General features: G+C 31.6%; 8 protein-coding genes and 1 non-coding gene across 16 annotated transcripts in view; 5 read left to right on the top strand and 4 right to left on the bottom strand.

Annotated features, from left to right (window-relative positions):
- Window positions 1–2,207, top strand: part of LOC109357405 (pentatricopeptide repeat-containing protein At5g12100, mitochondrial) — a 4,456-nt gene extending 2,249 nt beyond the window's left edge. Inside the window, exons 1-2 of one of the 2 annotated variants that reach the window (XM_019601352.1) lie at window positions 1–828; window positions 1,619–2,207. The exon at window positions 1–828 is cut by the window's left edge and continues 2,249 nt beyond it. In XM_019601352.1, the coding sequence (XP_019456897.1) occupies window positions 1–604 (604 nt within the window). In that variant the 3' untranslated portion in view covers window positions 605–828; window positions 1,619–2,207. Of the gene's footprint in view, window positions 829–1,057; window positions 1,332–1,618 lie in introns of those variants that run through there. The other variant, XM_019601353.1, reaches the window with a different exon arrangement.
- LOC109357374 (peroxiredoxin-2E, chloroplastic-like) lies at window positions 4,376–5,313 on the bottom strand. Its single transcript, XM_019601302.1, has one exon. The coding sequence runs from the start codon at window positions 5,267–5,269 to the stop codon at window positions 4,583–4,585; it is 687 nt and encodes a 228-aa protein (XP_019456847.1). The 5' UTR covers window positions 5,270–5,313; the 3' UTR covers window positions 4,376–4,582.
- LOC109355866 (enolase-like) lies at window positions 8,267–13,024 on the top strand. The gene is made up of 17 exons (XM_019599121.1): window positions 8,267–8,396; window positions 8,515–8,578; window positions 8,690–8,754; window positions 9,395–9,442; window positions 9,642–9,728; window positions 9,823–9,903; window positions 10,515–10,616; window positions 10,710–10,790; window positions 11,210–11,284; window positions 11,378–11,440; window positions 11,529–11,606; window positions 11,851–12,045; window positions 12,158–12,208; window positions 12,323–12,411; window positions 12,490–12,541; window positions 12,635–12,691; window positions 12,932–13,024. The coding sequence occupies exons 1-17, from the start codon at window positions 8,331–8,333 to the stop codon at window positions 13,010–13,012; spliced, it is 1,335 nt and encodes a 444-aa protein (XP_019454666.1). The 5' UTR covers window positions 8,267–8,330; the 3' UTR covers window positions 13,013–13,024.
- TRNAL-UAA lies at window positions 15,167–15,250 on the bottom strand. Its single transcript has one exon. It is a non-coding gene; the product is annotated as a tRNA-Leu (tRNA).
- Window positions 28,562–38,732, top strand: LOC109356620 (protein ROS1). Of its 2 annotated transcripts, none has more exons than XM_019600033.1 (19): window positions 28,562–29,101; window positions 29,891–31,255; window positions 31,408–31,809; window positions 32,277–32,367; window positions 32,449–33,598; window positions 33,696–33,775; window positions 33,998–34,082; window positions 34,154–34,245; window positions 34,331–34,399; window positions 34,722–34,758; window positions 34,851–34,933; window positions 35,306–35,779; window positions 36,121–36,157; window positions 36,246–36,303; window positions 36,466–36,605; window positions 36,765–36,830; window positions 36,917–37,031; window positions 37,122–37,160; window positions 38,193–38,732. In XM_019600033.1, exons 1-19 carry the CDS (start codon window positions 28,648–28,650, stop codon window positions 38,408–38,410), a joined length of 5,055 nt encoding a protein of 1,684 aa, XP_019455578.1. In that variant the 5' UTR covers window positions 28,562–28,647; the 3' UTR covers window positions 38,411–38,732. The 2 variants fall into 2 exon arrangements, with proteins under 2 accessions (XP_019455578.1, XP_019455577.1); XM_019600032.1 differs by having other exon boundaries at window positions 29,891–31,303.
- LOC109357035 (polyadenylation and cleavage factor homolog 4-like) lies at window positions 39,867–46,557 on the top strand. Of its 6 annotated transcripts, XM_019600733.1 has the most exons (9): window positions 39,867–40,507; window positions 41,380–41,481; window positions 41,807–42,064; window positions 42,699–42,809; window positions 42,892–43,353; window positions 44,092–44,282; window positions 44,316–45,165; window positions 45,238–45,951; window positions 46,218–46,557. In XM_019600733.1, exons 1-8 carry the CDS (start codon window positions 40,115–40,117, stop codon window positions 45,946–45,948), a joined length of 3,078 nt encoding a protein of 1,025 aa, XP_019456278.1. In that variant the 5' UTR covers window positions 39,867–40,114; the 3' UTR covers window positions 45,949–45,951; window positions 46,218–46,557. The 6 variants fall into 6 exon arrangements, with proteins under 6 accessions (XP_019456278.1, XP_019456277.1, XP_019456275.1 ...); XM_019600732.1 differs by having other exon boundaries at window positions 44,092–45,165; window positions 45,238–45,948; window positions 46,224–46,557; XM_019600730.1 differs by having other exon boundaries at window positions 44,092–45,165; window positions 45,238–45,948.
- On the top strand, window positions 49,219–50,448 carry LOC109356414. The gene has a single exon (XM_019599740.1). It carries the CDS (start codon window positions 49,435–49,437, stop codon window positions 50,353–50,355), a length of 921 nt encoding a protein of 306 aa, XP_019455285.1. The 5' UTR covers window positions 49,219–49,434; the 3' UTR covers window positions 50,356–50,448.
- Window positions 53,305–55,738, bottom strand: LOC109356020 (UPF0481 protein At3g47200). The gene is made up of 2 exons (XM_019599339.1): window positions 54,891–55,738; window positions 53,305–53,974 (listed from the first exon to the last, which is right to left on the bottom strand). Exons 1-2 carry the CDS (start codon window positions 55,602–55,604, stop codon window positions 53,336–53,338), a joined length of 1,353 nt encoding a protein of 450 aa, XP_019454884.1. The 5' UTR covers window positions 55,605–55,738; the 3' UTR covers window positions 53,305–53,335.
- On the bottom strand, window positions 60,875–65,921 carry LOC109355734. The gene is made up of 4 exons (XM_019598931.1): window positions 65,677–65,921; window positions 64,806–65,632; window positions 63,155–63,311; window positions 60,875–61,614 (listed from the first exon to the last, which is right to left on the bottom strand). Exons 2-4 carry the CDS (start codon window positions 65,625–65,627, stop codon window positions 61,106–61,108), a joined length of 1,488 nt encoding a protein of 495 aa, XP_019454476.1. The 5' UTR covers window positions 65,628–65,632; window positions 65,677–65,921; the 3' UTR covers window positions 60,875–61,105.

The following is a 72,089-nucleotide window of genomic DNA, read 5'->3' as shown; positions in this document are numbered from 1 at the left end:
ATTAGGATATGCCCAGTCAGGAAACACCGAGAAAAGCCTTGAATTGTATGATGATATGAAGAGGGTAGGCATTGAACCTACAATCGGAACTTTCCATCCTTTGTTGTATGCATGCAGGAAGGACGGTGTGGTGACAGCTGAGAAATTTTTTCAAGAAATGTTACAAATGGATTTGATTCCTGATCGAGTTGCATATAATGAAATGATTTACTGTTATGCTGAAGAAGGAAATGTTTCGAAGGCAATGTCTTTGCACCAACAGATGGTTGATCAGGGAGTTGATGCCGACAAAGTTACTTACAACTGCTTGATTCTAGCATACCTTAGAGATAGAAGGGCTTCAGAAGTAAAGCATATTGTTGATGATATGAAGGCTAAAGGACTGGTTCCAAAAGCTGATACATATAACATTCTGATTAAGGGACACTGCGACTTAAAGGACTTCAATGGTGCCTATTTTTGGTACAGGGAAATGTTTGACAGGGGTTTGCTTTTAAATGCCAACATGTGCTATCAGCTGATATCTGGACTTGGAGAGGAGAGAATGCTGCAAGAGGCTCAATTTGTATCGTCGGAATTGAGTAGTAGAGAGCTGAATAACTAGAATATTGACAAAACAAGTCATCACCTGAATGTTCAACCATATGATAGTTGAATAAATACAAGAGCACAATATCAAAGGGCCTCCCCTTGTATATGTATGTTGTACATTATCAACCATTTTTTTTATTGACGCCACATCTTGAACTAGAGCTTGTTAACCTCAAAGGGAGACAGAGTCAGATACCTTGTTGCATAGAGAAGTTAAATAAACAGAAGTTCATAATGGTAAGAGTACCTGCAATCTTAATAGCTTATTCACAATGCTCCTTAATTTTAAGTTGTCTGTTTATACTTTTATTCTGGTCAATATTTTTTATTCTCTCTTATTGTTTATGCTCAGTCCTTATTTATTTTAATAAATTATCACTGCCGGTTATTTGGGAGCCTCGTGCATATGACTGCCTTTCAAAGCTAATATTTTCTAAAATATATTTGTTCCGGCTATCCTCTCAAGGACCTGATACACTTGACGGGGGTAGGAAGAAGTGCTTCTTCCCTATTGTTAATGCTCGACTCAGACGGACAGTGGAGGATATCCCGGGGATACTCCAGTTCCCTGGTCCTTGTATTATAGTGTGTAGTGAAAGAGAACCTGGTTATGTGAGGTCTCCATTGCCTTATATAGGAGTGAATGCTGCAAGAGGCTCAAACTGTATCCTCAGAATTGAGTAGTGGCCAATTTGGGAGCATATGCACTACACTGTCTTTCAAAAGAATTATTTTCAAAATATATTATTCTCAAGTGTTATGATACACAATTTGATAAAAGGGCGGCTCAGTGCACGAAGCTCTCACTTAATGGATTCTCGGGAGAATAGATGTACGCGACTTTATTCCTGTAAGCAGAGATGTTTTCCGATGATACACAATTTGGTATTACTTGCTTTTGTAATAAACTTTTATTAATTATATGAACTAAAACTATATTGAAGTGTTCATTAAAGCATTTCATTGATGATATGGAAGATTTAAGGGCTGGATCCAAAAGCTTATACGTATTTACATGTTTGTTAAGGTACATTGCAACTTGAAGATTTAAATGAAGCTTGTGCTGAAAAGAGGTTTCTGCCATATGCTGAGAAGGTTAAGGCTGCAAGATTGAAGATTCTCAAATTGTCTCCTCAAAATGGGTGGTGAAAAAAGAAAGTCCTAAACAATGGACATTTTTAATCATAATTTATAGCTGATATTTTATGTGAGGAAGGAGTTAATAAATTTTGAAGGTAAGTTAAATATGAAAAACTTATCTCAACATCTATTTTAATGTATGGGAATTGTGGAGAAGTTGTATAAACTAGTTTCCAAAGTTAAATAATCAATTTTTGAAATATCATTATACTCTTCATTGTTATGTTGTCTTTTTCACTACATTAAAGTTGCCATTTCGTAGGTCAATGTCGTTGTTGATGGGCTGAAAGTTGCAGAAGGAACAAATTTAACTAATTTTTGGCCACATAGACAAAAACATGGTGTCACAATCTTGCTCCAATGTGACAAGGATATAAAGGAAATGACAGAAATGTTCCTTCTTAAAGTAGAGAATAATTCCAAACTTTAATATTTTTGGGAGTAAAATGATGTACAACTTTGAAGTGGTTATAACATTATAGTCATATGTATTATCCACACAAAAAAAGAGTATAGTATAACTTTACAATTATAGGTTATATTCAAAGTGCTCAACAAATTTAAGCAAAACTTTGGTAGGAATGTGACAAATCTTGAGTTGGATTTGGATTTTTAGATTAGTTATTTTTTTAACTGAGCCAAAAATATTCTGTTATTCTGAGTTAGAAATATTTTTTGCTTGAGAAGAATATTACAGCCCATAATAGTCATACTTAACTTGGATAGGATTATCTCTCGTCAAATATACGGTTCAAATAAAATAATAAAAATAAATACCTTATGATTGATCACATAGTGCCATCAATTTATATAATGTCAATACAAAGTTTCTTTGCATCGTTTATCAATAATATAATCATATGTATTATTTTTATTTAAGAATAAATTATGATTAACTCATTAATAGTATATGATATATTAATAATATAAAAAATTCAGGCATGGTATATCTTTTTTAATCATTATTTTAATTATAGTGCAACTTCTTTTTATACTGTTAATTATTTAGAACTTAAAATAAAATTTAAAACATAGTGGGTTATTGAAACTTCTGCACACCAACACAACACACATCTTTTGATAGGTGTGGTGCTAATGAGAACTATGCCTTGCACAAAGTGCCTCCTCCCAATTCCCAAAGACCAAAACCAAGAGTGAGTAATGGCCATGTGGTAGTATTTCATATCATATTTACAAAACATATAATGGAATCCAGAAACTATTTCCTCTTGGATCAAGAAAATTAAAAGCACCTGATAAATGATGAAGGCCACAAGTATAAAATTGAATTATGAAAATGCCAATATTTTGGCAATATATAACTTCCTAGTTCCTACTACTTAGCTAGCAAAGATTACCAATGACTGAAGTTTCATGTGAATTTAGAGAAGAATAACCATGAAACCAAAGCATAAGTATAATTATGCTTTTCCATCAAGCACCATTACTCGGCAATGTAGGTTGATGAATAGGGTCAAAATATTGTAGCTCCCAATAATTCAAAACGACTCAAAATTTCCCCAAAACACCTTTTCTGCCCCTTGTTTTGTCTTCTTAACTCACTGTGGAAACGAAGAATTCTATACTATAGGATTTTACACTCATAAAACATTCAACTCACTTGCATACAGTGTATTCATTTCAGATTGATTCCTCAAAAGCATATTTTCCCATAAAAATCAATTTATGGAGAATCTTAAACATCCAGACCCCTATAAAGGTGTCTCGACCTAAGGATGGGAACAAGTAAGACCAAGCTTCGCCTTGACAGGTCAGGTCAGGTTAAGCTCCACCTTGAAGGTCAGGTCAGACTTTGCCTTGAACAGGTCACGTCAGGTCAGGTTTTGCCTCAAACAAGTCAGGTCACGTCAGGCCAGGCTTTGCCTCAAACAAGCCAGGCCAAGTCAGGCCAGACTTTGCCTCAAACATGTCAGCTCAGACCAGGCCAGACTTTGCCTCAAACCGGCCAGGTCAGGCCAGGCCAGGCTTTGCCTCAAACCAGCCAGGACAGGCTTTGCCTCAAATCGGCCAGGTCAGGCCAGGCTTTGCCTCAAACCGGCCAGGTCAGGCCAGGCTTTGCCTCAAACCGGCCAGGTCAGACTTTGCTTCAAACAGGTCAGGCCAGGCCAGGCTTTGCCTCAAACAGGTCAGGCTAGACTTCGCCTCAAACAGGTCAGGCTAGACTTCGCCTCAAACAGGCTAGGCCAGGCTTCGCCTCAAACAGGTCAGGCCAGGTCAGGCTTCGCCTCAAACAGGTCAGGCTTCGCCTCAAACAAGTCAGGCTTCGCCTCAAACAGGTCAGGCCAGGCTTCTCTCAAACAGGTCAAGCCAGGCCAGGCTTCGCCTCAAACAGGTCAGGCCAGGCTTCGCCTCAAACAGGTCAGGCCAGGCCAGGCTTCGCCTCAAACAGGCCCGGCCAGGCTTCGCCTCAAACAGGCCCGGCCAGGCTTTCCCTCAAACAGGTCCGGCCATGCTTTCCCTCAAACAGGTCCAGTCATGCTTTCCCTCAAACAGGTGCAGTCAGGCTTGCAGTCAGTCAGGCTTGCAGTCAGTCAGGTCTACGTGTAATTTCAAAGCCTACCTCTGATGTTTTTAAGTAATAAAGTCCTGCCAAACAAGTTTGACAAAAAAACACTTTTTCAAGGAAAAGAAACCTATAGAAAACTTCAAACGATGATTGTCACAAACAACCACACCATTTGGGTCCATTCACATTATTATGATAACAACAAAAGCCACCAAAAAGTTAATCCAAAACAGATTAAAAGGCTGAGTAACTCATCAAAAAGCCAAATCAATGCCACAAAAAAGCTAAAATCTCACTCACCAAACCACATAGAAGAATCGAAATTCAAAGAACTTTAAGCAAATCCTCAGCACTACTATTAGTAAAAGCACCACCTTCTTCCAAATTCAACACCTTCACAATTCCATCCTCAGCCAAAAGCGCATACCTTCTTGACCTAATTCCCAATCCTACTGGCTTATCACTCAAATCAAGTTCAACTCCAATCGCTTTCGTAAAATCACCGTTTCCATCAGATAGCAACAAAACCTCATCGTTGATTTTCAAATCCTTCTTCCACGCGCTCATCACGAACGCGTCGTTGACGGAAATGCACGCGATTGTGTCAACGCCCTTCGCTTTCAGCTCCGCCGATTTCTCAACGAAGCCAGGTACGTGTTTCTGCGAGCACGTGGGCGTGAACGCGCCGGGGACGGCGAAGAGGATTGCCTTTTTGCCCTTGGTGAGGTCGGAGACGGTGGTGGTTTTGACATCGCCGGCGTTGTCGAGGTAGGAGAAGGTGGAGTCAGGGAGCTTGTCGCCGACGGAGATGGTGGCGGAGATTGCGGTGGAAAATGAGGATGATGAGAATTTGAGGTGGTTGCGGCGGTGGTGGTTGAGTTTGAGGGAGAGAGGGGAGAGGGTAAAATTGGAAGAGAAAGATTTGGGAGAGAAGAGAGATAGTGATGACGTGGCAGTGGTGGTTGATGAAGAGAGGAACCTAGAGAAGGTAGTGAGAGAATAAGCTGCCATAGTTGAATGGGTTAAGTGATTAAGTGATTGAGTGAGTGAATGAAATGAATTGTAGCTTTTTCGAACTTTTGGAGATTGGGTTTTTAGGCTTTTTTTTATAATCTAGGGTGGGCAAAGGCCTTTAATCAAATAAGCCCTAACTTGGTGGAATTATTAAATTATTTAACAAGCCCTAACTTGGTGGAATTATTAAATTATTTAACAAGCCCTAACTTGATAGTTAATGATCAATTTTAGAAAAATTCAATAGGTTAGATATGCTCATTTATTTAAATTATTAGATTTTTTTTAAATGGATGGTTAAGATGTAAAGTAACTTTTGGAGTAAGTGAATTCCCTCCGATTTAGCTTTTTTTAAAAGAAAAAAAAGGTCAAACTTGGGAGTTACTAATAACATAAGGGTATGCAAAATTGCATTGGTATAAATTTTGTACTACTTCTGGATCATTAAGTTAAATTTCATTATTGGGCTGCTATTGAAGTTTGGTGTGTTGGATGAAATACTCTAACATTAGGTCACTTGAACTTTTAAGAATCAAACGAGGATTAGTTTAAGTTGTACATAATTAATCAAGATCTCATATTTGAGTCTTGTGAGTGGAAAAAAATATTTGATGGTGAGTTAGCACCACATATTTGTGGATATTCTCGGCTTGGACAGAATTGTCTTCGGTACAAGGATATATGTGGGAAACCAGAAAACTTAACTTTTATAGATAATTCAATTGAGATTGTTAGTATGATAAATGGGAATAATTAATATGAATTATTAGATCTTATTTAAGTAATTAAAATTTAAAGATTAATATACATATTTTTCAATAATCATGTGAAATTAACTAATCGTTTATATAAAGTTGTGAGAGTTAGATTTATTATTCTCACGCAATTATTTTCATAAAATATTTTCTTCCAGTTTATTTCAAGTCATATTTTATGGAATCCATATTTTTGTTTTTTATACTTTATCAATTTCATGTCCATTTTGACATACATCTCACGTGGTACAAGATTAAAGAATCACATACATCACACGTGGTACAAGATTAAATAAAGTCTTTATACTTACATAATAGAATCCAATATCTAATTAATCAAAAAAATTATATACTAATTATATAATAAATTTTTATATTATCACTATATCATCCATTATTCATATTTTATTATTACAAATAAAAGTACTATAAATAAATAGTGAGTAATATAGTGGTTGTATATAAATATTTGTATTGTCACAAGAAAGGACTCTAGCACATGTAACCCAAAGCTCCTGGTGTGACAGGATTCATTTTGAAAATGAATCCAAGCATACTTTTTCTTTGCTAACAACTTCCTATATTTGAAGCAATAATCATCCATCACAATAATTTATTTCTGTATTTGTTTTTGGTAAATGAATAATAACAAAGCAAAAAGTTTACTTTCTTTCCATGTGGTTTTCTAATATATGTTTAAGGGAACGTCTTTACTAACCCAATGTGTAACTTTGCACCTAAAACATATGGCATGTTTGGTATGAATTAAAATTGAGTGTAACTTTGCACCTAAAACATATGACATGTTTGGTATGAATTAAAATTGAGTTTTTGTTTATTTTTTTAAAAATAAATTTCTAATGTAAATTATGTGTGTTTGACTTGACAATGAAATGAGACTATAAACTTACTTTTTTTTAAATTAGTCAAAAGTATAAGCTCTAAAATTATGGGTCGGTTTATATTGGATTAACTTTTTTCTTCTTCAATTTTTCCACTTCTCATTTTACCTCATCGTAATTTTATTTCTCTCGTCATTTTTATTCATCCATCCAACATTATAACTCTTCATATCATCACCACCAAACTCTATAACTCTCCATAACTCCTCGATTAGGGTGAGATTGTGAAAACTTTTATATAAAACTTGATATTTGTGTATTATTTATTTTGTGAATTGTGTAATTCGAGTTTAACAACTTCTATTTATTTAGGTGTCATGTTGCTTTTAGTATTGATATTAGTTTTTATATTGTATTTTATTTTAATATATTTTTTAGCCTTTATTATGCAATTAAACTAAAATTAAAAAAGTTATAGTAAAAATATATATGATGGTAAATATTAAAAAAATGTATATTTAAAAAATATTTTAAAAAGTAATCAAAATAATCATAATATAAACAAATAACATCATACATTTTCTATAATTTGTTATGTAAAAACAATCTTTATACCTTACCCCAAAAAAATAGATTAATTTATATTCAGTTTTTAGCTAATATACTCAAAACAGATTACAATTTCATAATTTATAATCTCATAATTTATAAACTGAAACTAAAATCTTAATTTATATCATACTTGTTTGTTGCTGCTGTATTGATAAACATTTGTTATACTCAAAACATTTGATAAACTTGAATAAAGTCATACTTAATTTATATCATACATGTTTGTTGCTACAAAAATAAAACATATCAATTAAAAATAAACATTTGTTATTATTTTTCCCAGTTTTTGCTTGATTATGATTTAGTAGGGACAAACTTAGAAAACTTGTTGCACGAGAATAAGAATTATATATCCTAAAAAATTATGACATTTTTTGTTGTGTTTATTTAAGTGTGAAGTCTCATGTTGGATATGTAGAAAGGAGTGAAAGAGTTTATAAGAATAAAGGCTCATGGAACTAATGCATTAAAATTTTGGTTCAAGTGTTTCACTTGTGACTCTTCACTCCGATGGTTCGGCTGTGACATGATGGACTCAAGGGGAGCGAACCGGAAAATGTGTGGTACCCACACTTGATGAAAGATTATTGAGTTTATTCAAGTTGAAGTCTCACATTGAATATGCGAAGAGGAGTGAAAGAGTTCATAAGAAGAAAATGTCCATAAAACTAATGCCCCAACAGTCTGGTCCAACATTTCTTTATTGGATTAGGACACAATAGAATAGGAAGACAAGAACTCCATGGTAATGAATAAGACTCGTTCACTTGAGTCTCTATATAAAGCCTCTTATATGAATCTAGTTTCTTCATCTTAACTAACTCTAGATCTCATCACATTTCTCAAATAATGGCGAAAATCGTTTCCATCAAAGCTAGACAAATCTTTGATAGTCGTGGCAATCCAACCGTTGAGGTTCTCTTCCACCATTTCTCATTCTCCAACATCATATCAATATTTTCATGATTTCATAATATTTGATGAATATAATATTTCATAATATTGAAAATGAATGTGAATATTATTATTACAGGTTGATTTGACATGTTCTGATGGTACTTTTGCTAGAGCTGCTGTTCCAAGTGGTGCATCCACTGGTAATAAATTATTATCTTCATTATTACTTTCAAACTTTCATGTAATACTTTGTTTATTGTTTATTGTTTATTGTTTATTGTTTATTATTATTATTATTTAAATTATTTTAGGTATTTATGAGGCCCTTGAATTAAGAGATGGAGGATCTGACTACCTTGGCAAGGGTGTATCAAAGGTAATTTAATTCTCATCCAATGTTATACTCCCTCTAGTATTTATTATAATCCTTATTATAAGATACTTGCATTCAATAATTATATTTTTCTTTAATAATTATATTTTTCTTAAAAATTATAATTTTATAAGAAAAAAAGTATGCTTTCATAGTCTATATGTTTTATACACATGCATTGTTTTTAATCATTATTGATTCTTAATAAAAGTAATACAAATGAATGATAAATAACTGTGTATAAATATTTATACTATAATTTACACTCATTTTATAATCTTACCTTGATTTAACATTACAATTATTAACAACAAAAACTAATCATTTTCTTGAACAATACTATAATGTTATACTATAAATCATTTTGGTCGACTATATAAATCGAACGATACCATAATGATGTATCATAAATATGTCCATTTATAAAACATTGATTAAATGAGAAAATAAATTAACAACAAAAAAAAGAAAAAGAGATAATCAAAGCTTCTAATATGGACAAATGAATAAAAAATGATAAATGACTATAAAAAATTTCTAGAATATGTCTTGTAAGTGATTACTGTATGATGGAATTGGTTATCATGTTTATTAATCTATCAGTCTATTATTCTCACTTGATTTCTTTTCTTTGCATATGCAGGCTGTTCAGAATGTTAACACAATTATTGCCCCTGCATTGATTGGCCAGGTTTGGTTAAATTCATTTTTACATTATTATCTCATTTCTGGTGACAAAATTTTATTCAAGTTAGGACTTGTTAATTATGCATTTAATATTCTAGCTTTGTGTATCAGAATCTGTGAAGTGAGGTTTAATTCTCATGCTATATTACATAAAGCTATTTTTTTACCTTATTTGGTTTGATATGAATTTTTTTGGCAAACAGGATCCAACTCAACAGACAACTATTGACAACATTATGGTTCAACAGCTTGATGGAACTGTTAATGAATGGGGTTGGTGCAAGCAAAAAGTGTACTTAGCTTACTATGTTTGTAAACTTAAATTTTAAAAGTGATTAATTACTGATTATTAGTCTTTGTCTAATGCATTTGTTATCTTTTTAGCTTGGGGCAAATGCCATATTGGCAGTTTCTCTTGCAGTTTGTAAAGCTGGTGCTAGTGTCCTGAAAATCCCTCTTTACAAGGTATTTATGCATGGAATGTAATTCTTAATTATCTCAAATTGAAGGTGTTGAGTGGTGTTCCTTGTTGTGTAATAGATTTTGTTAGGTATATTCAAGTGTGAAGTCCCACATTGAAAATGAGCGGAAGAGTGAAAGAATTTATAAGTGAAAAATCTCAATGGAATCACAGTCTTAATGTTTTGGCTCAAGATGTGGTGTTTTACTTATGAATTTTTTGGTGTTACAACTACACAAGCTATTTTTTAATTTAAGTTTTCCTTAGATGCATACATATAGTTATAATAATATGTTGAAACTGGTGTAAATCGAGTTTATTCTTAGTTTCTTACAACAATGAAGAACTTTAAGATATGCTTATAATTATGATGTGCATGTCAATCCTGGAATGTTGATCACATGATATCAATTTTTGTATAAAATGTGACTTTAAAGACAAGTAAAATACTTACTGCTTTTCTGTTCAAGGTTAGCATGAAATCTAGGTATAGTTTTATGGTTGAATTGGTTGAATTCATGTTTTTAAGATTCATTGTTTGATTAAATGGCGCAAGTGTGCTAATTCTTTGTTTTTATATAAATCCGACTTCATTGCGGCCGCTCTTTCGATGCAGCATATCGCAAATCTTGCTGGTAACAAGAGGTTGGTTTTGCCTGTTCCTGCTTTCAATGTCATTAATGGTGGATCACATGCAGGAAACAAACTTGCTATGCAGGTATGCCTTCAAAGACTTTGCTTCTTCCGTTTGTGTTTTTCGAGAGAGTGAGAGATGATGCACAACGAGTTTATGATACATGTGTATATGCAGGAATTTATGATTCTCCCTGTAGGAGCTTCCACTTTTAAGGAAGCCATGAAGATGGGTGTGGAAGTATATCACAATTTGAAGGTAAGCTCATATGTTAAAGTCATTTAACTCCTCTGTTTTCTAAATTTTTAATTTTGTCATTCGTGGCTGTCCCTCCGAACAAGTGTCGCTCCCAGGAATTGAACCCTTGACCTTTTGGTCATCATAGGGATCTAACGAGGCCTTACGCCGCTAGTCCAACGCCGTGTTGGTTTGTCAAACTAGTATGGTGTTGTATACATTTTTGTTATTCAGTCAAGTTGTGGTTTTTAGTAGTAAGTGGTTGCTTTTACTGGAAACTATGACAAGCCATTTCTTGTATTGTGTGTGTAGTAGGAGATTTACGTTTTTCAGGTAGCAAGTTTATTGTGTAATTTTTGTGTTCTTGTTCAATTTAAGCTTGGTGTTCTATCAATGTTTTAATCAACTACTAATTCCGGGTTCTGCGGATTTCATTTCAGTCTGTTATTAAGAAGAAATACGGCCAGGATGCAGTAAATGTCGGCGATGAAGGTGGTTTTGCTCCTAACATTCAGGTCCATAATGGCTTCTGAATCCTCAATTTTGTGCATAGAAATTGTGGATGCTTTTCTTTTTAGCAAGTTACTGATCATCTCTTGATTGTTCAGGAAAACAAGGAAGGTTTGGAATTGCTGAAATCTGCCATTGCCAAAGCTGGTTACACAGGCAAAGTTAGTTTTTCCCCCTAATCAAAATCATGCTTTGGCATTTCAAATGTGTTCCTTTGAAAGGCTTTGACTATATTTATCATGTTCTTAGGTTGTCACTGGAATGGATGTTGCCGCATCAGAATTCTACACATCGGACAAAAAATATGATCTAAACTTCAAGGAAGATGTAAGCCCTCTATTTTTTTAGATCTCTTGGTGAATGGTGTAAGTACAATTATGCTGGCAATATATGTTATAAGCTGGTTTCTGAGAGGGCTTCAAAGTTTGATTATATCTTACTTTCTTGCTCAGCAGTATTCATTTACAGTCCGTACATCATCGACCATTCATATTATCATCGACTTTTTTCATATCTAGTAATATGATCGGTAAATATTTAGATAATTGAATTCTTGTTTCTTTTATCGCAGAACAACGACGGCTCGCAGAAGATCTCGGGGGAGGCTTTGAAAGATCTCTACAAATCATTTGTGACAGAGTACCCAATTGTTTCAATTGAAGATCCTTTTGACCAAGATGATTGGGAGCACTATGCTATGTTAACTGGTGAGGTTGGAACCAATGTGCAAATTGTTGGTGATGATCTTTTGGTTACTAACCCCAAGGTTAGCATATTTCATAAACAAAACATTGCCCTTTCTCTTTAGTCTTTACCGTGTTCGAACCGACTTGAAGAAACTCTCTTTAACTGCTTGTGTTTTTGCATTCTTTCCACAGAGGGTTCAGAAGGCAATTGATTCAAAATCATGCAATGCTCTTTTGCTCAAGGTACTTTCATTCTGCTCATGAAATTCTGTGGAGAAAACTCATTAGACCCTTTTAATTTTCGGTACTATAGCTGATACTTGTATACATTGTTTGACACAAACTTAAACCAACCAGGTCAATCAAATCGGATCAGTAACCGAAAGTATTGAAGCCGTCAAGATGTCGAAAAGAGCTGGATGGGGTGTAATGGCTAGTCACAGAAGGTTTAACATCTATGAATTATTATCCTTAACAAGTCAATTATGCTATATATTGATATGGTTCTTATATTTTGGTTGCAGTGGAGAAACTGAGGATACCTTCATTGCTGATCTTTCTGTTGGTTTATCAACGGTATTTACCTTGTTTCATTAGAACTCATGTGTTACTGGTTCAATTTTGTTGCTATTAAAATGCTGATATTTATGGTAATTTTGTTGTGAACAGGGTCAAATTAAAACTGGAGCGCCATGCAGGTCAGAGCGTCTTGCTAAATATAACCAGGTCAGTGTTTTCAAGTAATCTAATTTCGGCTCTTGGCAGTCCAGTGCACGAGGCTCCTACCGAGTGGGTCTGAAAAGGATATAAATGTATGCAGTCTTAAAATTGCTTCTAGGACTTGAACTCATGACCTCATGGTTATTACGTAGCAACCTTACCTTTGCGTCAAGTTTCACCCCGACTTTTTCATAATTAAGATTTTTTTCTTTCTATTTTGTAAATGTTTGGGATACACTTTTGCAGCTGTTGAGAATTGAAGAGGAGCTAGGTGCTGAAGCAGTGTATGCTGGAGCAAACTTCCGTACCCCAGTTGAGCCATACTAAAGTTTTGAAGTGGAAAGATCAATGAGATTTGGCTGAGGGGTTTAGTTGTGTGGTGAATAAGTTAGCAGAGAGAAATTTATTCTTTTTTTAAAAAGAATAATGTATAAGAAGATAAGTTATCTCCTCCCGCCAATAAAATCATGACATATGTCATATTTAATTATTTTCTACAAAAATATTTCTAAAACTAAACAAAATAGTACACATGTCATACTTCATGAGAGGATAATGTTGAAAAGACTTTTACAATAATTCTTGTTTTGATTTTTTAGGGCCCAAGAGAGTTGTGCCCTATATTTGAAAGGATGTTTAATGATATTTGGTTTTAATATTCGAACCTTGATTTTTAATGTTTAATGAAAGGATGTTTCATCCAAAAACTAGGAAGCATTTTTACGGGCCGTAATTTTTGGCGCATGGTTAAGAACGTACATATTACATGTGATTCATATGATTAAGAACATACATGTTATCTCTGTGCATTCATATTGTTAAGAACAAACATGTGACTCATACATTTTAATTGTTCAAACACATATGTTACTTGTACATTCACATTGCTAAGAATACATATATTAATCACACATTTGTATAGTTAAAACACACGTGTTACCCGTACATTCGCATTATTAAGATCACATGTTTCACCCATATTACTGATGCAAGTCCAATTTTATAAAATGATTACATTTTATCAATAAAAGTACCGAACTTCAATGAACGATATTAATTATATTTCTCACACAAAATAAAAGTTAACATTTTGAAACAGACCAAAATGAGAAAATAAAAATATATAAGTTTAAAGAACAATATCAACCTCTATTATGTTATATTTTAGTGAACTTTTCAACATGCTTTTAAAGAAATTAAACAAAATTCATTATCAAAAAATATATACATGATGAGTATCCATAATGAGTATGACGTGAAATTAAGTAATCGAAAAATAAATATAAAACAAATTCATTCAATATAATAATCAAATCAAATCAAATATATTATTTTTAAGCCATAAATAAATTTTAGACAAATGTAACTCTTTTATTATCACAATAAAATTAGTTCTAAAAAATATTACTCATTTAGGCAATTCTCTCTTTTCTTTGTTATATGAACAAATTCATAAATAAAAATATAAAAAAGTATTAATATACATAGTTGCAATAATAATAAAAAATAATCATATAATGGATATAATATTATTATTTTTAGCTTTATTCAATAATTTTATTTTTAAGTCAGACAAAATATTAACATATTTCTTTATAAATTGTAACATCATAACTCATTTATTAGTAATAGGATTGAATTCCTACTATTTAAGTTTTAAAAATAATTAAATAATATTAATCGAGAATATTTTAAGATCTATTTAAATAATTATCAGTATTACAAATGATTCTTTTAAAATAAATTTATTTTTTATCATTTTTCAAGCAACAATGTAGAATATCAATAGAATTCATTATTAATTGTGAAGTCTAAATCATGTGAGCAAACAAAGTATATTAAAGCTTATACCTCGAAAAAGCCAAGTATGTCAGTTTTTGAAATTTTGAGCTTGAAGCTTGTAAGTGGGTTGTTTACTAGAATGATCCAAGTATATAAAAATGAATTTGTGATTAAAGTAGACTAAGTTTCAAAGTAGGGATGGCAATAGGTATGGGTGGACGCGGGTAATGCTTTCCCGTTCCCAAACCCGCAATATTTGCGGGTACCCGTGCGGGTAGTGAATATTTACGGGTACTCAACGAGTTTTGTATTTTAATTATATATTTATATAATTTGTAATAATTAATATGTAAAAATAGTTAACATATGAATAATATGTTGTATACTTGATAAATTTGTGATCATAGTTAAATATGTGTAATTTATTATGAAATAATAACAAAATATATGATATATAATCTTAAAATAATAATAAATATATATAAAAATTTAATTAAAAACTAAATATTAAATTCACATGTACCCACAAGACAAGTATCATAAAACTTGTTCTCACTCATAAGCTAATTTTGTGGTTATCCGTTACAAGTATTTCCACGGTTACCCACGGGTCAGATTTTGTTGTCATCCCTATTCGAAAGGGTAAGCATAATTTAATGAAGACATTATAGAAAAGTATATTTACAAAAAATTGGAAAATGCAGGCTGTGGGGTTCGAACCCACGCGCATTTCAAATGCAGAAGATCTTAAGTCTTCCCCCTTAACCACTCGGGCAAACCTGCAACACGTTAAATCTTGATTTTTAAATTTAATTACCATATACTACTTTCAGGATTTTGATACAAAAATCTTAAAACTTTTGGCACTCACAAAAAAATAATTAAGCGTATTATTAATTGATTAAAATAAATTATCAAAAAGTAATATTAATATGTTTGGAACATAATACAAAGATCCTAGTTTTCAAAAATAAAAATAGAAATAAGATTTGGGCTTTGACAAGAGTTTTGGACCCAATTACTTTCACCTCCAAATTGCTTGCTTTATTTTTTGAAAAGTTTTTTAAACCCAAATAAATTCTTTCAACCTCATGTTTTCTCAAAAATCCCAAAAACCTCATTCTATACTCTTTTTCATTATTACAACATCTTTATTCCATGGATTCAATATTAAATCTTTATTATCCCATGCTATCCTTAAACGTTAATATAAACATCATCCCCTTTTCTTCATGATCATAGCATTAATATAATGAATGTGAAAGATTCTTTCTTTTTTGTGTTTCAAATTTGGGCTTCTCTATGCTATGCTAGAATTTGGAAATTGATATTTCAATAAGCCATCAACAAATAAGTTTGTATTTGTTAAACTAATTGAAGTAACTTGACTTGTATGGTAGAGGTTCATGTCATTTTTTATACACAAGCTAACTTATTAGCTAATTTTAGTAAACAATACTAACTCATACAACTAACTTATTGAATTTCATTTTTTTAGCTCATAGCTTATAAACTTCTAGGTGTGTACATGCCATTTATATTTTATGTTGCGTTAATGAATGATATTTTTTTTATCATATGGGTAAGAAGCTGATATATTTTAAAATGCATAAGTGTCATTATCCGAAATCGAATATTAACTTTTGACCTTATGTAGTATATGAAGATTCAGCATAGCATTACAACATTAGATTAACAGATTAACTCATTGATAATCCTTAATTTTTCATTTGACATTAAATTAAATTTCAATCAATACTAAAATTGTGTTTTATGTGACACTAGGTGAATAAATGATAATTATAATTTGGGTTAGATTTTGACTCCATTTTTTCAATAATGTAAATTCTTTTACACTCACCAAGCCTGATTATATTCTAACTGACAATCGAATTAACATTGGATTAAACATAAAAGATATTCGAAAGAGTTAATCACCTATTGAAATTTTTGATGTTAACCTTTGTTATTTATCTAGTTTTAAGGTTAGGCAACATAAATAAGGAGACAAAAGACAGAAACAGCAAAAGCGGTAAACGGTGGTGTGTTTGTGTTGCGTGGCAATTTGCTATCTTTTACACATCCCAACATGATTCCCTTTCTGGGTTTGTTCTTATCATTTAGAAAAACCAAAAACCAAAATTGCTATTTTTTATAACCAATAATAATAACATTCCCTTCTCTTATTATTTTCGAGTTATGTGACTATCACTCTTAATAAATTTGTTTCAAAAAATCGAATATCTAACATTTCAGTCTTCCAATAGTCAATATCTGCATTATCTAGTGGAAAACAACAAAATGCTAGAATTTGTGGTCTATCTGCAATATGCAGTGGAAAACAGAAAACAGTAAACTTATTAATAATGATGTGGTGCTTTCCATCACATAGGGTAGGCATTGTCATTGATAGCTTTTACTCAAAGGAATAAGGTGCTCAACCCCATTTACTTTAATTAATGAGAGAACAATGAATAATGTTCTTTACTTTTCGAATATATATCCTACTTTAATTTTCATTTTCTAGTTCTTTAGTTCTATGATTTAGTTAGGTAGCGTTGGTTCAAGTGATACATGCTTGATTCTTCTTAAGTAAGAATCCGGATTCGAGTTTTGTGGATGGAAAAAATGTCCGTTGGGAGAGTTAGCCTCACATACCTGTGATTATTCCCGGCTCGGACAGGATTGCCTCCAGTGCAAGAATACATGTGGGAAACTAAAAAAATATATTCAAATTTGCTTATTATATTAATATATGGTTAACCCATTTTTTAAGAGTATTTTTGAGTTGTGGTCTTTTTTTGATCGGGAAAGAGAATTTTATTAATGGAAGATAATTACAAAAGAAACAAAAAGAAGCGAAACAAAGAAGGATAAGAACCGGTTACACTATGGTAATAAGACAAAATATTGGATTAGAAAAGTCAGTCCGAGTAAGAAAAAGAATTATTGTTTATCTAACCATTAACCCATAACCAGGAGTGAATTCTTGCAGCTTCAAAAATCATATGAGGAGAAGGACTGACAAAGTTAAAAATAAAGTTATTCCTAGCAAGCCAAATAGCCAAACTTGAAGTTAAGCAAATGATACTCCAAAATTTTGGAACGGCTTTTGATTGATATCATACACATGTGAGCAATAAAATGGTTTATGGGTTGTGAAGGAAGCGCCATGCTGATATTCAACTAGTTGTAGAGGAGCTGCCAAATCGAAGACGTGAGGTTGCAAGTGAAAAATAGATGATTTGGAGTTTTTGCATACTCATTGCAGAAATGGCATAAAGGATCTCCTCCATGTGATAAAGGGATCCCCTCTTGTGAAGTGCGACCATGGTAGGTATCATATCCTGAAAAAGTCTCCACGCAAAGATAATGACTTTTAAAGGAGCTTTGGATTTCCAAAGAAGGCGAAGATGGTTGATGTTGATAGCTGATTGTTGGTGATGTTGAGTGAGAAGATCGTAAGCAGATTTGATCGAGTACTGATTAGAGTTGTCATGGCGCCACTCCCAGGAATCAGTAGCATTTCCCATAACACCCTTTTTTGAAGTTCCTGCAAAAAAAGAATCAATTAATTTAAGTTCCCAAGTAAAAAGATGACGCCTCCGACTGAAGTTCCAAATCCAAGTACTTTCAGACCAACTACCTAACTCATTAATGAGAGCATTTTGATGCAAACTCAGAGAAAAAAGTCTTCTAAACCTAGTTAACAAATTATTAGAACCAAGCCAATTATCATGTCAAAACCTAGTCTTAGACCCATCCCCGACGCGACGAGAAATCTCATTCCAAAAATAAAGATTATTAGAATTATCCCTAGGAGAGATGTTGCAAAAATCCCTAGCCCAAGCACATTTCTTAAGATGGAGAGATCTAGACCCAGCCCCCGAAGTAGTAGCAAAATCATGACCATACTTAGAACACAAAACTTTGCACCAGATCTTATCAAATATATGTCAGTGTTATGAAATCCGAACTGGACGTCAAACTGGAAGAAGTCATGTATTATATATAAATGTAAAATTTTATATAATTAATAATCATGTATAATTACATTAAAGTAACATCTCTTTATCTTTTTTGGACTGAGGTAAAACAAAATATAAGAGTAGTATTTCATTTTTTTTAATTTGTAAGTAAATCGTTTAGTTTACTTCCCGATTTAATCCAGTTTAACCGAGTTTAACACGGTTAGACCGGAATTTCCTCGATTCAAAGCGGTCTAACCCTCATTTGGTTAAAACTATAAACCAAAGTCATTTCCAAGTCCGATCAGTAATCAGACCAGTTAAACTATCTAGTACGATCCGATTCTCACAACATTGATCTCACTATTAAATTATTGGCCTAGTTGAGTTAAGGTTAACTTGTCCCACACACCATTAGTCAATGCATAGTGATGTTTTGCCTTATTTTTAGTTCACCCTAATGTAAAGGGACATTAACGAGTACCTTACAAGTTTTGCATGTTGATGTATATTTATTTGTACTCGAGTGCACCCTATTCTCTCATTCACTCATTCTAACACTTCTTCATCAAGATTAGTTCTAAATAAAAGGTTAATTGAACCAATAAGGTTTCAATTTATATGTTATGACTTACGAAAATACGACAGTCATATAGAGTCACTACCCCAGTATTGGAGAGAGATATGAAAAAATAAAGGGAAAAATTATATAATGTGATATTTTTATACTTTAAATATAATGTAGTGATAGTTTTACCTTAAATGTAAAAGTAAAATCAATAACTTGCATTTTTGAATCTTTTCCACATATATGAGGACCTTGGTTTTAGGTAACGTGTAACGGCTAATCTTATATAATTTTAATTTAACATGCATATTTATACTTTACCTTTTTATGAGATATTTCATATTTGTACTTTTTCTTTTAACTTGGTAATACGAAAGAAGTGAGAAAAAATGCAGAAATAGTAATTTATATTTTCTATTTTAGTGAAAGAAGGTAGAAAAGCAAGTGGTCCAAATTCAAGTCACATGCAATTTCTTGAATGCTTCGAACACATGTGCACCTCGTCAGAGACATAAACGTGATGTGTGATTTCTTCCACCGACGCAATGTGCATTGGTCTATTCAAAAATGTTTGCCAATATTTTCAAAAATTTGTATTTCTTTCTAAATATATAATGTGTATAATATTTATACAATATAGACTAAAAATTTATATATAATTACTATATTATTCGACATTCATTTAAAATATTTTTTTAAAAACTCAATTATGATTAAATATAGATGATTAATATATATATTTTTTCTAAATATATAATGCCTTATGCGAATTTGCCTAAACCATGCATGACACATAATAATCACTTAAACTTTTCTAGCTAGTCCGCATAACCCACAATGGGTTAATCATAATAAAATAAAGATCGCATATCTTAAATGATGTTTACTTCACATTCTAATCTAATCAGAGTGCTTCATATTATTATTTTTTATTTTTAAAATTTTTCTTTTATTTACATATCAATATATCATTAGTTTGAGACAGAGAATAAGATACCATTGAGGGCATTTTATCCACATCCTTCATAATGGTGACAAAGGCAATGTGAGAGTTGTCAACTATTTTGGGCTAGAGAATATTAAAACGAATTTTGAGTGTACCAACTATTTTTTTTCAAACACATGATATGAATACAACCTAAGTTACGTCAGTCTAGAACGATTATATGTTTAACAATGTGTTAGTCTAATGATGTAAGACCTTACTATATCATTAGGATGAATAAAAGATTAAGGATTCGATTCTTACAAGTGACACTTGTTGGAAGAGACAGTCATGTACTGAAAATGAATTAGTTTGTTATCCAAAAAATATAAAGGGATATTTTTACTATTACAAAAAAAAACATCTTAAATTAAAATCAATATGTTATATATATGTGGCATGTGCAAATATAAATAAGATGACATTGAAAATATATTTTCTGGACAGGATGACAAAGATATAATAAGATAATTTGTTATATTTTGTTATACTCTAGCTTTTAGTGGATTATCAAGATAGGATAGGACTATTATATAGACCAATCATAAAATACAATATATGTCATATAGTGTATTTTCTATCTTGAATAATAAATGAGCAAAATAAAATAATGCAACTTCCACTCATATTTTTTTTTGTTTTCCAAATATATCCTTGCATTACAGACAATATTGTCTGAGTCGAGAACATCCACAAGTATGTGGGGTTAACTCTCCAAGCGGACATTTTTTCCATCCACAATACTCGAACCAGAAACTTACTTAAAGGGAATCAAACATGTACTACTTAAACCAACGCATGTAACCATCCACAAGACTCGAACATCCCCATATAACTTTCACTCATATGTGAACACCACAACTATCACATGAACAAATATATTCTTTTTATCGGACAGAGGTAAAGTTGGGGACATAAGTTAAAACATGTGATCCTCATCTCACCACCATACTATCACCATGATGAACAAATATTATATGTACTCATTCATGTCTCAATCTAATGAGAAAGTCAATATTATTAATACTGTAGCGAATATCAAACCGGCCGGTGGTATATGGTTCAATCAATGATTCATTGATTAAGCCGTATACTAATGAAGTTAGATAATATGTATTTTATATTAATATTAATATTGAAAAATCAATAAAGAAGACAATAACTTTTATTTATACAACTTTTAAAATAAAAAATGTATCACTTGATGATAAATCACGTTTAAAAGTATAAAAATGTATTAGTTTTGTATTTGATTCCCATACCAACATTTTGGTAAAAATAAGTCATTTTTATTTAAAAAATAATTTTAAATGAAACTATTCAATATAACTGGTACAATTCAATTGAAAATTGATCGGTATGACCAACTTTGACCGGTTTTGGTCAATTTTGACTGATTGCATGGTCAATATATTATTGTAATGTACCAATATTGAGACCGGTTCATCGGTTTAACCGACCATCATGAAATGATTTTTATAACACTCGAATAAGTATCAAAAGGAAAGTTTCTAAAAACACAAAATAACATTTTTGTACTACTTGGGGAAAGTTCATTAGCTAGAGACTTGAAGACATTATTATTTTAGGACATGTGATAGTTTTATCCTATTTAGACTTGTATACTATTTGTACTTATCTCCACAATATATTATATTTTGTTTAACTTAGTTACACATATATCTTATATTAAGTAGTTAGTGTAATATATATATATATATATATATATAAATATATGTGATTTATATAGGTATTAAAAAAGAGAAGATTTGTGTAATTTAACCAATAAAGTATTATAATTTACTCAAAACTAATGAAAGTGAAAGCTGTATGTTGGGTTGGGTTTAAAACGTTGTCAAAACCATGGGCATATATAAGCTGAATTTGAATTGGGCTTATAGAGAAGAGGCACACTTTAGGTTCAAGTTATTCATGTTAAAAATTTCGGTATCAAAATGAATTCTGATACATGTAATTAAGGTCGGGATAGGGGTGCATTATCAAACGAGATTAAGATCATCTTCATTAATGAAAATATAAATATATAAAAAAAATAAAAAAAATGATGTAAATGACAATTTTATTCTTTAGATATATTGTAATAACATTTTTATTCTTAAACATACAAAAAAAAATACAAGAGAATCCTTTCCCTTCAAACGGTCATGTAATAATGCAATAAAAGAATAATAAGGCTTCCACGTGAGTGTATGAGCCAATGAGAAAAGAACAGTGTTTATTTAATTCACACGTGTTGAAATTAGGCTTCACAACATGAACAACTCATGATTCAGAATCGAAAAAAGAATACTGTTTCATAGTCACGAGTATTGTTATTGCAAATACCTAAACAGTACACATCACTGACACGACTACAATCTTATCCTTAACCCCATATTTTTATTAGCTTTAGAGGATAAGAATCTTCATTTTCTCTTGTTTTCAGTTTTAAACCGATAATCAACACCACCTTCATTTAATGGTACGTGGTTATTGTGTTAATGTTACCTAGAATTATATGATTCTTTTGTAAAAATTAAAAAATACTAAGGACAAAATAAAAAAATTAATTCATGATGGTAATTGTATTATATTTTACTTTTATATAGTATAGATATAAATAGTAAGATATAAATTAGGTTGAATATCAATTATATTTTTTTTTGAAAAATATATATGAATTTTTTATATTTTCGTCGTTCATTATTTATGTTTAATCATTAATTCATCATTGACTTTTCAAAAAAATAATAAAATGAATAGTCTATATTATAATAATTATGTATAAATATTTACCGTGAGAGTACATAAATATTATACTCTATATTATTACCCGAAAAAATATCATGTATTAACCTTTTTAAAAATCTTAGCTGCCATTTAGTTTTTAAATAATTTTTGATATATGTAGAGACAAGAGATAAAACTAAGATAGACAAAAAAAACAAATTAATTTGTTGTAAAATAAAATATTCATTTTTATTTGTTAAGATAACATTATTCATTGTGCGTAATATATATGAATTATTAGTGTAAAATTTATATATAGTCAATATATTATTTACTATTTATTTGCATTGTTTTTAAAGAGTTAACAATAATTAAATATAAAAATATAAGTGTATAGAACTCTTTAACTATTAATGCAGACAATCTTTATTTTGTTCTTTTAATATTGGTTGCATACTATATACTTATTTATATTTTTCTACCAAGCCTAAGTAAATAAGTGTGACACATATCTTTTTTGAATTATATTCTAAATCATAAGCATCCTCCATAAATTGGAGACAATCCTGCTTAATCTAGACAAACTTCTCAACACTAAACACATGTTCTTATGACCCCAAAAAAAAAGAACAGGGCCAACTTTAACATTGACAATTAAGTTAATAAAATTATCATTGAAAGTTGAGAGATAATTAAATCTGACAACTTTATCGTTGAATTTACATTATTATTCACCTAAAAGTCTCCAATTAAATTAGAGTAAAATATCATTTTGATTACAGAAAGATTGTTTGATGAGATTAATATTAATTTAATGTAAAAATTTATATTCGTCCAACATGTTATTCATCATTTATTTACATCACTTTTATTTAAGAGTTAATAACAATTAAAATAAATAATAGATGTTATAATAATAGTGTAAATTATTACGTAAGTGCATACATCTTAATTATCATTTGCATCAAATTTATATCATATTCATCCCTAAGATTAAATAACCTTCTAGATGTACAACATAAGTAATGTATGTTTAATATTTCAGAAATTTAGTTGATGACCAAATATTTAAGACGTTAAGTTGGTGACGATCAAATTTATAGATGATAAAATGGTGTTAAATATTTAAAATAATGAAAAGAATAAAAACTAACATGAGGTGTTAAAATATGTTTGAGGAAGAAAATTAAATAATTACCTTAGTAGTTACAACTCTGCAAACCAATTGTGTGAGTAAAATATGTTTTTTAATTAGATATAAGAAATATTAACGATATATTATTTTTAATACGACTTTTTAGGTTTTAATGAGTCATATCATCATTAATGTACTGTCTCGTTATTAAATGGTATTTGGAATAAATTAGTATCATTCTAAGATTTTATAAATTTATTTTTTTGCCCTTCACAAACAAAAAAATTGTACGGGGTTAAAGCATCACCTCTATAAGTTAGGAGATTAAATTTTAAAATTCAGAGATGATATGTGTGATGTTTTTAACAATTGCTCTCATAAATTGAACTTTTAACGTTTAGGTTATCTTGGGATTAACGATGTCTAATATCACTAAATCAACACATTGTTGGTATATATAACTAATTTTAACACTACATGTATGTTAAGCTAAAACCTTATAGCATTAGTTTTATTTGTTCATCCACTTATATACTTTTTGATTCATCTACTTCTAACCGTGATGAACTTCTTTCTATCTACTTGTTTGGTTGTTAGTTTATATTGTCATCAACGTTACAGAACATGTTGTCTGACTTATTTCGGAAAGAGCATGGTTCTATCAAACACTTGTTGCCTCACTACTCAATTAAGTTGTTGAATTATCAGCTATAATACTACTTGTTGGGAGATCTTCGATCATGATGGGCTAAAATATTTTTTTATAGGTTAAGTGAAAAAAACATTATTTGACATCACACTTATTTACACATTAACCCAAAACCTTGAAACATTAACAATATATACGAGTTCACTTATATATTCTTTAATCCATTCACTTTTACCAATTTAAATTTTTGTCCACACTCACAACATCAACAACTTGTAAGCCCCTTTGGTTAAGTTGAGTTTAAGAGGAAAGAAAAAAAGAAAAAACATGAGATTTTGCAATTTTCTCTTTAGTGGCTGAAGAGAAAAAATATGGTGGGTCCCAGAGATATTTATCGTTATACAAAAGAAAAAATATAAAGTTATGACTTTACTATATGAACAAAGAACTAATTCATTTTAATGTGTATGATTATTTATCTTAACAATTGTCGCTCTCATAAATCAAATACATTTTAGGTTATCTCATGATCCATTACTTTATTTAATGCATGAAATTGATTGTACATGACTCACTTGTCCACGTCCTACTTCACACTTATGCATTGTTAATAATATTATTTTTTAAGACTATTGAAATTTTAAAAAGAGAATAAATTTATTTACTAACTTCTTACAATAAATTAATTATAGAAATTAAAGACGTATAAGAAATTTCATTAATTATTGTTAAGAGGGCTATTATTACATATTAGAAAATGAGTGTAATATCTATACATTATCACTGTAAAAATTTATACACACGTAATATATTATTCACCATTCAAAATATTAAATGATCCATTTATTTGGATACGATTTTATAATAAAATAACATATATATTTATCGAATTCTTCTTTTATTGAAAAAACTAAAATACAACCAAAAATATTTTTGGAAAATAAAAAATTTGAGTGTAAAATTTTTCAAATCATACTTAAATAGTATAAAAAATACTTATAGATTACTTATCGTTGGGATTCTAGCATCGACAATAGAATTTGACCACACATGCTTAGAAGATATGAATTGTATCATTTAGAGGTGAGTTGAACCGTACCCTACCCAATCACTGGATTAACCCGCTCATAGTTGAACCTATATATGGTTGGGCTTCATCAGATTTAGGCTGAATTTGAGTTCAAAATTTAGACTCAAACAATATTTAAGGTCAAATAATGACATATATTATCTGGTTCAATTAGTCACATGCTTACTCATGACTTCTACATGTAATACAAGCCTCAACTGTACAAAGTAATGATATCTCTTTAGACCAAAGTAGACAATACATTTTGTTGCACTAATCTAACAACTAATATACTTTCCATTTTAACCTTGTTTTTTCAATTGCCTTTTCTATTTATGTAAGGCATTCATCCGCAAATGATTTATTGCTATAATGTAAATATAATTTGATATGTCATTGATTTTTTGATATTTTCATTACATACACAAATATTTAATAAATTCACAAAATATATGCATATACATTTCGTATATGAATCATTATATCCAAGATAATAAGTAATATTGAGAGAGAATCAACGGACGTTGGTTCAAGTGGTACATGCTTGATTCCCTTTAAGCAAGAACCCGGGTTCGAGTCTTGTGGATGAAAAAAATGCCCGTTGGGAGAGTTAGCCACACTTATATGTGGATGTGCCCGGCTCGGACAGGATTGCCTCCAGTACGATGATACATGTGGGAAACCAAAAAGTAATATTGAGAAAATTTTGTTTAAAATGGAATACATTATATTTAAATGGGTCTATATTTGGATCTAAAATAAAAAGTTAGAATGACATATATTTAGGATCCGGTTATCATTTAGATACAAGGCAAAACCATTGTTTAAAAATATTTCGGTTGACATTTAGAGTGGAATAAAAAACAAATCTCATAATTAACCATGTTAATCATAAAATTCCTATTCATTATTGTGTATTAAAATCCAAGAGAAGGAATATATTGAATCTAAGATTAATAATTTGGTTAGTAATATAATCCACATTATAAATTCTATTCATTTCAAAGTGTTGTCTTTTCAATATATATAAGTATATAACTCAAAGGACTAAGTTATGGAAAAATATAAGATATAGTAAGTAAGTGTTATTATTGACTGAGCAAACTCATTATTCATGAGATAAATCCATAATCATTTACCATATCTAGACAATATTATAAAAGATCTTATCATTATGATAATTAATAAGATATATTGTGATTAAATAGGATATATCCTACTAAAAGTAGAAGTTCACTTAGAATTTGAATACTTTCAAACTTTTAAAATATAATATATCCATATTTTTTACTTCAAGGCTAAATCTTAATAAATGTTTTATCTTTAGGGTATTTTAATTAAGAAAACAATTTACTTCATGATATTTAGACTCACACACTCTTTATTATATATACTTTATTATCTTAATTAATTAAGTCCACCATTAATAAGCTTAGTAACCTTAAAAACACTTATTTATAAGATAATTAAAAATATAAGTGGATAACATTTTTTTTTAATTATTTATATCTTCATAAAAATTTCGGTTGACTATTTTTTATATATTATTACTCTCTTCTTACTCTTTCGACAAAAGTTCGTTATTGAACTTTCGTCAACGACTGACAAGTAAGAAGAGTATACGTATGCATGTACAATGTAATGTGCAAATATCATTATTCTTTTCTAACATAGTCCTATCACATAGATTTCAGAATTAAACACGTAGTGAGTAAGGACACCGAACACAAACGGCAAACCTATAGAATTTCGTGTAGGTTCACTTCTTCTGTTATGTCTCTTTTTCCGTGAAAGTAATTAATATTAAAAAAAATATATGTACCGATAATATAAGAGTTTTTTATATTATATATTATCAATACATTATATATTATTAATTTTTAATTATTATTAACTTTGAAATAAAAATAATACGATGAATGATAAATAATACACTGACGATAAATTTTTTAACAATGTAGGTGTACAAATAATATAATCTTAATATTTCTTTTGTTCTTGGCTTAAAATTTTGCAGATCAGATCTGAAGCATTGACTCAATAAATAAAACTATGTAACAAGAGTTCGTAAATTTCTCTTATTTTCTGTTTCATAAAGCCTCATAGAAGAATTCACCTTCAGATAAAAGCGGAGGTTTCAAGGAGAATCAGACACTTTTTATTTATTTATTGTTTCAGCTTTTCTACGTGTCTTTGGAATTTAAGTTAAAGTAGTTTAAATTCATTCCTATTTACATGTCTCATTACATAAATATAATTATTGTATAATTATTGTCTTGATTTAGATGATAACAATTAATGTAACAATAAGCTTCCAAACAAGACATAAAAATTAGAAAAAATTTCTTCAAAATAGACACATAAATTAGAGTGTTGGTATGATAGTATAAAATCAAACTAAATGTTCGGATAAACAATTTTTAAGAGTAATATTTGTTAAGAAATATAATCATATTATTTAAAAGAGATTAATTCCTTACCTGTAGGATAAACGAATACTCTCTTGATTATACAACATATAAATTGGAACGAATAATGATTAATGAGAAAAAAACATGCCTCCACTAAGAATGAGATTGTTAATTGTCCTATAACAATTAATGAGAAAAAACATGTATGCACTAAAGGTCAAATTGTTACATAGTCATTGTATCATTGTCTCAATTCATATAAATGAACAACAATTAATGAGAAAAACATGTCTTTGCTAAGGATGAGATTGTTACAATATGAGAGTATCATTGAATAAATTTTTATACCGAGATATTTAAGTATTTAACTCAAATGAAAAAGTTAACTATTCTATCCTGTTGTAATTATTATGTTGATCGACCAGCTTTATCAGTCACCGGTTACTTTGAGGTGGTAACTAAGAAAAACTCCACCTAGTATTAATCAATGTTCATCAACTGCATCTACTTTCACTCCATAATCAATTTTTATTAATTGATTATTCATCCTTCTTCCCAAACAAGCTCTTATTTTCTTACAAAATCGATTATACCCAGATTAAAAAAAACAGCTTTTTCCTTTGTTTCAATCCAATTCCCTTGTTCTGAGTCAGAGATCCAAACAAATGGAGGTTGGTGAAGATGGAAAGAATCTTCAAAGAGAGATTCCATGGCTTCCTCAAACCCCTTTGAAGCCTATTATTCTATCAAAACCAGTTCCGATCTACAATTCCAGAGAAGAAACTGAAGTTGGATCTTATTTCAAGGGATCATTTTCATCTTTTGAGGCTGAGATAAATGGTAGGCCATACCCTTTGCCGGAACCGGTGGAAAATGTTGCCGGAGATAATGATAGAACTCGGGTGAAGATTTCATTTGATAATAATGGTTCTAGCTCTAGTAATAATGGGTTTGGTGAAATTTTGGGTTCAACAAGGTATCATGAGTTTTTGATGAATCAGTTTGGTTGTAGTAGTTTTAACTCACAATTCAATCCTATGTATATGATGCTTGGTCAGAATCATTTCTCTCAGGAGCTACCATTGATCAATACTATCAACAACAATCAAGATCCTCAAGGTAAAGGCAAATTTTGTTTTTTTGATTTTAGTGTATGGAAAAAAACAGGTTTTTTATGCTGATGATGTTTGAAAAATATGTTTTTTTGTTTAATATATGTAGTTAAATGTCATTTGTGGGGACACTACGACATAGTGTCCCCACTTTTTCTGTCAGGTGAGGGAGGAGAGAGAGAAAAGTGTAAAATAATATTTTAAAGTATAAAAGTACAATGTAGATGTTGAATAAGGTTGTCAGAATAACCGAATCGGTTTTTGACAACCCCTTGTCACACAATAAACAACTATCACACCACCTACTATCAATCAATCATTTCAGTACCTAGGAAATGATGTGATCATGTCTATCCAATAACATGTAAGAGTCTTTTACACAGTAGCCAAACTCTACTCACTTCAAAGCTTAAGAGTTTGTTTTTGTATTGAGTTTTGGAGGCGGAGAAATGAAAAAAGAAGGCTTCAGTGTCATTTCACCACTATATTTTGTAGCTTTTAAGCCTTCATTTTTCCTTCATTTCTCTCCAAAACTCAACTCGTAAATAGACTACTCCTTGAGAGTGTATGTTAGAATATTGTCTTGTCTAATTATCATTAGTTTAGAATTGAATTTTGGACATGTGCCAAATTTCTCTATGGAACTAACTCGTTCAGAATTAGCTTACCACTAATATTAGTAACTTGCGTTTCATGAGCTTTTCTCCCTTTTCCTAGTATATATAGTTCCTTCTAGTACTTGATAAATCTGAGAGCATGTTACTATAACCGGCTTTCACAAAATCTAATGCAACAGGTACGCCATACTTCGCTTACTACAGCACGGCCACTTCTCAGGTTGTCGAGCCCAATCCGGATTGTGGAATCAGATTAGACAGCAGGTATGCTGCAGAATTGCAAATGAATACGGTAGAAGGAGATCAAATGGGAAATCAGAGAAATGTTACGGCCACAATGTGCAACAATAATCAATCACCATTGAACAAAGAATTCTGTGATTCTGTTATAGAACATGCTGCTTCTACACCATGCAAAGAGACTAGCAACCACAACGAGGAGATAAGCAATGTTATCGATCTTAATGAAACCCCACAATTAAAACCGAAGAGAAGAAAGCACCGCCCCAAGGTCATCAGAGAAAGCAAACCCAAAATTAATAGGAAGCCAGTCACTCCGAAGCCTGTTCCGTCAGGAGAAATCCCAACTGGCAAGAGGAAGCAGGTGAGAAGGAAACTTTCGACTCCTCAAACAGAAGTGATAGGAGAGCAGACTGAACCGTCGATTCCTGCGTCTGCCGAAAAGACATGTAGAAGGTCCTTGAATTTTGACATAGGAGAGCAACCCAGGGATGAAAATCCTGCATGCGTTGAAAATGCGACTACATATTTTGGCTGCGAAAATGGCACGGCGACGGTGGCAACACAAAATTTAAATAATTATAGGCCATTACATGAAGACACGCAAGCTCATGATATACACCTTTCAACCCATGGGGCAAATCCAAATACCAACTCTGCAGAGAGCAGCGGTAAAAGAAAGGGTCTGATGACACCTCTGGATGGACACGAAAACAACGGAAAAATGCGGTCAAGTCCGAATGATTCCAACAGCAGAAGCCATGAAATGTTGACAACAGGAATACAAATGGATGGTTCCAAGAGAAAACAATATGATACCGATGAACATGCAAATAATAGATACCCGAATCTGATTGGGGCACATTATAATGCAATGCAGGCATACGGTACAAGGTATTGGATACAATTTCCTAACATTCAAAAGAAAAGGAGAAGTGATATTGGCAAAAATTCTAACACATCCAATACATATTCTGGGACAGCCACAAAAGATGTACGACTGCCAACGTGGCCTCAAGATGTTCGATCACAGCAAACCAAAAGAAGGTCAAGTGTCCTTACTCCAATTCACGATCGGGATTCACTGACCTTAACCACAAACTATAATACTAAACTAACTCATACCGCACAACAACTTGGCAGTTACGATAGACAATCATTCGGAAATGCAGAAAGACTACATACATGTGTTGATGCTTTAGTTCAGCAGACAGGTGCACCACTCACAAAAAAGAAACGAACTAAAAAGAGAACCACTCTTGTTAGTTCAGCATATTCTTGCACAAGTGGAATACAACAGCACCGTAAATTTTCGTTGGAAAATCACGGCCTGCACATGGTTAACTCATCAGGTAATTCATCCGATTCATTGATTTTTTGGTCAATAAAAATTAGGTGTCAAACAACAAATAATTCTACATGCAATCTACTGTAATACTTTATGCCATTGATGCAGGCATTGCTCGTGAAGAGATGTGGAAAAACATACATACCGTGGATGCACTAACAGAGGTATTTACACACCTTAACATTAATAGGGAAGCCAGAGAGCTTGTGTTGCATGAGCAGAATGCACTTGTCCCGTATAACCAACAAAGTCAAAATCACAAAGGTCTTGTCCAAGGATATGGTACCATTGTTCCGTACGAGGCATTTGATCCTGTCAAAAAACAGCGCCCACGACCTAAAGTTGACCTTGACGAGGAGACTAATAAAGTGTGGAAGCTTCTGATGTTAGATATAAACAGTCATGGGGTTGATGGAACAGATGAAGCCAAGGCCAAATGGTGGGAAGAAGAACGAAATGTGTTCCGTGGACGAGCAGACTCATTTATTGCACGGATGCATCTTGTACAAGGTATTAACTATTAACGCTGTAGGGCGAGTGATATGACCATCCTTTTTTTGGTACTACCAAGAGTATCTCCTCACCCTATGGATAAGGAGCTAATCCCTTTCGGGGTGCCCCAACAAGTGTCACTCTTAGGAATCGAATGGTCTTACACTATTGGACGAATGTCTTGTTGGTATATGACCATCCTTTGGAATGATACAAATAAGTTTATATTGATACCAACACAGGGCCCCCAATAAGGTAGTCATGATCATAAATAGACCAGTAGGATAATCATACTCAAACACTAAAGCTAAAATAAAATAGCCTAACCAAATTCAGAAACTAAAATAAAATAACTTATCTAAAGATGAAGTACAACAGTAATTTTTCGGAAGAAAATAATCACAAATTAACTGAAAAGTGCTAACTCATTCTGCATTGTTTGGTCACACGATTCGCATATTAATAATAAAAAGCATATTTAACAGGAGATAGACGATTTTCTCCATGGAAGGGATCAGTTGTGGATTCAGTGGTAGGAGTTTTTCTCACTCAAAATGTCTCAGACCATCTTTCCAGGTATGAATAGCTTAATTTCTGAGAAACTTACCATTATAATGGATGCTACAGCACAGTTTCTTTTTGTCTTTTCTGTGCCAGTTCTGCATTCATGTCCCTTGCGGCTCGATTCCCCCTAAAGTCAACCAGCAATTACAAAACATATCACGAGGGAAGCACAAGTTTGACAGTCAATGAGCCACAAGTGCACATCGTGGAACCAGAAGAGAAAATATTTGACCAATCTGCTTATGAGTTGGGTTCTACGGCAATAAACTTCATCGAGCATCCTGAAGAAAAAGAAGCTGTCAATAGCAATGATTCAGGCAGAACTAGTGGTAGCTTAATTAGTTTAACGGATGATGAGTCGAACTGCAAATTGTTGGAACCAACTCAGAGAGAAATCAGGGAACAACATAGTCCAGTAGAGAGTGGACAAATTAGTGCCACGACCGAGGAAGGGCAGGAAAACTCATGTCACACAGGTGTTCAGAAAGAGTTAAACGACGTAGTATCATCCCAATGCTCGGTCATTACATCTCAAATATCTGGACATATTTTAATTGATCAAAATCCCGAGAAGATGGGATCATCCTCAGATAGCAACTCAGAAGTTGAAGACATGTCATGCACAGCCAAGTACAACGATTTTTGTGACAAAATTTCTTTCACTAAGCTTTTGGAGATGGCAAGTTCCACAATGGTACATGAAGTTGACAGTCAAATAAGCAAATCGAATGAAATTGATCCTTTAAAAACAGAAGCCTCGTCAAGTGGCTTATCAAAGAATAAAGACGAAAATAACACGAGGGGACTAAGTTTTCCAACCGAGTCTGAAAACCAAGCTACAATTGCCAATTCTCCAAGTTTGCTATCTCAATTCCATCTTCAGGAACAAAGTAATCACAAGCAGCAACATGCTCTCGACGTATTGGGACAATCTCAAGATTCATTGCAGAACACAACAGAAATAAATTTTGGCGAACAAAACTATGCCATGAACCATGAAAACAGTAAGATGACTTCTGCCCCGATAAAATCAAAGAGCAAGGAGCCCGGAAAGGAGAAAAAAGATGAATTTAAGTGGGACATTTTAAGAATAGAAGCACAAGCTAAGGCAGGGAAAAGAGAAAAGACAAAAAACACCTTGGATTCTTTGGACTGGGATGCTGTGAGATGCGCAGACGTCCGTGAAATTGCTGATGCCATCAAGGAAAGGGGCATGAATAACATGCTTGCCGAACGTATTCAGGTATAGTCACATATCCATGAAATATAATTTGTCAATGTATTTTCTGGAAAGAGAAAAACCCTTCAATCTACCTTATGTTAACCGATATACTGTGCAGAGTTTCTTGAATCGCTTAGTTGATGTGCATGGGGCAATTGATCTCGAGTGGCTGAGAGACGTTCCACCCGACCAAGCAAAGTAAGTTCAGAGTTTAACAAAACTACACAATTAAAACTTTATCTCCCATACATATGATGTTAGCATGTATTGACTATATGGTTGGTGAAACCAACTTCCTGGACATTCAATTCACTCGTAAGTCGTAACACAAATAAATATGCACACTGACACACACAATTAGTCCTAATTCATGCAAACAGAGAAAAAAATGCATAATGTATATTCAATTCATACGTGCAGAGAATACTTGCTCAGCATAAGGGGATTGGGATTGAAAAGTGTGGAGTGTGTACGGCTTTTAACACTGCATCATCTTGCTTTCCCGGTAAGTTGAAAACAGAAAGACGCAATTACGAGAAAATGGAATAGATTTTAACAGTTATTGCTGTACAACAGGTGGACACAAATGTGGGACGTATAGCAGTACGTTTGGGATGGGTACCCCTCCAGCCACTGCCCGAGTCACTTCAGTTGCATCTTCTAGAATTGTGAGTACTACAGGAATAAATGGTATTCAGCAGTACTTCAATAGTTCAATTAAATACGAAGAGCTAACATTGTTTCCCTGTATAGGTACCCAGTTTTGGAATCCATACAAAAATACCTCTGGCCGCGGCTGTGCAAACTAGACCAAAGAACATTGTAAAGATTTATTTTTCGATTTACTGTCGTACATTAAAAAGATACAAGCATTTCTTTTTTCAATTTTTTTGTCTGTAGGTTTAGCAAGGATAACTTGTCTACAGGTTTAATTTTGATTAACTATATCCAATCATGTATATAGTCACATTACTCAAAGAGTTTGGTTATGATAATAACTTACTAAGATGAGAAAAATCTTTAAATGATGTAACATACATGATTGGATGACAATGTAAAAATGCGATACATTAATATCAGATCATAACCGCATTGGTTACCAATTGATTGATATTTTTTAATGCTTTACTGCTATATATTACAGGTATGAGCTGCATTACCAGTTGATTACATTCGGAAAGGTAAACAGTGTTTTCTCATACATTAAAGACTGACCCAACTTAAGGAAAAATCCACTTGTGAATGGGAGATAAACTAAAATCAATGCATGCAGGTCTTCTGTACAAAAAGCAAACCAAATTGTAATTCGTGTCCAATGAGAGGGGAATGTAGACACTTTGCTAGTGCTTTTGCAAGGTACGTTTTAGATTAATTAAGATTTTTCATACCTATAATGTTTATAATTTTTTTTAAAATAACATTATGCAATGCACCATCATCCAAAACTCTTTTTTCACATACTATAGAAGTATTTTCAATATTGTTGTTAGCAAGATAGGTAGAGAGCATTTGAGAGCACAATCATGTGAAGCTCATATAGTGTTATTTGGTCTACATGCCATTATATTGACAGTTTCTAACTGCATTTTAACCTCATCTCAATGGCGAAATTTGGAAGCAAACTGATAATAGCTGAAAATCATATCAATACTACTTTGAAAATTGAATTAGTTGCGTGGATTGCAAGTTATAACAGATCAATTTACAAATAAACAATGTTATATGCAGTGCAAGGCTAGCCCTGCCAGGACCAGAGCAGAAGAGTTTAGTTATACAAGCCGGAAATAATCCAACTTACCAGAGCCCTTCAGTAATCATGAATCGGTTGCCCTTACCTCTCCCAGAAAGCTCAATGCAACCTCAAGAAATTGTACAAACGGAAGTGAGCAGGCATCTTGAAGCATCCTCTGGAACCCATATCTGCCAACCAATCATTGAAGAGCCAGCCACCCCGGAGCCAGAATGCTCGCATGTTATGGAAAGTGATATCGAGGATGCCTTCTATGAGGAATCATGTGAAATTCCTTCCATCAAACTCAACATGGAAGAGTTCACCCTGAATTTACAAAATTATATGGAAGAAAATATGGAACTTCAAGACGGTGAAATGTCGAAGGCTTTGGTTGCTTTGAATCCAGAAGCTGCATGTATTCCCACGCCCAAGCTGAAGAATGTGAGCCGACTGCGAACAGAGCATTGTGTGTAAGTAGAAAAAAAACTAACTCATCTTCAACCGATTAACTAGAATGAATAGTTCTAATATGAAAAGATAGGTCAACTGATGAAATGTGGGACAAATAAAGTAGTGAATACTACTGAAGCAATGCGTAATTATACAATTTGCATTTGTCCGAAATCACGGTAACCTTGAAAACACAGAGCTGAAAGAGGTAACCCCGAGTCCCTGACATAAAAAGATAAGAATATATCATTTAAAATAAGTTCTAGTATATGAAAATTTTCTAACAGGCACATCATATCCATTGTCTTGTACTAGTGAAAAATTAACATTTTATGCTGATATTTTGTTCACCTTTATGCAGTTACGAACTCCCAGATTCACATCCTCTTTTGGAAGGGGTTAGTTATTGTCGCAAATGTTAATAAAAGCTATGTTTTATGTTACATGTTCGACTTTTATTAATTACTTATTACTTATGCACTTTAGTGGGACACTCGAGAAACAGATGATCCAGGAAAATACCTTCTAGCTATATGGACACCAGGTGGACTACCACACCCCTTCTAGATGAATTTAGATTCGTTATAAAAAAAATTGCCGATACCATACAGCATGATACGTTTGGAAATCTTACATCATGTGATATTCTTTCATTTCTCAATCGTTTTCTAATTCGGTTAGCCAAATGCATTAATATGTATGTCAGGTGAAACGCCAAATTCTATACAGCCACCGGAAACAAAATGTAGCTCTCAAGACTGTGGTCAACTCTGCAATGAAAAGGAATGTTTCTCATGCAACAGTTTCCGTGAAGCAAATTCACAGACAGTTCGAGGGACAATCCTGGTACGAACACTTGTCAAAATTACAATTCTAACCATACATTGTTTATTACTCCTTATATATTATAAGTATAAAATTAAAGTGGTGGAGTTGAAGGAGAATTTGCATAATAATGCTAGCATTATATTAAAATGACTTAAATTCATGATAAATCTTGTATAGATACCTTGTCGAACAGCAATGAGAGGGAGTTTTCCACTTAATGGGACCTATTTTCAAGTCAATGAGGTAAAATAGTGTGAAATCTTTTTTTGTTGTATATTTTTATGTTTGTAATCTAGTAGTCCTAACTAAGCACATATTATTTGAATCAGGTATTCGCCGAACATGAGTCAAGTCTGAACCCAATTAGTGTTCCTCGGAGTTGGATCTGGAACCTCAACAGGAGAACGGTGTATTTCGGAACCTCGGTACCAAGCATATTTAAAGGTAGACATATTTAAAAGTTGAACTATTATCATAAGCTAGAAAACATTGTTTGCAAACAATTAAGTTGAATACACTGTTTTTGTCAACCAGGTTTAACAACCCCAGAAATTCAACAATGCTTTTGGAGAGGTAAGATTTATTTCCCAGAATGTAATCCTACTTTTTGTAATTGAATAATCCTATTTAACTTGTTTCCATTGCATAATAATCATCACAAGTTTGAAGACTTTATAAACACTCTAAGGAGCCAAAGGACAAAAGATTAACACTAACCATCATGTGCCACTGCCACTACTCATTTATTGCTCTTAGATTAAAACATCTAATCATCTAAAGGACAGTAGCGGAGTATGGAGGCGTTTCTATAAATGCAACTGTTTGAGCTGAAAATCGGGTTGCGGCTTGTTTGGTTATGTAATTGTCGTGATCCGATTTTTGGTTGAACATTGGCTACATGACTTAGCTTAAGCACATGCAAAGACTCCTTAATTGGAATGAGTTGAAACCCTTGTGAGTTGTGAGCAATTCTCCTTTACCAAACAAGTCCAATCTAGTAACCAATCATGTTCCACATTATCAGTTAAGCCATTTCATAGTTAGTCTTCTTCCATACACTCTTCTCCTATTGGAATACTGACATATATCATATCGTTGATATGATCGACAAAGTTTTACATTGGCTGTCGACTACCTAACACAACCTTCAACTTTTATCCATGCTTAGGATTGACTATGTGTAGCATCAAACACACATAGACGGGTTTATGATATAACATTATGACAACGCTCAAACCATATAGCCGACCCCACCTAGTGTGATAAAGGCTTGGTTATTTTTATATCATATGTTAAAACGTTTGTAATTTATTTTATATCTATCTCAGGCATCTTATCATACTATTTTGTATAATAGACTATCTTGATTCCTTGCTTATCTTTCTTATTCTGATTTATACTTACTACTCTTAAGTACAAGTGTAAACTTCTTCCACACATAATTTTTTGTTCTTTACTTGCTGCTATTTTATTATATATATATATATAATATAGAGGAGGGATCCGTTTACAAACAAGTTAAGTTATACTAGTTACACTCAATCTCAGTCATATAATGAAGAGATGAAGAACAACAGTTTAAGACATGGTGAATATGCTTTGCAGGGTATGTTTGCGTGAGGGGATTTGACAGGGCTACGCGCGCACCGCGTCCTCTAATGGCGAGACTGCACTTCCCGGCAAGCAAGCTGGCGAAGAACAAAGAAATCAGGAACAAAAGAGCTTCAACTTCAGCAAACTCACAGGGATTGAATTTGGAAACCAATCCACAACCAGAACAACCACAAGAATTGCTTCTCAACATTGAAAACCTCTTTAATTGAGGTATGGAGCCTGAAGACAAATCATCGCGATTCAGATTCCGGTTCGGCTCACCCCGCGGTGCAGCTTTTATGTAATAGCAAATCATTGTGATTCAACCTCTTAGTTTGAGATAGGTAATGCAGAAACAGAGGAGTTGGGATTATTTATGCAAGAGCTGAATATTTTTCCCAATTCAAGTAGTGTTAAACTTTGTGAATGTTGTTATAGAATTGAATTGTATTGTTTTATGTTCTTACTTCAACCAATTCTGCTTTGCACATTTTGCATTTGGCATGCAAACACTATGATGGAACATGATAAATAATATTTTTGTTCTATTCTCTTTTGTTTCATCCCTTTGGTTGGAACCAAAGTATTCCATTGCATTTTATTATGACAATTCCCGAACATAGATCTGCCATCTCATAGTTGTCTCGTCTCTATGATAATGAAGCAAGACAACGTCAAATCGATAATGATAATGAATGTTTAAATTTTTTAAATGACATGTCATATTTTTATTAGAACGCAACAAGTATGGGATAATAAATACTATAATAGGTTTTGTTAATTTATTTTTATTTTGAACTTTGTTGGTATTGGAAACATTTTGGATTCATGAACTACATGTTTGATTGTGCTGATAATAGTGATCATGCCATGCTGACAAGGGTACTGATGAATGTGTTTTACTTTTGGTACTAGGATATATTTTCAGCTTATTTGGTAATGAACTAGTCTTTTCCGGGGTTCTCACTGCTTCTTTCAACAAGTATTGTTTCTAAGAATCGAATCATTGATTTTGAACTAATTTTATGTTATTTTAGAAAAAATATTATGTTTTAGTATTATTTAAAGATATAAATATTAAAGGTAATTTTATGTTGGTAAAAAAACTTCATACAAAGTAAAACTATTGGATTCAACATCTATTTTTTAATTTTTAATTTGGTCTTATAAGTTTTATGTTTCGAAATTATTTTATGTTTTTAAATGGCCCTTCAAGTTATTGTTAAGTTTCAAAGAGATTTTATAATTTTTTGTTTTGTTTTTAATGGTACAATATTAAAAGTAATGAAAAAATCACATACATATAGATATATATTCCGAAGTCAACAATTTTTTTGTTGTAAATTTTGACTGAGAATAGAAAATTTAGAATAAATAGGATAAAAATGGAAAAATAATAATTAATTGACTAAGTTTTTTTAGTCCAACTATACCCATTCATAATGAAATAATCTTTTTAGCTTAGTCATGATCACTGATTTTTGAGTGTGTCATTTTCATTGAGTTTTGATGAAATTATATAAACCACCTACTTTTTATACGGCAATATAGAAGTGTTAGTAATACCGTATTATTATCAAACTAGTCAGGATAGTGATATAGCGGATCAATAAATGATTTCCTAATTAAACCACGTACCAGTCAATATATATATATATATATATATATATAATATTAACATAATTTTATGAGGAAAAAATCCATTAGAATCCAAACAAATTCAAGGAGCGAATCTGGATTAGGGTTTATCCAAATTCTCATTCTTCAATTTTGAATTTACGATAGTTTTCTTCTAATCCATATATTCTTCTCCACCCTGCCATTAAAACCCTCTCGAGATTCAATAATCAGCTGCACTTTATTCCCATTTCTAAATCTATCTCCTCAATTGAAAGTGAATTAGGGTTCACTTTGATTCATTCCAATTCGATTCGATGGATACTCGTAGATCGAGAGGTATCGAACCCGGTGCGAAGAAGCCTCGATTGATCAACGAGCTTGACCGCGGTTCGATTCTCGGTCCACCACCTTTGCCTCGGCGACAAGCGGCTTCTGGGGTTACAAAATTGGGGTCTGCGAGATTTGGAGTAAATGGGAGAGACCCTGAGAAGAGTGATTTGGGGCACGGTGTTGACGACGATGATGATGATGGTGGTTACCACCCGCAGCCGCCACCACACCAAGAGCTTGTGGTTCAGTATAAGACTGCGCTGGCTGAATTGACTTTCAATTCGAAGCCGATAATTACGAATTTGACTATAATTGCTGGAGAGAATGTAGCTGCTGCTAAGGCAGTTGCTGGGATTGTTTGTTCTAATATTGTTGAGGTGAATTGAATCTCAGTTTACTGTTATGGTGTGTAGTAGGTTATGTTGTGTTTCGGTTGTTATTCTGTTAATAGTGCAGATTTCTGATTGAATTGTAGCCGATATGCAATGAAAAAGGGTTTTTTGAATTGATGTTTCTGATTTTATGATAAGTGGTTTTATTGTTTAATAAGCTATTTGTGAGCCATTGATTTTTTTCAGGAGAAAGCAATGAGGATATTGTGTGTTAAAGTTTGAAATAAGCAGAGGCTAGAATTGCAGTTATCGTGTGAACTGTGAAAATATGACTTTTTTTCCTGTTAGAAAAATTGGTATCAATGTTGATAAAATTATTCTTATTTCATTGGTCCTGTGTAGGTTTTAGATGTAGATTTGCTGTGGTAGAGAATAAAGAGTCTTAAGTTTTGCTCTTTGTCCCACACCTAAAACGAAAGAAAAAACATTTGTAGTTTTTCAATCGTCGTTAAAAAGAAAAATAGAAGAACTATCCTTTTGTTAAGTGATGGCAGATTGGTTAACTTTGAGCATGATGCTGTAATATATGCATATGATAAGCAGGGTCATGGGAGACACTTCTACTGTTGTTTTATTGACTTTGAATTGCAGGTGGGGATGGGGACCTTTGGGTATTTGGATTTTTTGGTCTAGGATTTGAGGCAAGGAATGGATGTTCAAAAATTTCCAATCCCAGTACTTAGTACTTAGTTCACTCTTGAATGTTGATGAAATTTGCAAGTGGATTAAAGATTGGTGGTTTTATTCATTTTTCTTGTTTACTTCTGTCTGGTAGGCTTGGTTGCTCATTAGTGTTTTATGTTTTTTTGTTTTACAAAAAGGTCATGTTTCATTGAATTTTGTTAATGTCATTCCAGGTTCCAAGTGAACAAAAGCTGCCATCTCTTTATCTCTTAGACAGTATTGTTAAGAATATTGGGCGGGATTATATAAAATACTTTGCTGACAGACTACCTGAGGTCAGATATCTATACTCTCTACCCGTCGTTGACCTTCATGACTTTATGTTGAGTACATTTAATGTGTTTATTATGGCCTACAATGAATCCTTTAGATTGTGAAATTACGAAATTTTTACACAAACATGTTTCAATTTGAGTGGGTTACATGGTTAAAATTATATTGTAAGGATTTTTGTATTTCTATTCAGAATTTATAATCTGTCTTTTGTGAAATGGAAACAGTTCTTCACATTGTGTTCTTCCAAGAATATGTTTTCTAATTGTACACACCCATTTTTAACTAGGTACTTGCCAATTAGTCAATTACTCCTTTACATTTTAGGTATTCTGTGAGGCATACAGACAGGTTGATTCTCCGGTGCATTCAAACATGAGACATCTTTTTGGGACTTGGAAAGGTGTCTTTCCTACCCAGACTCTTCAGATGATTGAGAAGGAACTTGGCTTTACTTCTGCAGCCAATGGTTCAGCTTCCACATCTGCTTCAGTCAGGAGTGACTCGCAGTCGCAACGCCCACCCAATAGCATCCATGTGAATCCCAAGTATCTAGAAAGGCAGCGTCTTCAACAGTCCATCAAGGTAGGTGAAATCATTGCACCTAAAACTTATTCTTTAAAGATTTCAAATGTTGGATTTGTTTGGGACTGGTGGAGACTTGACAAGTATGTGCTCCTTGGAAGATGTGCAATTGGCATCAATCTTGATGTTATTGCTTATTAGACACAATTTAATATTCTTCCAATCGCTGTATTTTTGAACTAAAACTTTCCAATAAACTAATTAAAACTTCTATATTCTCCTTAATCATGAAATGTCCTGATTGTAACTTTTATGCCTGCTGTATTTTGGATTTTGTGGTTTTGTTTATGATTTGACATATGATGTGTTTGATATTAATCTTTGTTACACTTGAGGCAAAAGAAATGGTATTTGAATACTTTCTTCATAATATTTTTATATACACATATCATATTTTTTATCACTGGTCAGTGGTCACTGTAGGTTAAGATCCGATTTACAATTCAAAATAGGCATTCTGATCCACAGTACATATTTCATGATTTGATTACCATTCGATACATTGTTTTCCTTACAAATATGATAAGTCATAGCAATAGATATCTCGCTGTATTACTTTAGTTAGTCATTTATGTTTTTTATATTATATCCTCGTACTTAATGTTCTTGTTGTGTCCTTTCTCATGCCATGAAGACTAAAGGAGGAGTAAATGATATGAATGAAGCTTTTTTAAACTCAAAAGAGGACCCAGAGAGAGCTTTGGGTTCTGCACGACCATTGCTGGATCCTAGGATTACCATGAAAGTATGTTTAGTAGTTTTTATTTCCTTTTCATCCTATTCACTCTGCCAGTTATCACATTTTAATTTAGTGGTGCATGTTGCAGAATAATCTACGCATTAATAGAGATGCATTTAATGATTCTGTTCCTGAAAAGAGCATTCGTGAGTCCTATGGAGGCAATCAATATAGTTCTGATACTTCAAATAAATTGAGTTTAGTTGTTGGAAGAACTTTCGGTAGGGTCACTGAGTTAGGACATGACAAACCTTGGTATAAAGCAGGTGGTATTGTTGCAGAGACCAGATCTGGGCAAGGAATTGATTTCAGTGTCAAGCATGGTTTTTCAAATCATGAAGCATTGAAGTCCATGAAATTGGATGCACATCGTCAGCCGACACTGAACATAAATAATAAAAGGAGCAGTGTTATGTCAAGTAACTGGAAAAATTCTGAGGAGGAGGAGTTCACGTGGGATGAGATGAACACTGGGTTGACTGGTCATGGTGCACCCAACGTCTCTAATAACTTGAGCACAGACACATGGACTGCTGATGATGAGAATTTGGTAAGCCTTCTGAAGTTAAGGACAATTGCACTCTTGCCTCCCAAATATATTCATCCAATTGCACTTCCTCACAATTCATAGAATAAAGTACATTCCCCTTTGGTTTAACATGATTACTATTATTTCTTTATGAATTGTGGCGCATGTCCTCTAAATTAGCGGGTAACTTTCATAAATTTGAGAAGTAACTCTATACTGCTAGTAATTTTTTGACAAAAATAAATAAATTAAGACGACCAATTTACCCTCTCTAATTGTGATATGAAGGCCCCACAAGAGACAAGCTTGTCATGTCACTTTTGGATTTTGGCACAATCGGACTATCTTTTGGAGTCTTTTTTTTATGTAATAATTAAAAAAATTATTTATTGCATGTAAGTTATTCTAGTTGTTTGACTTGAAATATGGGAGACCTTGTGGAAAATCATTTCAAAGAGGGGTAAATAGTTTATGGGGAAGTGCCTGATGTCAGTGACTTTAACAAGCACAAAGGGAGCTCAAAGAAGCAATGCAAACTTAAATCTTAGAGATCTTTATCCAAAACAATAAACGAAAACAATTTAATTTGGGATTTCCTATGACAAATAATTAAATTCAAATTTTCCAAATTACACATAATAAATCCCTAATCACTAACCCAAATTACAGATACATCATAAATTAATACATTGATCTTAAGTTTTGTCGCTCATTCCTGATCTACTTGACTGTCTTTTTTAATCCTTTTTTCCACTGTAGGAAGGTGAAGATCACCTACAAATTGCACACACTTTCGGGGAAAAGGTTGATAGAGAAATATTCACTGTTAAGAAACAACTACCTGCATTTGTGGGCCATCAATCGCTGTCATGGAAATTGCAGGATCAACACTCAAATGATAAGTTGAATCTGAAGCCAGGTCGCTCAGAAGAACTTTTGTCCAATTCTGGTGTGTTTCCAACCAATACGACTTCTTTGTCTGTTGGGATGCAGAATCGGTCCTTCATGCCAAATGCAATGATAGGAATGACCGAAGTTATGAGGCAACAGCAATTTGATTCTGCGAGAGCTGAATCCCCATCACTGCCAGTAAATGTGCGCCACCCTCATCCAATGCAAAATTTGGCTGAGCAAGATCGTCCCCAGACTCGTAAAGCATCTCAGTATTTGGGAACTCTACAGAGCCAACATACTAGAGATTCTTCAATTGCCCTTCCTCCAAATGTCCAGGTTGGTAACTTGCGAAGATCACAGGAAAGGGACTTGCAGGGTCCATTATCTTCGGCAGCTTCTTTTCAGCCAAAGCTTCAACAGAGGCTGGGCCCTTCTCAGGCTGAAGTTACTGTTAAACCAAAGAAGCCACCCCAGTCTAAAGTTACTCTAGCCAGGAAAACTTCGGAACAGTCAACGACAAGTAGTATGCCAGCTGCAGCTGTGAAAAAGGGTATATCACCCAACAAATCAATTATTAGTAGTCTTCCTACTACAAGTAGTCTGGATACAAGGAATGTTCAACCTCAATTAGAGGTTAGGCCTACTCGGTCAAGTGGGCCTTCCCCGACCACATTAATTTCTTCAGCGCCTGTGGTTGCATCCCCATCTTCATTAGGTCCTTTGAATGACGATTCACCTACTCTGCCAAAAATGACTCAAAGAAAGGCTGGGCAGCCACCAAGGGGGTCTACTCAACTACCAGCTTCCTCTAATGGGAGCAGTGCCCGAGATCCGCCCTCAAATGCCAGCAATAATAATACCTCAAATCCAATTGCCAACCTTTTGAGCTCATTAGTTGCAAAGGGATTGATATCTTCAAAAACAGAGTCACCGACTAAGGTGCCAACCGAGGTACTAACTGAGGTGCCAACCGAGGTACCAACTGAGGTGCTAACCGAGGTACCAACTGAGGTACCAACTGAGGTGCTGAGTCAATTGGAAGAGAAAACGGAAAGCATTGCTGCCAGTAGCTCTTCGCCAGTCGCTTCAGTTTCTGTTTCTGCAGCTGTCCCAATACCATCTTCCAGAGATGAGGTAGATGATACTGCAAAATCGTCACTTGCCTTATCTAAATCAACCAGCATGGAAATCAGAAATCTCATTGGCTTTGATTTTAAGCCAGATGTAATCCGAGAAATGCATCCACTTGTAATTAGCACCTTATTGGATGATCTCCCACATCATTGCACAGTTTGTGGTACTCGGCTTAAACTACAAGAACAGTTTGATAGACACTTGGAGTGGCATGCCACTAGAGAAAAAGAGCAAAGTGGTCTAATTACGGCATCAAGAAAATGGTATGCAAAATCAAATGATTGGATTGCTGGCAAGGATGAGTATCCATCTGAGCATGAGCTCACTGATTCTGTAGATGTACATGACAAGGAAACAGAGGAGAATCAATTGGATACTACTGTTGTAGCTGATGAAAACCAGTGCTTGTGTGTATTGTGTGGCGAGCTATTTGAAGATGTCTACTGCCGGGAAAGGGATGAATGGATGTTCAAAGGGGCTGTATACTTGAACGACACAGATGGCAATAGTGAGATGGAAAGTAGAAATCCGGGTCCCATTATTCACGCTAGATGCTTATCAGAGAACCCGATATCCAGTGTCACCTAGGTGGTAAGCTTATTATCCATTATTATGGATATAATGTATGTCTTGGTATTGTAGGTAGTGTTTGATGTGAAGACAGAATCAGATGAAACAAGATGTTCTACTTTTGTTTTCTTTGATTCCATCCCTTTCCGTGGTTGTTCTGTTTTTTAATCTGATGTACAGTTTAGTATATCAAATATCAAACAGAACAAAACTCATTTTGTTCTATCCTGCTCTGACAACTCAGTGTTTAGTTTTATTAATTGATTGGATGTGGTATGTTTTGGCAGGAACAGGGTTATAATGGTTTGCCCCAATAAGCATATATAGGAGCTATGGTATACTCAAAAGGTCATTAAGGGCAACCCAGGTTTATCTTTGCATTCCAACTCTTAATGGCTCTTTCATCATAAATTTATTGCCTCTAACTGGTGGCTATAGCAGTCAAACGGATTTTGTTAAGATTTTTGTATTAGGGAAAATTGAAATTCCCTAGAGTTTAAAATAATATATAAAGGAGAGGTTTTTGCAGCTCAAGTTGCTAATTCATGTTGTTGTGTTACTTTATTTTTACACACTGAATGTACATCTGGCAATAATATGGGGCCAACTGGAGAAGCATGAAGGCCATGTTTTAAGGGAACATATCTTCTGCCCAAAAAATGTACCACTACATGTGTCACCTATTTGTGATTGGTTGAAAAAAATAATATTTAAGTTAAAAATTTAATAATAAAGTATTATTCTAACCAATCATGTCACTTATATTTTAGACTGGTATTGACACTGTAAATCCAAAATCATTCTTAACAAATCATATCTTCTTTTTTTGTTTTCTTATTGATTAGTTAAATAGAAAGGTGAATTTGCATTGGACTGCAAATAACTTTACCTCATGTTAATCTAAAAGTGGGATAGCCATTATCTCTGTTTAAAAAATGGCAACATAGATAAACGTTTTGGTAATAATCCACAACCAAGATTCAAATTAAAATACAAAAGAAGCCTAGAAATTGAGAATCAAAGGAAGAAGAGAAATTGTGCAGAGAAAATGGCCCAGATGGTGAGATTGTCTAATTAAAATCACCACCAATTCCTACCAAGAGTATCATGGCTCATATAAATGTGTTTAGTACACAAGCCCTATAGTTTTTTTTGGAGCAACTTGATCAGACTGCCCTATTTTTTTTTTCTTTTTTTAATAAGCAAAGTTGTGTTAAATAGCACAAGGGGTGCAACCCAATATAAGAAAAAGATCAAGACTTGATCCTTTTAGAAGAAGAAGTCTATTTGATGGGGTTAGATGTGACATTGTGAAAGAGCATACAATAAAATGTCATTTATGGATTTATATAGATAATTTTCTATCCATTAGAATTCATGTGATTAATGGAAGAAAATACATTAAAACTAGAAATATAATTATTAAGTATTTTTCTATGACAATTGATATTATGTAATGTGATAGAAGACGTGCTACCATATTTGCCACCCTTAGTTGATATGAGATTATGAAGAGTTTTGTCTTTTGATAGATTTAGTTATGCCAATAATACATGTGATCTCACAGAAGGTAACTTAACTTCCTACTAAATGTATAAATTTTATCAAAACTTTGATAGTACCAAAAAAATATCGAGTCTTCTTGTGAATTTTTTTATATAATTGTTGAGCTTTTTTTTTCTTCTTGTACTTGGCAAATTGAGTTTATGCTTCGCACGTACCTGAATAAACTACTTTTAATAAGCGTTATACGAATCTAAGGGAATACAAAATTCAAATTGGCTATCTCAATTCTGTTTCCTTTGTCTCTATTTTTAATAACGGAAAAGACAAGGTTTTGTAACTTACATAGTAGTAACTAAAAAGACTAATTCAGATCAGAGAAAAATTGTATATATTAATAGTATAAGTATTTTTATATGGTTTACCAAGTATACTTTATTCTTATATTAATCATTATTAACTCTTAAATAAAGTAAAGCATGTAAATGATATGTTAAATATTTAAAAAAAATACATTGATAATGTATAGATGTAAACTACTATACAAGGTTAGAGTGAGGGTGAAGTAATACTTGTCGTTGGCACTGGATATAGGTGAATAAATACTATTAATATGGTATCAATTATTTTATATTGATAAAGTGGTATAATGATTCACTAACCATATTGTATATAATTAAATTATATATATTATAATAAATAGTAATATTATTGTTTGCAGCCTATAACTTAAAAGTATTGAAATGATTCAATAATTAACTATGTTATAAGCAACTATAAAAGTTTAAGTTTCATTCCTTATTATTCATTTCAAAAAATATTAAATTTTTTGTATTTTCTAGTTTTGATGAATTTAATTTTTTATTAGAAATAATTAAATGTGTATCAGCTACAATTTTTATAATTGTAATCTCAAGCATGGCTTTAATTAGTGGGCCCAACTATCACTCTCATCCTTGCATCTTCATCTCAATTTCACCATCACCTTATTAAGCTAATAGGAATACCTTGCTTTTCACATCAACCCACTATCTGGCTTCTTTTGCTAATCCTTCCAACTATAAAATAAAATAAAAAAACATTGAATTGAAAAGAAAATAAATATATTGTAAGAGGATTAAATATAAAAATATATTATATTCTCCTAACAAATTACAGTAAAAATAATCATAATAATAACATAAAAAATTAGATGTGTCAGCTTCATGCATGTCACATTCTTATGATTTAAAGGTTTATTTATTAAAACTTTAAAATGATATAATATTGTTTCAGAATTATTCCTAGAGTTTAATATTTATGGGAAACGAATCTCTAAAAGATTTTGTCTCTGATTCTCTCTCTATTATCTTTTATAATATTGTCTAATTATATTTATATTTTTAAATTATTTCTTTAGTTTACATAATCACCATTATAATTAATTGCTGGTCAACAATATAGTCTAAGAGATAGACTGATATATAATTTACATTACAAAATACAAATATCTTCTGAAAACTGTTATTGACAAAGATTTTTTAATTAATAGTAATACAATTACAAAAGTCAAACCAGAATTAATTGCAATTTAATTTCTCTAATAGTGATGGCATAAGAAACGTTATCAGCTTAATTATTTCAGTCATCTCTTGAGTTTCCATCCATAAATAATTTTAATTAATTTCTAATGTTAGGATTATATTATTTAATGCACATAGCCAAAAGAACATGTATTTCATTTTTCTTCCATTATATTTATCTTCCCTAATGTTTCTTTCAACAGGTATACCAGAAAAAAACATGAAGGATATTTAACACATGAAAAACCCTAGAAAAGGGTATAGTGCCCTTCTCTTTTATCACCTTCACTCACTCTCTTTTCTCTTTTTCTTCAATCCTATGCAAACCCTTTTGATTACCCTCTAGGTTTTTCTCTCTTTCTTTTCACTTTACACACAAAAATTCTTGATCTTTTGAGAAGATACATTAACCTTTTATATTACTATTACAATAATAATAATGAGAGGTATATTATCTTGTTACAATGAACATGCCATTAGTGTTTCTGATTCACATAGTTCAAAACATAATAACCCTTCAACCCCACACACAATTACATGCATATACAAACTCAACCTATTTTCAAACCAAACACAATTTCTTATCACAATAACTTGGACCAAGAAACTCATACACCAAGGTTTCACCATAAACATCAACCCTTCTGATTCTGATTCTGATTCATCAAACTCTCATCAATTCCGAAAGAACAAAGGCATTGAAACAATCCAACATCACAACTTTGAAGTTCAAGTCCTTTGGGATATCTCTGATGCTAAGTATTATGAAGGGTCTGAGCCAGTTGAAGGGTTTTACCTCATTCTTTTGGTTAATTCTGAATTGGGTTTACGCCTTGGAGACAAAGACGAAGAATGGTTGAAAAACAAAAAGGTCACAGGTGATTTCTCATTGGTTTCTAAGAGTGAGTTATTTTATAACACTAATGTTTATGCAACAAAGTCAAAGTTTTGTGACACAGGAATTTCCCATGATATAGTGATAAAATTTGATATTGTTGAAGAGGAATTGTCAAAGAGTTATAGTCATCATCAAAATCATAGGTATAGTTATAATCATAATAATTATGTGTTATGTGTATGCATGGACAATAGGACAATTTTTGAGGTAAAAAGGTTAAGGTGGAATTTTCGTGGGAACCAAACAATTTTTGTGGATGGTTTGGTTATTGATGTTATGTGGGATTTACATGATTGTCTTTTCAATCAGAACAAAGGTTCTGCTATGTTCATGTTTAGGACAAGAAGTGGATTGGATTGTAGGCTATGGTTGGAGAAGAATTTGAGGATAGACAATGAGTTTCAGGACAAGGAAATTGGGTTTTCTTTGTTGATATGTTCTAATTGTAAGAACCCTGATTGAGATTGAGACTAATTATTGAGACTCATGATTCAATACTTTTGTTTTTTTGTTCACCTTGTGTCTTGTTTTTGTATTTTTTTGGGATTGTCTAATTTATAAACCATATAGCTCAATTGGGTTTTTAAAGATTGAAAAAACTAACACCGACCCTTTTCTTGTTCTATATCAAGGATAGTATTTGTCTTTTGGTTATGTCTGGTGTGTTCATATTGAAATAATAGAATAATAAGTCATCTAGTGATGTAAGATCATATTAGATTAAGATTCAGCAAAAGTTTAAGAGTTCGATTCCTGAAAACAAAACTTATTGGTTAGGGCAGTCATACATCATTACACATAAGTAAGGAATAATATTGATAGTACCAAAAAAAATATTGAAGTAATGGATGAATTTTTCATAGGTAATATTATATGTATAGTAAAATCATCATCATCAATTTCCAATAATTTTGATACAATTAATAAAGGAATGTGTCAAAATTTTCATAAATAAATGTAGCACCATGCAGTGCATATTGTACTTATATTATCAGATTGCTCATGTTATATGAGACAAATTCAATGCCTCAGATTTTACACAAAGGGTTTATATGCTGCAATAATAGTAAGAATATTCAGAATTATTCTTGGATAATTTTTGTAAACAATCTTAAGCGAAACTATGTTGAATTTAGTGAATTTTGTACTCCCATATATTAATTGTGATAATGGGACGATTGAACATAAGTGGTTGGGGTACTATGGACCCAAAAGAGATTGAATAAAATGTTTCAGCTATTGCTAGTAAGATGAATGTAGTTGATTTCATTGTTTATTTCATTGTGGTTCTAATGATCTATCTTCATAGGTAAGGTAAGTTTAGGTTAGGCTTGTTAACAAGGATCAATGAATTGTTGTATACGCATCATTTGAAAGTTTTGAGTTCAGAAGATTATGAGGATCAAGTCATATTGGTATCTAACTATTTATTAAGAAGATTTGACACAACTAAAATGACAAATCATCTTAAAGTTGAGTAAGATTATTCGGAATCGGATAAGAGAGTGTTGTTAAAAGCAAAAGTAATATTCCGTGACATAATCATCTCTCGTAATGGAGTAGATTCTTGTTAGTTTTAAATATTCAAACACAAATCCCATATACCATACTAATAAAAGACTTTTTTTTCCTTAACTAATTAATTTCACATGGCATGGAAAAGATATAGTTTGGAGCAAATTTTTTAGAGGAATATTGAATTAGAAGGTGATACGTGTCCGCTAGTCTTTACTATTTACATATTTTTTTAGTTCATTAGAAAGAGAACAATAAATAAACTAAAACAAAGGAACGAGATCTAAATCAAGACTTGACACTCTCAAAGTGGAGTTCCAAACATAAAAATTAGTAGATGAGTATGAGTCAATTTTAGCCCCACCATCTGCCACTTTGCTATTTACATATAATAACAATTACTCATATGAAGTAATACATCTTGTGGAACAGCAAATATAGTTCGATTGAGACATGATTTAGCTATTGGTACGGTCTCTACATAGGTAATCTAAATATTTTGCCATATTATTTGTTTTTCATCATTCAATAAATTCAATATCACATTACTTAAAATATTTTGTGATGTCCAAAATTATTTTTAAGAAGTATTTTTTGTTTACAAAATATAACATTATAGTGTTATACATGTCGTAATAAAGAAACCTATAAACCTTCTTACAGGCGTGATTGTTTAACTTCTAAATTCTAATATAGATATATGGTTTAAATCCTGAAAATATGAATTTGTGGCAGCTTATAAAGAAATCTATCAACAATCTTGTTCGTGGTACATATGTGAATTTTAACATTTTATTATCAAGTACTATTCAATTTAAGGCAATTTTACTCTTCTCCTTATCTAGAATTCAGAGTGCAGTCACTTTTCTAGCTCTTATGAAATCACAAAAATAGGGGAAACGTGTGATTTGCATATTAATTTGTAAATGAATCGGGATAAATAAATAACAAGACCTGATTATTTTGCACATAAAAAATTTAGAGGCAGATGGAGTTAAGAATGAATAGGACTCAATCCTACCTCTTTACTTCATTTGGTTCGATCAGATGAGACCAGAATAATATTGGATCTCGTTGAGTCTAAGGATGGTTTCAGATTTAACAATTAGACCTAGTCAATATTTATGGTAGGGTAAGGAACAAACTCGGACTTGTCTCATGGTTACTCATTCATCGTATTTTATGCCTCTCTATTCAATTATGTAAAGAGTAATAATACTCTTTTGTCGAAAATACAATTGATTGTCTAATTTTTTATCATACGTATATGATTAACAATATCTACATATATATAATTTCATATTTTAAATTACATATTCATACTAAATAAATAATATTGAGAATATTTTATTTAAAATATGTATACATTATATTTAATCGGGTTCAAAGTCGGATCTGAGTTTCATAACTTGTATGGTCAACATTTAAGATTGAGTAAATGATAAGTCTCACCTCACCCAGTAACTTACAACATATCACAACATTGTTTTAGTATGTGATTATGATTTTGTTGCGTTTACAGTTTTCCATAATTACGAGCATGATTGTATTGTCAGTACTTTCAGAACTACAATATTACGGTTACAATTAGCAATTTAAAACATTCACCGGCTCAAAACAAAATCAATGGCAACAATCAATTTTGTCTATCAAAAAAACTCTTCACTCTCCTCTCTTAGAATTTAATGTCCACAAAAACAAATTTATGATACATAATATTACCAAGTACAAACAATTTCCACACCTTTACCCTTCTGGACCATTTTTGTTGTTCCACGTGTATCCTTGTACTGGATGCAATCCTATTTGTGTCGGGGCATCTATAGGTATTTGGAGCTAACTCTCCCAGCCAGTATTTTTTCATCCACAAGTGAGAATCAAAGATGTATCACTTGAACCGACGTCCAGATTACAACTCTGAAACTTGTCACAAAGAAGAATGTTTTGTATCAAAATATTGATAAGCAGCAAAGTAAGTCTGACACACTGTAAGAACCAACAAAACAAACGCAGCCAAAGCTGAAATAAAGGACCAAGGTGTATCAAAATAAGTGTACTTAAAACTAGCCCATTGTACATGCCAACTATTTCCATAATATTCATGAACCTCATTAAACAACTTAGACAAATAACAAAATTCTAAATCAACTGCAACATCTCTCCCTGCATTATTAATAAAGCTAGCAACTTCTCCTTCTGTTCCAAAATGGTTCTCAATTATGTTCCTATCACATAAGTACTCAACATCTCTATAAGTATTTATGAGACAATCCAAAAGGGTCACATAGGTTGTGAAATGTTTGGAATTGCAACCACTATAGCATTGTTCAAAGGCTACACAATTGAGAAGGAATGAGCTCATGAAATCATCCATTGTGATTGTTGGCATTTGTATTAGACCATGTTTGAATTTTACGTGAAGGAATGTGTCATTGTTGTTGTTGCTAGGAGTTGTTATTTTGATCCCTGCACGTTGTAGCTTTGAAACACAATGGATTACATGAGTTGGTGTGATGACCCTATTAGGTTCTGTTTGTAGATCACTTGGAATAAAGCTGGTTCGAACCTGTTGAAAGAGAAATAAATACATTGTTTATCAGCACTTATATAACATTAAGACTTGAGTCACCTAATCTATGGTGAATGAAGATCATCCGTCTCACTTTAAGAAGGAAAAACAGAAAATATTTTTTTTATATTATTTGGTGAGATTTTATTGATTTGGGACATGAAGACAAAAAAAATTTAGGACAGATAATCCTTATTCATCTAGGACAGTAGCCCAAATGGGCATCGAGATCACACCCTCTATCTTAAAATGAGTACTACTTCACTTACCATTTGATTTTCTTTAATCAAAAAAATATAAAACTAATATACATTTAATTCATATTTTACCTATATAATCAACAAGTACATGAAATTATACAAATTTTGGCATAATTGATTTGACTCCATGGGTATCTACCTACCCTTCATCTTAACAAGAGAAGTGCCTTTGTTGGTTTTTTGGCTTGGTCGGAATATCTGATTGGATTGGATTTATGCTATATCGAGTGTAAACAATTTGGGTCTTTTAAAATCTAATTATTATTGGTCAAATCTATCAATTTATTGTACATATTTTACCAATTCTAATTAAAGACGACAAAATGAATCAACCTGCTTAATAAATTAGAAGGTTTAATTTCTTGAAATCCCTCAAATTGAGACCATTGTGTTCCATTCTAAAAGAGCAAGGACCATCCACTCTCCATGCCAATTCACTCATGCTACAAAAACTTGCCTAAAGTTAAAAAGTGATCCTCTTCTAAATTTCAACAAATAACTTTCTGGTCGAATATGATCCGAACTATTTTAGTCGGACCCAATCATTTAAGATCGAAAAACCATGTTTTTTTGCTACATAATAAGAAAGTTTAAGAAGGGAAAATTAGTAAATAATAACCACTTTCAATCTTGTAATTATTTCTAACACTTACCAAGTCAAGTAAGTGTTTTCCCACCAAGCCACTTTGTTGAGCTAAGACTTCTTCTGGCCTAAACAACGAGTTGTTGAAAAACTCCATAGCAATACTTGACAAAGTTGGTGTTAACTTTTCTTCAGGTAGTTTTGACAATTCAAACAATCTCTCTAGAACAAAGAAAGGAATTTGATTCTCTAGCTTGAGAAAATCCCTATAAAAAAATGGTAATATCCAAGCCATAGTAACGAGTGGATCATCTTCTTCAAAAGGCACCAACTTGGAAACTTTACGAAACAACTCAATAAGAAAACAACCATCAAGAACCATCATTTCAATAAAATCATGTGTATCAAGATGTATAGTTTCTGAGTAACACTCTCTAGCTTCTGATTCTAATGATGCAATAGCTTTCAACAAGTTTTCTAAGCTTAACCCATTGGTCTTTGTTCTTGATAGAAGGGATCCAAGATAACGCCACTTATGTTCTTCAATCATGTTTAGACGATTATGGCCACGATGGTAGGGTCCTATGGACACTATGTAGGGTTCATAAGCTTTTCCATTTGCATCAATAAGACCCTGTGGGACCCTGAAAATGCAACATGAAATGTTACCTGCGGCTTTGCTTAGAATTTTTGGGTCCTCGGAGATTTTAAGGTACATGGAAGATAACCTTTGTGTGTCTACCTTGTACATGTTTATTACTTGGTGGTTTGGTTCTTGTTCCATGGAAATGTTTCTTGTTATGAAACTTGTTTCATGATTGGATTATGGGTACTTTGAGAATGGTTGTTTGTGTTTATGTATGATGTTGACTCTTGGTGATTGAAGTTTAGTGGGATGGATGAATGAGAGAGATGCTTTATTCATGCTTGTCATAACTTTGAAAAATAATGCCTAAACCTAATTTTTGGTATAATTAGTCTTGATCTTTAACAAACTAATTATTTTTCGTATCATGACCCCATCTAATGTTTTAAAAATTGAATATTTGACATTTTGACTTATCTAAGAATATGGTAGAACTTACATCATTATATTAACGCATTGTTGATGTCTAAAACTAATTTAATAATAGTAACTTTGAGTGTTATAATCTATGTGTCAATATATATTTGACTAATAAACAAGAAGTTGATTTAATAGTATAAGGTCTCATTAGTTATGCACTCTGAAAAAGTTTAGTTTCTTACTCAAAGGGTAAAGAAATACCCTTTGTAGTACCAAAAATAAATGTTTAAATATTGTGTTATTGTAAAGATTTATACACAATCAATTTATCATTCCATTCATTTGTATTAATTACACTAACACTCTATACATATTTTTTCTTATATATTTTTACCCCAATTTGTTAGTTGTAGTTGTCATAAAGTTGACAATTAAAAAAAACTATACTCTATAATTTTAAAGAAAATATGTGCTTACATATGAGTGTGAAAATTTTCACTAAACAAATGAATGAGCAATTTCCTATGCCTCGAAGGGAATAAACAATTGAACTTGAACTATCCATGACCCAAAATTTTTGACCATTCTACTTATACGTGGCTTGAATTGGTAGGAAAACCAATGGATATAACCTCTACTTTTGGGCCCATTTATATAGGATGAATAAGTGAATCTGAAGGAATGAAATTAAAATAAAAACAAAAAAATAATAATAAATTAATTTTTTAATTGACATGATATATTTTATTAATTCAGAACATAATTTACGAAAATAAATTTTTGCCCATTTTGGTATTTAATTGACCACACTGTAAATTACATCATGGTTCCTTTCCAAAATATTATGACCTTCTTGTCTTGATCATAGTGTTCCAATTCTAAGAGTTGCAAACGATAGTGATAGATGACTGCCAAATTGAAAAGCATAATCAGAGTAACCAATTAGAGTGAATAACACAACTTGAAAATTGAAAGAAAAGAAAAGGAAAACCCACAAACAAAAGATGCAAATTTGACAAATGCTTTATCCATTATTACATGCTAAAAATGGCCTTGGAAAAGAAAATAACATTAGTTTGATTAGTCATTGTCAAATTATTACTCCTTTCTAAGAAGGTCCTCAAACTATTCTCTGCCACCACAACCAATGTTCCTTCAAGATAAGCCCAAGGAATCAAAAGAGGGATAAAGAATATCAGATCATTTCATTATACATTTAATAAACTATAAGATTGTTAGTAAACCAAAAATAATAATAACTATCATTTTACACAAAAAGTTTTTTGGGTTGGGCTATCTCCGATATTGGATTGTATGGAGAAGAAAAAACTTTTTAATTTTTTATATTAATTAATTTAAAAGTTAGTAAATATTTGGACCTTTGATTTTTTGCGGACCACGTATTAAAAGATCTGTCTAGTACTAGTTTCTATATATATATATATCACTATGTCAAAATTGATATTTAACAACGTTTATGAGTTGAATGCTTTTAAATGTAAGATGAGAGAAAATTAACCGCATTCATTGAAGAAAGTGTTGTTAAATGTGTTATCTTTAACTGCGCTTATTGAATAAAACGTTGTTAAAGGTCACACTTCATACAGTAAGCGATGTTAAATGTGTTATCTTTAACAACGCTTATTGAAGCAAGCGTTGTTAAAGGTATCACATTCACATATTTAAGAGTACTTCTTCGGTGAACATTGTTAAATGTATTATCTTTAACATTGCTTATATTGAAAAAAAACATTGTTAGAGATCATACTTCATATATTTAACAACACTTCCTCAATAAGCGTTGTTAAATGTCATATATTCATATAAATGCTTGTTTTAGTGAGCGATAATTTTTTAAAATTCAAAAATAAAACCTCACACACAATAATATATATATCACGTAGTTTATTATTTTTCTTCTTTTCCATGAGTTACATTTTTCTCTTTTGTTTTTAGTTTCTCTCTTCAAGCAAGTTATTGGATTTTGGTTTTTCTCTTCAGGCATAAGGTAAATCGTTATCCTCATTTATTTTTTTTTATTCAGTCTTGATGTTTGTTGTGAAGTTATGCAGCTATGGTGTTCTAAATTTTTTTGCTATTGTTCACTGGTTTAGAACACATGGTTTTGAATATAATGGTAAACGTTCTTTCTCACTTACTACTAATTTTGTAATTTTTTCATAACTTTTGCAATTTGTTTAGAGATGTCATTTTTTATTTGTATTTGCAGTCATTGATCATTGAGGAACATATGAACACTCTATAAGAATTTGCTCAGTGGAGGAGAAAGAATGAACAATTGCGTAACATCTCTTTACTCATATATTATTTTATAATATTAGAATTTGTTCAGGTCGAATGTAACTGAAGTCGTTGATGATCTAACAAATCTATTGTAAATGTGGTGGAGTTGGACATATTTGTCATGTGTTTGATAGAATAATATTGTCTTATTTAGAAAGTAGACATTTAACATCACTTGCTATGAGCGCTGTTACATGTCTACTTTATGCAGCGCTTCAAAAAACATTGTTGAATATACTTATGTACTATTGCACTCACATAGAAAGCGCCCCAAAAACACTATTAAATGACAATTTTAAATGCCGTTGTTTTTCTATTCTAGCGTAGTGTATATATAGTACTTTGAGCATGAGAAGAATGAAGATTCACAAGTGAGATATCACATCTTGAACCAAAACTTTCTTAAGTTTTTTTCGCCTATAAACTCTTTCACTTTTCTCCTAATATTTAATGTGAGATTTCTAACTTGAATAATTAGCTAATCAACTAAGATATAAATATAAGAGTTAATTACACTGACATTCCTGAGTTTTAGTGAAATTACACACCACTCCTCACTTTTCTACACCTACACAAACCTCCATAATTTTTTATACTTTCATTACACTAACCACCCCGCATGAGAAATAAATATAATCTTTTAAATAAAAAATGCGATGAATGCAATTAAGTTAAACAAAACATGATATATTGTGGAAAAAAGTCCAAATAATATACAAATCAATGTATCTTTATTATTTTTGGTTAAAAAATGCATCAACAATTCTAAAGATATATTGTTTAAATCGCTCTTATATTATATCATAACGAACCAAAAATAATAAAGAGGTATCACCTCATATATTATTTAGACTTGTCTTCACAATATATCATGTTTTGTTTAACTTAATTGTATTGATCATATTTTTTGTTTAAAAAATTACACTTAATTTTCATGCAGATGTAGTAAGTGTAATGAAAGTATAAAAATTAGGGGGTTTGTGTAGGTGTAGAAAAATAAGAAGTTGTTTGTGTAATTTCACTAAAACTCAGGGAGTCTCAGTGTAATTTACTCTAAATATAAAATGAAGTAAATGCCCCTCTAAGCCCTCACTCAACTTATCTAAACTAAACTCACAAGTCTTGAAGGTGATGGCTTAACTTATTTTGGACAAATAAAATGCTTAACTGGTTTAAAAGTCTCTTGGTAGCATGGCAAAACACACAAAAACTATTTTTAGTCACAAATCTTGCATTAGCATTAATTTATCATATAAGAAGGTGGTTGTGTTAAAATGGTAGGAGGCATGAAAAAGATTTCTTGACGAATCAAGAAAGATGAAAGAAAAGAATATTATTTATTGAATATTGAATAGAATGATAACAAAATTACATTGAATCATTTATATAAAAGATAGAAAAACTAACTATCCTAACTAAACTAATTAACCAACTAACAAATGCTCAACTATTTTAACATTCCCCCGCAAGCTGGCGCAAGCTGGAATGTATTAAGCATTCCAAGCTTGAAATAATTGTGTTGAACACAATGATATACTCTAATACCTCCTCTTGCTGGTGAGCGAATCTTCGTCTCGCAGTCTTGAAATTTGAATGTGAAGCAATATGACGCTTAACCACCATAGGGTAGAAGCAACTTCATCTAAAGCTTAACCATCTATTTCGACAGAAGCTTAACCAACCAAACCAACCATAATGGATGAAAGAGAGAAAATGGATCTGAATCTCGATTCTAATATACTGCTTCAATGATGTCAAATACACACCATAGTATTGTGTGTTTAATAAGAGAGGTGTAAAGAAAATAGAGTAGTAAAGAAGAAAAAAACATAATATGGGGTAAGTAATAAAGAATATGAAAAAACATATGTGCACCAAAGCCAAGACTTTTCTGACAAATCAAAACCATTAGCCGGGTCAAAGGACTCAATGAACATCAGGTGCACGAAGCAAATACCAAGATTTTCACTTTTGGATCATATATGCATGACCCTGGAACAGATATAGACACTTTGTGTGTATGACCTAAACATGATTCCAGAGATGAAGACTTCTATATTAAGCTGCAATGGATGCTATCCGAGATGCTAGAAGTAAAAAAAGAGTTGCACTTTATTTCTGGATGAAGTTCTTGAATGAGTCTTGATAGTCCTCTTTCTTATTAATTCTTGATGATATAAACTGGATTGAGCATTCTTCAATATATGATGAGAATTTAACCTCGGATGGATCAAGGAAGAAGAAAACATGAAGGAAGAAAGAATGAAGAAGTTCTTTGTTTGAGAGTTCTGAATATGATGATGAATATCCCTTGATCAAACTCCAACTTCTTCTCACTTTGATGATTGATGCATGATGATGATTCTATCTTGAATCTTGGAACGGTAAAAAGAATAAGCGGAAGTGATCAAAACAATAGTTATTGCTCTGATACTATGTTAAAATGGTAGGAGGCATGAAAAAGATTTCTTGATGAATCAAGAAAGATGAAAGAAAAGAATATTATTTGTTGAATATTGAATAGAATGATAACAAAATTACATTGAATCATTTATATAAAAGATAGAAAAACTAACTATCCTAACTAAATTAATTAACCAACTAACAAATGCTCAACTATTTTACCAGGTTATGCTAGACAAATATTAATCCAAGTGAACTTTATATTTGCTTCCCAAGATTTCTTCATTGCAACACAACAAATTAAATTAATCAGAAAATATCATTATAAGAATGGGATCATAGAGTGTAAATATCATATTATTTAATTTTAAAAAGTGACTTAAAGCATCCCTAGCCAGCTACATACACAAAGACATGTACATACCCATATTATCTTCTTGAGTTACTTTTCTATTTCTAACTACCCTATTCCAATTCCATTACATTACAAGTCAAACTATACCCTTCAAAGAAAAAGAATAAAGATAATTATTGATGCTAAGTTCCATAATTGCTTCAAAAATTTACCCACGTTAACACACAAGTTCCTTTGAAAATTCTTCAACCAAAAGGCTAAAAATAGCTACCTCAATTTCACTAGCCATATGTCTTATCTCCATCATATTTTTCTTCCACCTTTCATTCTCTCTAGTGAAATCCTCTTCTATCATCATATCAATTGTGTTAGACTCCACTTCTTTCCATAATTCTAGCCTCTTGCATACCCTTTTTATCATAATCTCCTTATCATGTTCTCTATCTTCTTCCATAATGAGATCAAAAACTAGCTTCTTAAGATCCTTTGGGATTTGTCCTATTTCATGGACACTTGAATGGCACACAGCTTCAAAAACTAGTTGCATAAATTCATTTTCTTTACATGATGTTTCACTACCCTCGACTTCAGAATCGTCGTTTTCCATTAATGTTTCATAGTCGTTCTCATCTTCGTCCTCTAACATTCTTTTCTCGAGTTCTAATGGATCTAACTCTGCAAGTTTCTCGAATCTACTAAGCTTGTACAATAGTTGTTGCTTAGCTCCTGTAAAATTAATACAAAAAAAATCAAAGATATTAATATACATTATTTTAATGAGCTTAATAGTTGATATTCAAACATATAGTAGTAAACACAAGAGACCCTTTAAGACACAAGTACAAAATCTGCATGAAAATTGAGAAGCTAGTAGTAGGAAATTTAATGTGCCTATGTTGTCTTGTAGTACATGTAAATTGTAATAAATCCATTGTCAAAATACAAGGTATTGATAGAGCAATATCAATAATAACTAAATGGGTTCCACCACTTGTTGAACTAGTGAAATTAAATGAAAAGAGATAACCTGTTTTCAATAATATCATATTCCTATCTCGAGTCAATCAAATATTATCACATAAATAAAATGAAAACTTTTAAAAACAAATGGTAAAATTTTATATTACTTGTTGAAGTCTGATTGATCCGGTACAGAAAATGAGACACCATTAAAAATAGATTTCTATCCAAAATTAAATTGATCAGTAAGGAAGAGATTTCAACAACGAAAAAGTACTAAAGTACCACAAAAATTTATGAAACCTGAAAAAGTACGATTGTTAAAATGTTATCAAACATTAAATGGAAATAACCCAATTAAGACATATCTCCTAACATGAAAATGTGTGGCTCCCATTCAATTTATTTGTAACAAAATGTGTTGTGTTTATCTGTAAACTAAAGAGTAGTCTAAGTCCGCATTAAATGGGGAATGCCTTTTGGATGTTGCAATTGTAATCTTTGTATGGAACCCACTTAGATAACACTATACAATAACAAGCAAAATCACTATCACAAAAAGAATATATGAATAATTCTAAGTGTGTATTTAGATCAATAAGTTAACTAAATGCTTATTAAATATAGATTTTTAAATAAACTAAAATTTGAGTTTAATATCTATATATTATAAAATATGGATATAAAGTAAATTATCAATATATCATTCATGATTAATATATAAATATGGATAATAAGTAACTGGAAATACAAAAAAAAAAAATTTGCTAGTATAAAAATATTAAATTATTCTTATAAACTCTTTTTTATAAATTTATTTTTATGTTTTTCTCATAAGCATAAATTAAAATGAGTTTTTAGAAGTTATGTATCTCAAAAAAAACTAGTTTTTTATCAATAGGTGAAAGGATATATTGGTTATGGAAAATGACGTCATCTTACTAATCATCCTAACCACAAAAAAGTGACATGTCACAATATGATATTTTATTTATTAATGATTGGTTCACAAATGATATGTGTCAATTTCTTGTAGGTATGAAAATTAGTATGACAATATAACATACCCAAAAAAAAAACAAAAACAAAGTATTACATGTTTTTTATATTTTAAAAAAGCTTTTATAAGAGAAAGAGAATATCACAAAACTAAAAAAATGATGAACATGATCATGCTATTAGTCCCTCTTATTGTATTCGTGCAATAGACAAACAAGTTTTAAGAAGCGTGTACGTTGGTGCATTGGTGAAAAAAGACAATACAACAAACAAAGAATGGTACAAAAATAAATAAATTGTGACATACTCTCTATTATGGCATAGCTGCACCTCAAATTAGAACTATCTTCTTCATCATTTCCATGGCTTTCCTCATCATCCTTGAAGGGTGGATCCAAAACACAAACAGGACTACAATGTTCCTTATCCTCTTTCTCTTCTTCTCCTCCATTACTTTCTTTGTCCTACACAAAAATAACAATCAAATTCATTACAATATTGTCCTAAATTCTACCCCCAAAAATTAAGAATATTGTCCTAATTGGGTAATTTGTTATATTTTTTCTCATTAAGAGTATCTCATGCTATTCATATTTTAAGATAATAGAGATCACCAAAGTGAATTTTGACACAAACCATTATACCTTGTTAGTGTCCTAGCTGTGTAGTTTGCATAATTTGATTCTTGTAATGTCTATGGCTTAAGAATATACCACTCTTGTTTTGACTCTACTTTTTTTTTGGTTTTTTATGCTATGACCTTTCTAGTAATCTAATATAAAAAATATAAATGAGAAACAATCTTCTTATAAATTGAATGTCGGGATCTAATGACAAAATGACAGTAGAATAAACAAAAATAAAATTTGTCATCTTTTAAGATAATCCAATAAAATACAAAAAGAAGAAAAACAAAAGGTTTGCATAGCAAATATTGAGCCCACAAGTACAATTATAAGAATTCATGAAAACAAAATATGAAATTGACATATGTGACCCTCAATATAATTAAAAAAAAATCAGGAATAACTGAATCTATAAGTTTCCTATTGCCGACAAAAAAACTAAGACCAAAAAAATAACTTATGAGTTAAATATATTATAAGGTTAACTAGCAAAGTATAATAGCTCAAAAAACTGAATCTATGAGATATAAAGCCAAAAAAAACTTATCTATAGCTAAGAGAATCCTATGGTTAAAAGGTCACATTAAGCTTTTCATTCAGTCCATGTGAGAATCATGGAACAAATATGGTTTTCAAATGGGATCAAATGTCTCCATTTATATCTCGTTTGATATACCAAACCAATAAGAAAGTTTCATTCATTTCAAAAGAAAAATTATAAAAAAAGAAATTTATATTTTAATATTATTTTGTGAACTTTGATTGTTCCGGGATATAGAGACAAGAAAATTATAGAACAGATGATCTTTGTCCGTGATTTTGAATGAATTTTCCCAACTCAAATTCTTAGTCAAGGATATTTTTTTACGTTTTTTGTTAGTAATGAACTAATTTCTTTATGGGTTTGTGGTTGTCTGTCCCAACAAGTGTTACTCCCAAGAATCGAACCATCGACCTTGAAGATCTAATAGAATCTTACACCACTAAATCAACATCTTGTTGATAAATACTAATACAATAAAATAAAATTGTATAATAAAAATATACTCTTATGTACAAAATCTTTACCTATCACACAATGATATTAAACCTAATAAAAAAAGACAATCACAAAATATATATTTTAAAGTTATAAATAGATTTTATAGAGATAAGTCATTTTGAGAAAGAAAAAAAATCGAGATCGAAGAGTTTTATATATTGTCATCATTCACTATTCATCTTATCATAAATTTATATAAATAAATGAATGGTGAGTAATATCTTCTATAATCTTTATCATATACTCAATCATTTCTAAAGTAATAAGATAGTCATATCAAAATGAAAAACCTGAGTATTATGATGATTTGGTGACGGTGTCGACGATGGTAGCTCCGAGGTATAGCGGTCGAAAGAAGGACTCTTTTGAAGAACAAAACAGAAAGGACTATCACAGAACCCATTGATATCATGACAACAAGCACACTCACTATTATCCTTATGATGATGATTGGTAACAAACTCAATCTCTTTTATTTCACAATCATCATCACAGTGTCTACTACTGCTACTACTCCATGTTTCCATATCCAATGATTTATCTTCATTACTCTCTGACCAAACAGCACTACTACTTCTTCCATTGCAAAAATCCAATTTTTCTTGTTCTTTCATGCACCCATTTGAGAGTTTTCTTGATTCCCACTTCAATATATCCTTAACACATAAATTCAAGTCACTACCCTCAATTTCCTTCCTTTTATGGCTTCTTTGTGTTAGTCTCTTGAACAATGACCCAAATAGACTAAAACCACTGCTTTTGGTTTTAGAAGAAGAGTGTTTTTGAATCTTAAGTGCAGCTTCGAGAAGAAGATTTGCGGTTCTAGAAGGGATTTGGAACTTGATGGGGCTTTTGGATTTGGCTTTAGGAGATTGAAAATCGAAGAGTGGAGATTTTCTGAGTTCTTGGGTTGTTGTTTCTGGGAATGAGAAAAGGCACACGTTTTTGCATAGATTCGTGGGGAAATTTGAGTTTTGATGAAGTGGTTTGTGGGTTTTTCGTGGGTAAATCTGTGTTTTGATTTTGCTACGCCTATCTGAAATGTACTTGTGTAAAATGAATGGTTCTTGATCTTCCTCAAGTAACTCATGTAAGTACTTTTGAGCCATCATAAAAAAACACAAGACTTTAAAGAAGGGAAAAAAATGTTAAAATGAAGAACAAAACAAGAATAAGTTTGAGCTTGAAGAGATTTTTCAAGGTGAAGTGAAGTCCTAAACTTTTGGGTACAAGTAATGATGATATATTATAGGGATACCCTATGGAGAGGAAGGGAAATAAAGAGGAGAGTTCTTCTTGATTCAAATCTAGATATCTTGGTTAAAATACCGAGGCAAATGAAGAGAGTGGGGTGATAAATGAATTATTATAAAATAATGGTTGGAGACAAAATAATATTAAAATGTTGATGCAATGCAAATTGTAGGTGTATCATCTCCTAGATCAAGTGAGATTATATATCCCAAGAAATTATTTATCTTCTTATTTTCATCCAATCAAATTACAACATCTAACATAATTCTGTATTTTTAATTATTTTATTTAATTGAATAACACATTACAATTAATGGGGACAGCATTGAGGATATAATATGGGACATAGGATCTCCATCATGTCATAGCTAGAGTCTCACCGTAGGACGCTTTGTGTGGCCACTACGGGTCTAACGGAGAATGCTTCCACAAACACACTCTTGAATCCACAACATAGCTATATGTGTCGCAATTTTTAGTTACCATAAAGCCTAAGGTTCAATTAGGTTGCCTTACCTTTATAAGTGATGTTTTTGAGTTGGAGTATTTGAGAACAGGTATACATCTACTATTCCACGGATTTTGTCACTGTTATGGTTGGTTAGAAAAATAATTAATCTTAATTTTTTAATTTAAAAATATTTTATTCAACCAATCATAGGCTGATGGTACATATAATGATACAACTTCAATTTATGAGACAACAAATACATTCTTTAACTATACATACAGTAATTTAAGTTTTATTAATTTTACCAAGCACAAATTAAATTGTCTCTATCAAAGATATTTTGCACTTAAATTTTTTAGATTTTTTTGTTGTGAAATGTAAAAATTTATTACACAACAATAAGATTGCTTCCTTGTTTTTTAGGGTTATCACTAATAGATGAATACGAGCAGAAGTCATAAGGTAGTCACATGTTTAGGATGACAAAATTGAGTGATAAAGATATTAAGGATTTAAATCTCAATTATTAAAAATAATAACATACTAATATTTATCATAACAAAATTGATGAGGACAATGTGGTCACATTACACTTGAGTGAGACTTTGTAAAGGTGTTGCCTATTCTGCTCCAACCCTAAAAAAGATTTCAGGTATCTCTCACTTTCTTTCCTGATATGTCTAATTGAGAAATATTACATTATTTTCACAATAACATATATTTATTTTAATCTTATATATGATTTGATATTTTTTTGTGACTAACCCAACCAAAAATACTCATGTGGGGTTGTCTATATATCTGTACTATTATGTTTTCTTTGCTCTTCAAATAAAAAATATCCCAAATTACTGCCATGTTTTCTATATTTACCATCTCTTGTATTGTATATATATGAAATTCACACATTAATGTCATGCTCTATTAATTGCATCAAGATTTTTTTATTATGAAAGTAAGCACAACGTGTCATCAAGGTCATTATATAAGAAGATATTTCAGTCAGCCACATGCATTAATGCATAGAGTGATTGTCTACCTCACCCTTAAGGTTAAATTATATAAAAATTAAAATTAGTTAAAGTCTAGCATGCCAATCATAAATGGCATTTTAGATTTTAAAAAAATTAAAACATAGATAACTGTTTGAAACTTTGAATTATAGCAGCAATTATAATTTAAAAAATGAAAAAATGAGGGATCTTCAGTTACATTAAAAACTCATGATTGGTTGTGTGATTTGCTTTTAATTGTTCTATCAATCATTTTACTATTTTTTATTTTTTCTAACCAACCATTTAACTATTATTCTGATCCTCTACATTTTTTAATCTCTTACTAACTTACCATTTATAGCAAACATTTATATATTTTTATATTAGGTGTGTTCGTGCATCGCACTAGTTTATTAGCTAGCAAATTCATATATATATTATAATATATATTCCCTTTCTTATTACCATATTTCCACATTTTATATATTCAGGTATCTTTTTATTAGTTTCTACGTTAAATCGTGGCTGAACATTAACTTTTGAAAAACTGTACTGCGGATCCTGAACCATATATTTTCTTACCTTTATTTTCACTAACTTATTAGCAGGTTCAGTCCTTTTCCATTTCCACTTAATTCACCTTTAATTTAAATTTCAAAAAACTATATACCCCAATTGGTTTGTTTATATAATACACAAAATAATAATGGTAAATATATTCATCAAACTTTGAGAATGGCCAAGTGTACCACACTTCTATATATATCTATGTTTTTGAAATGTTAAAACAAAAAATATACACAGAGATTGTCTGGCCTTGAAAGTAGTGACGCGTGACCTATTACATTTTATGGTATCAGAATTTTTGCTTACTTTTTATGTAAAGTGTTTTTTTTATTTCCACTTTCAAACTCTAATTTTTTATTTTTATTTGAAGAAAGAATGTTTGGGGTTAGAAATCACTTGTCCAGAACATGCCTCATTTCATGTCTCAGGTTGATTAGAATTTAACTTTTTATTTTAAATTGTTATTATTATTCATATAATAATATATAATTGGTTCGTAACATGAAATGAAATACTATTAAAAACAAGTGATCTATGTGGGAATGTTTGGTCAGGTACAAGTCTAAATGCACGCTTGCACTAAATCCAAACCAAGTCAATATAAGGTTCCACACAAACACTAGGAGTCAACATGTACTAGCACTATTTATATGTAACTATATTGGTGTATCTCTTCATTGCTCTTTATTTCTTGTTCTCATCACAAGTTCATAAGAAGGAAAGTGATGGTTGAGAACAATGAGGATTGGATTTAGGAGGGAAACAAATGGCATGTTTCTATAACCATTCAAAATCAAAAAGTACAAAACAAATGAAACTTTTTAATGCAACAAGTATGATGTCATATTGATCATGCACCTACCATCCTCATTCAATCAAACCAAAATGAAATTAGCTTAAGATTTGATTTATTAGCTAGTTAAATTTAATTTATAAACCTGAGATTAGTTTTAAAAATTAAGTTTGTTAAATAAACAACTTAAGTTTGAGCTCATTAGAGTTTAATTTATTTTGCTCCTGATTTAATTCTATCTAACAAGTTAAACAAACTTTAATCAAACTGTATTTAAACTAAAGAAATTATCTATATCAAACTCATAGTTGAGTTTCAATTCAGACCAATACTTATCAAATTTGGTTAAGATAAACTCAACTCACTCCTATCTTGTAGAATACTATTTGTGAGTAAAATATTATTTTTGAATCTTACTTATCCATGTGTAAAAGGGTGTATTTTGATATGACTACATTTTACTAAAATGAGATCATACAATATATCACAAACACCCATAACATACCATATGTAACACATCATTATCTTGACCTGAATAACCTTTATGACCTTATCCCCAAATACATACCCATATCACAAATCTGAATATACCCAATTCTTCTTTTTATTAGAAGAATATTGTTGAATTCAAGAACTTTCCCTAAGCTGCTCGCCCTTTTTTTATCTATACTGATTAAAGTAACATTTTTTGGGTACATATACTAATTAAAGTAACATAAATCACCCTGTATAATTAACATTACTTTTCTTTTTTGTTCCCTTGCAAAAAAAACTTTAATTATTAACTAAATTCGTAATATAAACGTGAACGTGCAATTAAGCACTTTAGCTTATATGCATTTACAAGAGTAGGTTACAGCATAAGATACAAAAGCATAGATTAACTTTAACCAATAAATTAAATAAAACAATTTAATCTGGCATAACCAATTTAACAATCCACCCACGCAACATGAATCATTACAACAAAACTAACATTGATTATTTAATCTAGCTTTTTCTATACACGTTTCCTAATCCTTTCAACTCATGTTGAAAGTAACTATGGTAGGAAAAGGTAACGTGTCATGGTGATAGAATCTTCAGCTTTGTTTTGTAAAATTAATTACTTGAAAATTTTGAGTTGGCTAAAGTGTTGATATTATAGCCGAAAGTAGGAGATTTATAGAAAGTTATAAGATTATAGCTAAAAGTTGTACAACTAAAATTGATTAATTTGTGGTGGAGTAAAAATGAGAAAGCAACTATTTTTAATATTAATTGCGTTGAATTTATTCAAGTGTAAAGTCTCACACTGAATATGAGATATGTGATATGTCATTTGATGATTCTTCACTTGGAGACTTCCCGATTGTGATCAAGTCAATAACTTAAAATAACTTCTTAAAATTATCTTCCAAAAAATACATTCCCTTTTATTATTATTTTCATCAAACACTTTACAAAATTCTTTTATTAAACCCATAAGTTGAAATCTATCAAACAAACTATAAGTTGTGTTGCCAAATATGCTCTTAGACCCCTACTCTTTCTATGTTGCCCTAATATGATTTGCTGATTATTGGTTAATATAATCACAATCGTACCACTTATAAACGCATGCCAAAGTGGTTTAACACTCATTTAATTTCTATGTTTCTTTTTCTTCCTCTGGAATAGTGGAGAGGAATCTCTCTTGCATAACTTCATTCTATAGCTTTTGTGCTGGAAAGTGGTAGAATAATTCCTTAAGATCGAATTTACAAATATTGTGATGATGACTCAAACCTCATCTATAGTGTAGTTGGGTGTTAGAATTTAATGTATAAAAAAAACGTTATCTATATATATAGTGTTTGACTTTAAATCACTATTAACACAATAAATAACTAGGCACAAGTTCATGTTTTGGTAAGCTATGACATATAATATACATTTTTCCATGCTGTGTACAGTATGAAGCAATTATTTTGATGGCAACGACAATTATTTTGTGTTTGAATCAATGATTGAACTTATAGGTGTTAAAATCATCATGCTAAGGTCAATGATACAAGTTAGAGTTTATTTAATTCGAGAAAGTTTCTTTTAACGGCCACACCCCACATATATAAGAAATACTTATGACTAACTAATGATATGTGAATTAATTAATTGTTCATAATATCATGCATGTATGAATTAATTGTTCATGATATCATGCATGTCAGCTAGATTATTGTCTAAATATTATTGTTATATTCAAATGTGAATAGGAGAGGAGAAATGAAATAGTTTATAAGTGGAAAAATGTTTGATAAACTATCGTTTTAAAATTTTAGTTCAAGATGTAGTATCTTACTTGTAGTTTTTCACTCTTTTCATGTTTCGATAACAATGAAGTTTCCTGATGGTTGGAGGCTACCGGTTGTATCCAACAAATATTTCCAAAAATAAAAAATATGATAGAATAGCAAATTAATTGATCCCAAAGATACTTATTAAAAAAAATTGATCCTAAAGATGATCATGTATATATTAACGTAAAGAGTTGGAAAATAGAATCCAGCTACCATAAACTTTCCCTCTTATAAAAATATTGACCCTTGATTGTTTTCTATATTTAACAAATTTCTGCAATGGAGCACTATATCATAAGATATTTTAAAATATGTTTAGCCATATTAGCAAGAATTCGACTAGTTTAAGAGCTAAGTTAAATTTAAAATGCTACGGTGGCTATTTGCACTGAACTTAAAGTTTATGGTGGATGGATCCTATTTTTCTTTAAAAAAATCTTAGAATGTTCAATTATTGAAGGTGTTTTTTAAACAAGGAAACTCGTGTGCACTATCACGTTGTCGTTGAAAATAGTGTAATAAAAAATAATAATATACATTATTACTTATTTATAAACTATAATTGGTATCGGTTAATCAAAATATACCAAGAGGGTCCAAAGTGTGGGGCTGCATTTTAAAGTCTAGAATATGTACTTATGACTCTCGATTAAGAAAGTAATAATCATGTTATGTTTGCATTTATATGATAAATTGTGATATTTTTATAATTAAATCATGTGTTTACCTATGAATAATTATTATTATGCACGATGATAAAAAACAATCACTATTATACACGCTAGGTTCTAAAGTACATCTAAATAATTGAATAAAATGTTCATAATCATAACAGTAAATAAGATTTTAATCCATAGAAGACTAGAAGTTTAACAAATTAAATTTTGATTTTAGATTTTTAGTTACTCCCTATAATTTTTTTGACACGTCCATATCCTTAACTTTTTTTGGTTTGTGCCTTTAGGACACATCTTCCTTAAATGCTAGTGTGGTTGATGAATTGCTACATCAATCATGTGGCATGTCTAAATCTAATATTAAAAAGGTCACTTGTCGTTATTTTTTTTAATAAATAGGAGTATTGTACTAGATGACAACCCAATATAATCTCTTGAATTATTTAATGTGATATTTGTATTTTGGACTTACAATAATTCTCCCATTTAAAAAAAAAAATTTGTCACCGATATTTTTGC

Source organism: Lupinus angustifolius, chromosome LG09 (genome assembly GCF_001865875.1).
Source record: "Lupinus angustifolius cultivar Tanjil chromosome LG09, LupAngTanjil_v1.0, whole genome shotgun sequence".
Classification (NCBI taxonomy): Eukaryota; Viridiplantae; Streptophyta; class Magnoliopsida; order Fabales; family Fabaceae; genus Lupinus; species Lupinus angustifolius.
Note: the sequence above shows the minus strand (reverse complement) of the source record. Positions and strands in the feature narration are given on the sequence as shown.

Excerpts from the sequence above, each read along its gene's own strand:
- LOC109357374 (XM_019601302.1), bottom strand. The coding sequence starts at position 5,269 with ATGGCAGCTTATTCTCTCACTACCTTCTCTAGGTTCCTCTCTTCATCA.
- LOC109357035 (XM_019600732.1), top strand. The coding sequence starts at position 40,115 with ATGGATACTCGTAGATCGAGAGGTATCGAACCCGGTGCGAAGAAGCCT. Across the intron at positions 42,810-42,891 it reads ATCCTAGGATTACCATGAAA|AATAATCTACGCATTAATAG; the intron begins GTATGTTTAGTA and ends TGCATGTTGCAG. Across the intron at positions 45,166-45,237 it reads AAACAGAGTCACCGACTAAG|GTACCAACTGAGGTGCTGAG; the intron begins GTGCCAACCGAG and ends GTACCAACTGAG.
- LOC109356620 (XM_019600032.1), top strand. The coding sequence starts at position 28,648 with ATGGAGGTTGGTGAAGATGGAAAGAATCTTCAAAGAGAGATTCCATGG. Across the intron at positions 31,304-31,407 it reads GCACATGGTTAACTCATCAG|GCATTGCTCGTGAAGAGATG; the intron begins GTAATTCATCCG and ends CCATTGATGCAG. Across the intron at positions 33,776-33,997 it reads GTTCCACCCGACCAAGCAAA|AGAATACTTGCTCAGCATAA; the intron begins GTAAGTTCAGAG and ends TCATACGTGCAG.
- LOC109355866 (XM_019599121.1), top strand. The coding sequence starts at position 8,331 with ATGGCGAAAATCGTTTCCATCAAAGCTAGACAAATCTTTGATAGTCGT. Across the intron at positions 10,617-10,709 it reads GAAACAAACTTGCTATGCAG|GAATTTATGATTCTCCCTGT; the intron begins GTATGCCTTCAA and ends GTGTATATGCAG. Across the intron at positions 11,285-11,377 it reads GTTTTGCTCCTAACATTCAG|GAAAACAAGGAAGGTTTGGA; the intron begins GTCCATAATGGC and ends TTGATTGTTCAG.
- LOC109356414 (XM_019599740.1), top strand. The coding sequence starts at position 49,435 with ATGAGAGGTATATTATCTTGTTACAATGAACATGCCATTAGTGTTTCT.
- LOC109356020 (XM_019599339.1), bottom strand. The coding sequence starts at position 55,604 with ATGGAACAAGAACCAAACCACCAAGTAATAAACATGTACAAGGTAGAC. Across the intron at positions 53,975-54,890 it reads GAAAACACTTACTTGACTTG|GTTCGAACCAGCTTTATTCC; the intron begins GTAAGTGTTAGA and ends CTCTTTCAACAG.
- LOC109355734 (XM_019598931.1), bottom strand. The coding sequence starts at position 65,627 with ATGATGGCTCAAAAGTACTTACATGAGTTACTTGAGGAAGATCAAGAA. Across the intron at positions 63,312-64,805 it reads CAAATCATCATAATACTCAG|GACAAAGAAAGTAATGGAGG; the intron begins GTTTTTCATTTT and ends ATTTTTGTGTAG. Across the intron at positions 61,615-63,154 it reads CAGCTATGCCATAATAGAGA|GAGCTAAGCAACAACTATTG; the intron begins GTATGTCACAAT and ends TTAATTTTACAG.